The sequence below is a fragment of the Mesocricetus auratus genome, unplaced genomic scaffold (assembly GCF_017639785.1).
Source record: "Mesocricetus auratus isolate SY011 unplaced genomic scaffold, BCM_Maur_2.0 Super-Scaffold_6730, whole genome shotgun sequence".
Taxonomy (NCBI): domain Eukaryota; kingdom Metazoa; phylum Chordata; class Mammalia; order Rodentia; family Cricetidae; genus Mesocricetus; species Mesocricetus auratus.
Window position 1 is genome coordinate 39,949,357 of NW_024429184.1, and position 72,089 is coordinate 40,021,445.

Consider the following 72,089-nt stretch of genomic DNA (forward strand, 5'->3'; position numbering starts at 1 on the left):
TACTGATACTCCTTTTCAGGTAAATATTAGGAACTGATATGTCATTGTAGTGGATAATACCTATAGCTTTTACTTTGTTACTCATCTCCAAATCTATGAAAACATCAATTACTCGGAAGTCACATGGCTTGCTATTCTAGAATTAGTCTGGTGGGTCAGGATTTCTGAGTCTGGGTTAAGAGGAGCTCTTTCCGGCATCTACAGGTTGTCAGAAAAGCAAACGGTCTCCATGGTGACTGCTGTGTTACTCCATGTACTGTGTCTGGGTGGCTTCTGGCCATGGTTAGAGGCTGGTGGCCTCTTGAGCTGCCTGCCAGAAACCTCGGGTGTTGGCCAACTCGGGAGAGGAGAGCAGGGTAGAAACATGTTTAGAAGCATCATGTTCAGAAGGGTTCGAGGTCAGCACTGAAGGCCTCTGGGCTCTAGTTAGATTAGACTTCACCATCCAGGGCCTTGATGCTGTTATGTATAAAGCAATGGAACTGGATGACCTTCAAGGTCCCTTCCCTGAGAGTTCCAGCAAAGTTCTGAGGGCTAAATGAAATAGAAATTGAGAGATCGTCATTGATGTGGGCAGAGAGGTTTCAGCTGGGGTGGGGGTGGGGGAGTAAGGGTTCTACTCTGTGACATCACAATACCCAACGTAGACTGGATCTTAGAATCCAAGAAGGAAAAGCACCAGCAGTTCAGTTATTGACAAGGCAGAGGCAGAACACTACTGGAAGGACCCAGAAGGATCAGCCAGCCATGCCTCCAGCGCAGGTACATGACTTGCTAAGCTAAGGGTAGAACTTGCTAGTGTCTAGAGGAAAAGGAGATACCCACAGGGGAGCACGCCTCCAGGAAGAACAGTGTGTCACAGAGCAATAGTACTCCTTAGGAACGGTCGAATCCCGTGGGGCTCCCAGAAGAAGATCTGGGCTATGTCCTCTCTACAGTCATCCAGGAGGTTGTGAAGCCACAACACAAAGGCATTTTCTATTCTCAGACAGCCCCCACCCCTGCCCAACCCTGCCACTGGCCTCTCCCCAATCTCTGGGAAATGCAGAAGGTACGGGGTCTCCTGTCAGTTCACAGCAACTTTCTAAAGGAATTATCTCGATTGGTGATACTCTTCTGCACGGGTGCCTTTCTTTTTAATGGCTTCTCCCAGAATGACAGGGAAGAGTAAAGATTTTAAATATTTAAATGAAAGAATCATTTTAATAATAAAGTTTTTAAAATACAACACAAATTAATACAAGATGGAAAAGGTATATTATGGGTTAACAATAGAGATTAACTCCAAAGTCTGGTTTTGAAATTCCAAGGCTTCGAGGGCAAAAGGCCTCCCACAGTTGACAGAGAAAAAGAAAGGCCGCAGGGTTGAGAGGCCAAGTCCAGTTCAGGTGGAGCCATCTCAGTTGCCCCCACCCTCCCCGCCCCCATCTAAGGATCTTACAGTGAGAGAGTTGCTGCAGGACATGTGAAGAGTCTTGTTTTCTTTATCTTGCCTTGGGGTAAAATAATTTCTTCTAAAATATTTGTTTCTTCCTGGAGACCCAGAAAGATTCCAAGTGACAACAAATAGAAATTCTGTTGCGTAGCAGGGCGGAGCTCGGGGGTGGTGCCAGGTCCTGACTCATCTCCGCTTGGACTCCCTTGGGTCTTCAGAAACATAAGTCCACAGGCAGAATCCCCGTTTGTTATGACATGCCATCAGTGTAAACAGCAGCCCAGGGCTCTGCTGCAGACCAGTTACACAGGGCACACCAGGCACAACACACAGTAAAGAGACCAAATACACGCAGGGCACAGTTTTAACCCCCTTCAGCCTCCACCGGCTCATGAATAAAAGTATCACAGCAGTGAGGCCAGTGTCCTGATGCTCTAGGAAGGCAGCAGTAGCCACAGCATGTAAAACCCAGAGGGACCCAGGTCAAAGCAGAATGTGCTTGCGTGCTAACTGTCTAGCTCACATTCAGCTTCCAGTTGGAAAGTTGCTACGATTTTTCACGATTAAAATATGGTCCAATTTCTTAAGACTCTGAAAATTAAATTGGCCGGCTTTTTAGACTTCTTTCATTTTATAGACATTTAAAAATTAGGCTTAGACCTCACCTAAACTAATAAACAGAAAACCCAATTTTCTAGCTCATCTGCATTTATGTTTTATCGACAGTAGTATCCTGTGAAGTTGATGCTCATGCTGTGGCATGGGATTTAGAGTTGTAGGGACCAGGGAAACATCCCTGGCTGCGTCTCCCAGGGAAATCAGCACAGATAGATTGTGTGCTGGCTGGGAACCAAGTCCTTTCAGCTAGGTGGCTGGCCCAGTGCACCCTGTCCTTCATTCATGCTGAATTAGTTTATATTTGAACTAACTCTTGGCATTTCTAGGTTAGAATATTCTAAAACTGAGAGTATCTCATTTTCCCCAGCAGTTATTGGTGAACGCAGATGCTCTCAAGAGGTCACAGTGTTCACCGCCCAGCCTCTACAGACTAATAGATCTTGAGTCAAGGTCACAGAAAGACCCCAAACCATTCAAAAGGTTGGGATAATAAAGAAAACAAACACAGGGAAGTTAGCAAGTTACCTTGTCTTGAAGCTGACAGGACACATAGCCTATTAAAAAGATAACAAGTAGACAAATAAATGGGTTGGAGAAATGGCTCAGACTTAATGTGCTTGCTATGCAAACATGATGGCAGAGTTCAGATCCCCAGTACTCATGTGGCAAATTGGGCATGTTGGTACATGCCTGTAAGCATAGACCTTGGGATATAGAAACAGCAGGATCGAGGGTGCTTACTGGCTAGCTAGTCTTGGCTAATCAGTGATCTTTAGGTAATAGTAATAATAATAATAAATAATAATAAATAACAGCAATAATAATAATATGTGGAGAGGGATATACTCTGATTTGATTTCTGGCCTTCATGTGTTCATGGACACATATAAATACTACACAAACATTTACACAGGCACATGATGCATGTATACACTCTAATAGCATTTACACAATTTACAAGATTTTTACGTTGTAACCATTATAATCTTCCTGTGGTCTTGCCTCTTCCAGTGTAGGCAGACCTTGTTCGTTTATGAGTGTGTTACACATCCTTTGTATGGCAGCCAACACTATTTCACATGTAAGTGGCAAGTGACCTACCCTTATTACCCAATGTATTTCCTAAGTGGGGCTTCTGGAACTTTTCCTATGATTTCTGATTTTATTTGGAATTGTCTTGTTAAGTTGGGTGTTTGGTCAGCCTTGTCCAGGGCTTTTCTATAGAACTGCATGTCTCATGTCTCAATCAGCTTGTAGATTTATGCCTCGGCACTCTCTGGACTCGGGTACTAAACGTTTCTAACTGAATTCCTTGCGAATGCATTAATGTCCAGTCCAAGGTCTAAATTCTGGAGGAAAATGAAGTGAAACAAATATTCATTTAGGATAAATACTAATTGTTGTGGTTGTCAGCTTGGTGCATCATTGGAAGTAGGTGGTGAATACTTTTGTTGCTATTGGTAAATATAGATAGCCTTTTGTATTGTAGATTCATATTGGTTTAACCGAAACATCTAACTCCTAAAAGACTCTCACTACATCCCTGGCTTTCCAAGCCAGGTTAAAGAGAAGCATGAACGTTCCTTTAGGGAAAACCAGTCCATTGTGACTCAAGTTTTGAGCAGAGCTGTGGCCTGTCTTTCTGCTTCCATACTGATTTCTAAAGCTGTGGAGTATATTGGGAAATTTGCATACACTATGGTGGGAGGAAACTGATTGTGGAAAACAGGAAGAAAGGGAGTTTAGATTCAGCTTCTGCTATGTGGTTGTGAAGTCCCAGCTATCTCCGGTAAACTGGCAGGCAGGTACACCTAGCAAACTTTTGGAATGTTCCCCCTAAAATTACTCCAAAACTTGTAGTTTGACAATGTTACTTAAAAGCCTCAGGAGGGGATAAAAGAAAGACAGGCACCTCTCCAAAGATCCGGAGGCATTATACGGTGACTCTTGTTGCCACCACCTGGGTGCCTTGGCATCTGGCCACACACAGATTCCTGACACATGCAGGGCACACCCCTTCCGCCAAACCCAGCTCCCACCAAGCCCACTCCTCTAAGGATTGCGCAACAAGGCCTTTGTAACCTGAGACCCTTGAAGTCTGGAAAGGAATGTGATCCGGAGTCGATGGGTGTGGGTGCCGCTAGGGACACAAGGATCTCTCCTGCTGTTTATCCTGTGCCTCCTGGAGGGAAAAGGTATGCTGAAAAACAAGCCCTCAGCAGAGCTGAGAGCTATGAGGCAACCTCTGTAGTGCCTGCCCCTTGTCCTCTCCATCTCCGCAGGCTTGGCTCTCATGCACTCCTGACCCACCGGTCACCCGCCTTGGGCCCACTCTTGTTAGTCTCAGCTGCTCCTCTGTTACAAGCTATGTGTTGAAGGTCTCGTGTGTCCCACAGTGGGAGAGTTTATATGAAATAGTGGCACCACTGGTAGAGTTCCAGAAGCTGGCCGGCCAGGGCTCACAAGACAAACCCTTTGTCTGCCCCTGTACCCTCCCCACGTCAGGCAGCTTTCTCCATCCTGACAAGTGTATCCTGGCAGCCAGAGGTGAGCTGCCTCACCTCTTCTGCCTGGAGAATGATGTTACAAGATGAGTCATGAATACCCTTCCTTTAAATTTCCCGAATGTCACAATGGCCATGCTCTAGCCAAATGGAAGTCATTTACCCCAAGTCTTGTCATTTGTGTTGTTTCGCACTGCTGGGTATCATTTACTGTAAATGACAAGTGCTGTGTTTTTATGAACTAATAGTGTTCACAAACGAAGACGATCTCAGAAAATAAGCTTTTAATTGGTTGACTGACTTTTTGCAGAACTGAGAGTTGAACTCAGGCCTCAAACATATCAGGCGCAATCTCTGAGCTATACCTCACATCCAGCAAAGGATTGACCAGCCTACAATCTACACCTCCAGGGAAGCTAGGAAACAAGGAGGACTCTAAGAGAGACATACATGGTTCCCTGGAGAAGGGGAAAGGGACAGATCTCATGAGCAAATTGGGAGCGTGGGTGGGGGGCAGGAGAGGGGAGAGATATAGAGAAAGGGGAGAAGAGGACATGAGGGAGCTGGAAGATTGAGTCGGGGAAGAATAGAAGAGAACAAGAAAAGAGATACCATAATACAGGGAGCCATTATAAGTTTAAAGAGAAACCTGGCACTAGGGAAATGTTCAGAGATCTACAAGACCCCCAACTAAGAATCTAAGCAATAGTGGAGAGGCTACCTTAAATGCCCTTCCCCTATAACCCTTCCCCTATAATGAGATTGATGACTACCTTATGAACCATTCTAGAGCCTTCATCCAGTAGCTGATGGAAACAGAAGCAGACACCCACAGCTAAACACTGAGCTCCTGGAATCCAGTTGCAGAGAGGGAGGAGTGAGCAAAGGGGTCAAGACCAGACTGGGGAAGCCCACAAAAGAGCTGACCTGAATAAGGGGGAGCTCATGGACCCTAGACTGACAGTTGGGAAACCAGCATAGGACGGAACCAGGCCACCTGAATGTGGATGTCAGTTAGGAGACCTGGGCAGTCTATAGGGCATCTGGCAGTGGAACCAATATTTATTCCTAGTGCACGAATGGGCTTTGGGAGGATACTCTCTCAGCTTAGACACATGGGGGAGGGCTTAGACCCTGCCCCAGATGATATGGCAGACTTTGATGATTCCCTCATGAAGGCCTAATCCTTCCAGGGGAGCAAAAGGGGGAGAGGGAACTGGAATTGATATGTAAAATAAGATCGTTTGTAATTTAAATAAAAATACTATAGTATCGCTTAAAACAAAACAAAAAGAGGCTTCTTGTTATACAGGGTTACATTCCTTCTCGTGTTAGCAGCTAATATGGTTTCACTCTCCTAACCACTAACCAATATGCCGTCTCCCATCATATCACATCCTCTCAACGTCGTTTTTACCCTAAAGAATTCAATGTCCATTTCAATCCAATTCATATTTTTTGAAAATGTTTGTGTCTGGGATTGTACCAAGCACAGGGGTGACAGGAAAGTGAAGTACTGTTTAAGCCGGACGTTTTCATAGTTCAAAGATTTAGTCGGTGTGATATGTGCACCTGCAAAGAGTTCAAAAGCAAAGAAGGAACTCTAACTATGTAAAAAATGTGTTCCTGAGGCTCAGTGTAGAAGAGGCAAAGTGGTCTGGAGTGTTTAGGAAGCGTTGAGCCATGGGAGGAATCTTGAGGAAGGCAAACAATATGACTGACTGACCCATGCTTGGGGAAGAAAAACATTTTCTAATGGAAGTTTTGACCCTAGTGGGACTGGTCTCCTTCCCAGTTTTCTCCCTTTGCTTTAACAAGCCCGTAAGCACAGGAAACAGTTGGCATCCCTTATTGGGACATAGAAAACAGCAGTTCTAGAAACATACAGACACAGGGAAGAATGAAAAGGGTCCAAGTAGGTATCTGAGTGTAAGGTGCTGCATGCTATAGCTGGGGCTAGGTCTGAACGAAATCCTGCATGCTGACTTGAGAACAAACACTCCAATGTCAGCGTACTCCACATCTAAATCATTGTCTTCTGTCAACCTGCTCCCCTTGGAGATCTCTATCTCAACCAGTGACCATACTGGATGCCCAGTTGCTCTAGTGGGTATCTGGAATATTCTTGGACACCTAGTCTATCTGTCTTTCTGCCTTCGTCCATCCTTCTCATAAGCTCACAGCTCCGCATCCTCAAATTGATCATTTCCAGCAGTGTCTACCTCCTGCTGCCTGGTCAAGTTCTTACCATCTTTTCCTAAGTTGGTCCATGTCCCTCCTGTACTTCTCCACAAGGCACTGGACACTCCTTTCTAAAACAGAGAGACTGTCACTCCTTGGTTTAAAAATAGATGTTTGCAAAACAAGGGCTCCATTACGACTCTTGTGGTTCTTTATCCTTCCAGCTCTGTTCAGTCCCCATTCCCTCGTTTCTTCTCTTTACCTCCCTATAAGCCAGATGGATCTGGCTACTTCCAACTTCCTGTTGGCCTAGCACGTCCTCACCTCCGTGGTCTTCACACCGTTTCTTTAGAGTTTCTGAGGCTATACTCTCTACCCTGCCTTCTTCTCTCTGCTTTTACCTCCGCTAGTCACAACAGTCTCATAGACACCCTGTGAAGTTGGAGCCAGGTAGTTGGGGGACACAGGGTCCAGAGAGCAGAAGAGTGTGTGAAGATGGAATAGTGCGTGCAAAGACCCAGCAGAAAGAACTCTGTTTAAGGAACAGAGGAGTCTGAGTGGACCGGGAGGAAGAGGATGGCATGAAGAAGAGGCAGGAGCCACGTCTGAGGGCCAGGTGAGCTAAGAGGCCACGTTATCTGCTTAAGTTCAGTGGGAAGGTTTGAAGGATTATGAACAGGATGGTGAGAATGTGATTTTCCCTTAAGAACAGTGAGGGCATAGAAGAGTTGGGAATGGAGAAAGGCTGGAGAGAGCTCCAGTTAGAGACTGGCAGGGCAAACCTAAGAGAAGTACCTGATCTAGGGTAGCCTCAGCAGGAAGGCAGTGGGACCAGGACTTAAGCATGATCAAGACAAATGATCAGGCCTGGCTGAGTGATCAGTCATGGACCAAATGAAGATGAGAACAACACATGACAAAAAAAAAATAGTAATAGTAAATAATAAGACATGGTATCACTTCCTCTAAAGCTTACAATGGAGACTGGCTTTTATATTATAGAAACAAAGCAACAAGGATGTTTTGGCCTAGGCAAACCTACATTTCCATGAAAAAATATTTTTTGAGACATGGTCTTACTATGTAGCAAAGGTTGTCATTTAAATCATAGCCATAATCTTCCTATCTCAGCTTCCTCCAATTAGAGGCCTGCACCATCACACTGTGCTAAAAACTGCAATTTTTAAAGAACACACTGGAAGTGTCATGGAGTTAGACTGTTGAGATGGGATGCTCACTACTGACAAGACAGTGCTTAAAGTATTAGGCCTACACAGCTACGGAGTCTGGGCACAACCGTATTTTCATGAAGAAAAAGAAAACTATATGATATTGTTAAAAAGTTTATATGTACATGTTTGATTTTTAAAAAGCAGTATTATTCTAATGAAAAGCAATTCTCCTTCCCACCCCAAGTCCCAATCCACCTCTATGGAACTTCCATGTCATACATATACATATATGTGTACATAGACACATATACATAGACACATACATACATACATATACATATATATATATATGCTCCAGAAATGTTCTACACATACACAAATGTGACTACATGCATTCATGTCATCCACATGGTTACATACATATATTGCACACATGCAAAATATAGATGAGATCAGTTTTGATGTGAGACTACTACACAAACTCTTCTATGACTTGTCTTTTAAAAATTAATTTCACTATATATTCATTTTATTGAAGCACAACTTACATAAAATAAAAAGCACTTACTTTAGATGTTCACTGATGTATGCTTCGATTAATTTATGTACTCTGGTAGCTACTACCCTAATTAAGACATGAAACATATCTATCAGCCCAGTAAATTTGATCTGCGACTCCTTCTATTTCATTATCTAGGCTTTTGTGGATAGTTACTAATCATTTTACCTCTCTAGGTTAGCTTTTCCTCACCCAAGTGTAGAGAGAAGCCTTTTCCTTCCAGCCGCTTTGGTTTTTCCCCACCAGTTGCCTGGGCTCTGCCGTGTTGTAGTCCCCAAATAACACACAAGACGCTGTATTAATTATGAAGCTGTATGTCTGTGTGTATGAGTGTGTGTATATGTGTGTGTCAAAGAAATAGAAGCCATGAACTTGAGAGAGCAAGAAAAAGTACACGGAAGGGCTCAGAAGAAGGAAAAAAGGGGAAAATTATAAAGTCATAATTTCAAAAAATAGAAAAGTATTAAAAAAACAAGAAAAATGCATTTTAAAAAGATATTGACAGCAGTCAAAAGGGATTATTTTGTGGGCAACAAAGTTGCATATTCTGGAATGAAGGCACCAGGTCATTTGGACTAAGTAGGGCTGTGAGCTCTGCACACCAGGACTCTGAGTGACTTTCATACTTCTCTTAGGACTGGGTGATGCTTCCCACAGTAACTGCTGTACTGTGCTCCTTATTGTTCTGCGTATGTTGTGCTCTGTTTGTTTGTTTTTTTGTGTGTGTGTTTTGGTTTTTTCAAAACAGCGTTTCTCTGTGTAACCTTAGCTGTCCTGGAACTCACTCTGTAGACCAGGCTCGCCCCCAACTCACAGAGATCCACTGTCCTCTGCCTCCCTAGTGCTAGGATTAAAGGTGTGAGCCACCGCTACCTGGTGTGTGCTGTGGTTCTTGAAGCAAGCACAGTTTTATGGGGCGTATGTCCATCTTTGAAGCTATCTCTTTCCTAGGGCTGGGTTTTGGTTCTCACTGAGCAAGGTCTTCAAACCTTCCAGTTGTTCTGTTCCCTGCTTTTGTCCTTGAGAATGCGGTCAGAGCTTGCCCTTAGCCAGGCTCTCGGAGCCTGGCACCTTCTCATCTAGACATATTTCTATGTTCCCATGTTTAGGTTTATAACAACCATGAATATGTGTCTATTGCTCCATTTTTATATTAGCTTGTATAGGTATGCTTTACTCTTAATGTCTATAGATAATGAACATGTGGACATTTATTTCACAGGCCCCTTTGCGTGAATGTGTAAGCAAAATATTGTTTTAAAAGTCCTCTTGTCCTTATCCTGCATATAGCTCTTAGCTCCTGGAGGGTCCATGACTTCAGATCACTCACTGGTCTTCCTGTCAGTCATACTCTCTTTTCATCCTTTGTCACAATCATTTCCAGATCACATTATTTTCAAATCACGGACCCTTCTGCAGTCACATGAACGTAGAGAAGTCTTCCCTTCCTTAAATCATTTGTCACTGTAACACAATTTGTCTTATTAGATACATACAAGAAATCAAGGGATTTTTCCCAAAATACGCGATAAAGTCCAAAAATTCCTGTGTGTATCCAGTTATATCAAGGGCTTAATTATGAACTAAACACTGTCACAGCCTACCCACCCTGTCCTGGAAATCAATGACTTTGTGAGTCAGGATTAAATGCCAGAGAAATGAGGATTTGTCTTCCCTTTCAGAGATAAAAATTTCAGCAACACTGATGAAGATCCCTTGAGATCCCTTGATTTTTAGAACTTCCACGTGACACAGAGCCTGGACATCATCCATTTTGCTATGGCCTCCAGGGCACCTGGGAATCTGCTAAACCTTGCTGGATAAATGACTGCATATATGAAATTGTCTTACTAGTTTTGCTGCTCTCCTAGGAAATGATGGCACTTGGTCCCCGTTGTCTTCCACAGTATAAACTGTAATGGCCACTCTCTTCCCTTCCAACTCAGCTGAAAATCTTCACTGGGAAGCGAATCATTGACCTCCCTAGTCATCTGCCAGTCTCCAGAGACTTCTTAATGCTCCTGGCAGGGGATCTGGTTTTTGGGAGGCAAAGTCATCACCAGGAAATCTGTCATGTTCTTCAACACCAGTGACACTCAACTGCCATTTCCTAGTCTTCCTTTGTCAAAGTCATGCTTGGACAGACAGGAAGAGATAATTCCAGCTAGAACCCAATATTCTACATTTCCTCCTATTCCTTCCTTACAAACCATTTAAAGCTGCCTGTGTATCCTCAAAGTGCAGTCGTCTCCACACTGACATTGAGGGTGCTCTTGCTCTCCCTCACTCTGCCACCACTGTCCCTGCTGGATGAGCTCTGCCAGTGAGGACTGTCTGCATCACCCCCCATAATGTGGCAAATTCTTCCTTTGCCTGTTTCTTGAAACCTCTCAAGGTGTGTTCTCTGTGCTGGAATCTTGTGACATTGTCTTCCTGGGCCTATGCTTGTGACAGCCCTTCTCTGCATACTACAGGAAGAGTCAGATGGAGTAGATTTTCACTCTCAAACAACCAGGTTTGCATTTCAGTGATTTCATCAGAACAAATGAACAATAAAACACAGCACCAGTTAGCATTACCCTTAAAATTCAGAGAACTACACAAAGGAGATTTGCTCTAATCTTAGGGAGGGTAAGTTTTCATTCTGTTCAGGCTTACAACAGAAGATGACGGGCATTTTCTTTTTGGGAGTCTATTGATTGAAATATTACTCTTATCCCAAACACATTCCATGAAAAGAGCAATGTTGTACCCAGGTATCTGGATACTCTGTAGCCCAAGTTGGTTCCCTGTAGCCCAGGCAAGTTGGCTCCTAGAATTAGCAATCCCACCCAGAGAACAATGAATTGCAACAATGATCCTGAGTGGAAAGTCATCCAGTCTCCATCTGATCAACACTGTTTACTGTACCTCTTGTTTGTGTATTTTAGAAACCAGGAAACAGAGAGTTGAACAAGTATATTTAAGCAGCTCAGCTAGTAATTGGCAGAGCTGAGAGCCTGGCTCTCTTAAATGCCTCAGCTGGGTGTAGGCAGTTTTCCACGTGTCCTGGAGTTCCTCCCTCCCTAAGAAGAAAGAGAACTGTAGGCTATTGCTCAGAGCTCAGGGGGAAAGCGGTGTCCTGTCTTCATGTGTGAACGTGCTGGCCTCTATGCGGCTACTGGAAGGGTCCCACTCTCCTCTGCTTGGAAAGGGCTCTATGGGACACTAACAGCTGCTGGTCACTGAAAGCCACACCCTTGCTCTTTTTGCTTGGACACCCACTGTTCAGTTTACCACAACTCCGGGCTCTTCCACTACCCACACTGCCATGGATGGGCAGCACACAAGCTGTAATGGGCATGAAGTCTGAGGCATCCCTTTAATACTTCCAGCTTCAGATCCACAGACTCTCCTCCATTGTCTCATCTGTCCCCATGGGCCAGTTCAATCCTGTCCCATTCCTCCCCCAAATCTTTATAAACAGCTTAAAATGTGCATGAATCAGTCGTTCTGTAGGTGTGTGCCGTGGCTGACTCAGCCGGTATGGGCTGGGCCTCCCTTCAGATGGTTCTTATTTCCCGAGCTGGTGCTGCTCCTCAATGTCCAGCCCCCCTTCCCCCAACTCCAAGCTTTTAGGAAACATTGTCCAGTAGCAAGCTTTACTGTAAGTCCCTAAATCCATCTTATATAGGGATGCCCTCTGTCCTGTGTCCTTGGGTGCTCCTGGAGTCTTTTTTATCATGATGATATAATTAGTCCTCACAGTGCTGCTGAGTTGATTTTGACAACATCAAACATCTCCATTTTACAGAGGGAAACACTGAGGCTGAAGAGAGTGAGTTTCTTACCCAAGTCCAGCTAGGAGCCATATCTCCCAGGCCAGGGCTTCTCTAAATATCAGCTTTGATGAAGTGAGGGGACCCTCCTAGACCCACATCTAGGACAGCATGTGTGGGAAGGCCCGTGTTGGAGGTCAGCATCATGTATAATAATATAGGTGCACAGCAAAGAAAGATCCATTAGAAGTAAAATGGGGACAGAGGAGTACACATTTTACTGACAGGAGCAGAACTCCCTGGTTTTCACACTTCAGTGAAAGGTCCAGAAAGGAGCTGAGAGTCCTGTCTGCCTGGAATTTTGATGGGTGACTCATTTGGGTCCCCTATTCCCAGTAGAAGTGGCTTTAGCTCCTATCAAATGTTTACAGAAAATGAGCTAATCTTTAAGTGCACTTGGGTCACTGAGTTCTCTGCAGCACTGTCACAGCTATGCCCATGAGCCTTGATTCTGTGGCATGATGCTTCCACCGGAGCTTAGTCTGACTTTCTACATGGGATTGGTTCCAAAGCTGTGACCCAGACTGTTGAGAGTGGACAGTCAGGTCTGAAGCATGGCCTCTGAAAATGGCAGATCAATAGGCATACAAGGAAATGCCATTCTTAGTAGTAACAGTTTTCAAAAGAAAGGGAGATAAGACTCTTGCTTTCTGGGCTGTTCCACTGTTTTCTTCTAGACAGGAATAAATGAACTGCATGTGCTTTGCCAGTAGGGGCGACCGAGGACTCTCTGGAGCCCCTGAACAGAGAATCCACTTCCCACACAGCTGGGATTCTCAGGGTGTGCATAGGTCAAATGTATCCACATGAAAATGCTTTGTTGACAATAGAATAGGCATTTTCCTTCACGATAAGAGGTAGTGGTGTCTTGGAATAGAACCGAGGTGGGGCGGTCAGGAGAGTGGTGTGGAATGGTGAAAGCCTCCTTTGGATGAATGGGAAAGTGTGAGCTCTTCCTAGGACTAGAGGTGCGGTTTGTGTGGGTATCATTGTGCTCCACTGGGACATACAGGCAAGTGTTGACAGGGATGAAGAGTTAGCATTGTTGACAAAGGCATAGCTACACTTGACCTGAGGGTCTAAGCTGAATAGGAAATTGATGTGGGATGTCCTTCTGTATGCTGCGGATATGTGTTGCTTTATTGGTTGATGAATAAAGCTGTTTTGACCAATGGCTCAGGCAAAATATAGCAAGGAGGGAAATCCAGAGTTATGCAGAGAAAGAAGGCGGAGCCAGCAGATACCATGGAACCGCTGAAGAGTAACAAACCGAGGAAGCATTAAGCCACAGTGTCGTGTCATACACAAATTAATAGAAATGGGTTAATTTATCAGAGAGAGCTAGTCAATAATATGTCGGAGTCATTGGCCAAACAATTGTAACTGATATATTAGCCTCTTAGGGATTTATCTCATGAGCAGCTGTGGGGAGCTGGTGGGCAGGAGAGAAACTGATCCAATGGGACCTGTCGAGACAGAGAAAAACTTCCAACTACACGAAAGTGGTTGAAAAACAAAGAGGCACACAGCTGGCAGACCTGTGATCAGAAGAGTCAGTGAGTTATACACGCATCATGTTTAGAAGGGAGTTGGCTGGCAAGACAGGCCAGTGGGCATGGAGTGAGGTTGGAGCTTAAGCGACCAGAGTTGATAAGGGAAAGTAAGGAGGATAAAGGTGATGACTGGGAGGGACATATGGGCACAGAGGCCACCAGCCTGGTGAATGGGATGGAGAGAGTGAACTGTATGACAAGGTTACCTTGGGAGATGAAGGACCAGACCGTAAGGCTGGCTGCACCAGGATGAGAGTCTGTACGCGGTAGCGTTACCAAAAGTCGGGGCAAAGTGTCCGGAAGAGCTAGAGGGGAAGGATAGGGATGCCCAGAAAGCATCGTGGCCTGGATACACACTCAGATTTAAAATTTTATATGAATTAAGTATTAGCTACTCAGTACACATACGGTTACCATTCTGGGTGCAGGAGAGACTCTCAGGTTGTGGAAAACAGGTAAGAGGGAGGAATATTTTGAAGTTGAAAACTGCTGCTTACAGTTGCTCTTTTTGAACACTAGAGGGCAACACAGTCACACTGAATGCAGGTCAACTATGTGTTAGGGCTGAACTGAGGGTTATTTGAGTGTCTTCCTTGAGTTTTTAAGAGAGCCACAAAGAAGGCCTGTTGGCAGATGTTCATGCACAGGGGCTTCAGGCACCTGTGGCAGAGATGAGGATAGATAAATACTGACAGGCAGCCATGACTGGGGGATCTAGAGCTACAGATGCCATTCCTCCCATGAGCAGGTTGGAATGCATTGCTGCAAAGATCCACTAGGGACACTAGAGATTTATGGAGGCCCCGATGTACTTAGCACAGTGGGCTAAGGACTAAGTACTAAGACAGACAGAGAACTCAGCCTCTCAGGCTAGGGACCATTGACATGGGGAGGAAGATGTGTACCGAAAGAAGGGGCATACTTTATCACTTAAAGTTCTCTTGTCCAGCTCAGCTTCTTTAATTTTTTTCCCCCGAGGTCTCTGTAGCTTTGGAGGCTGTCTTGGAACTAGCTCTTGTAGACCAGGCTGGTCTCGAACTCACAGAGATCCTCCTGCCTCTGCCTCCGAGTGCTGGGATTAAAGGTATGCACCGACTCCTGGCGATAGCTTCTTTAAATTTAACAAGAATATGGAGATGCAATTTGGTAGTTGAACGTGGCAATCCCTTTTCCAGCTTTTAGTCTTTCATGCGTGAGTGATGGCCTTTGGAGAAATTGCATGACCAGATCTCTTTCTTACATGGATGTCCTAAGACGTCTGTGGCTGCGAAAGCATTCAGGAAATTACCGAGTGTGGCATCTGTGTGGCTCACCGTCAGCATTCTCTTCTCTTTGCAGGCTACATCTGTTGCCTAGGAAAGGCTCCAAGCTTCAGGTCAGACCTTAAAACCACCACCATGAACACCATATCTCGGTTTCTGGGCGCGTCTCCCTTTGTAGGCTGCTTGACCACGTTCAGACGACAATTCACAGAACAACCTCTGTAATAGAAACCCTATTAAAAGAGACTTTTGCTCTGAGCAGGGAGGACTCCCCTTGGTTCTCTTAGTTGACTAACGTGAGTCACTTGTGCTAGTTTGAACAGGAGACAAGTACTAGCTCTGGTGTCTCCACTGGTCAAGGTCCTGTTTACAGACACTCTGTCAAAGAAGGATACCTGTTGGGCTCAAACATTCTTGGTTTATTGCAGCAATTTCTTATCATAAGTAAGCAACGAGGTGTTTAAACTTCACACATGCGAAATACATAGTGCGGTTCCTAGAAGGAGACAAGACTCTAGTTCTCAGGTTAGAGACTTATTTACCCAAATGGATATCATCCCTGACACTAGACTGTAAAGCGGTTGTCATTAGTACTTCCATGCTTAAAGCCATCACTTCGAGCCTTCTGCTTAATAATCATCCACCTTGGTCACAGGTTCGTGAGAAAGGAAACAGCAAGACCCACGCCCTCCAATTACAAGCTCCTGAATAAAAGCACTGCAGCCAGTTAGACCTTTGTCTCAGAACCAGCCATCTTCTGAGTCAAAGTTCACTATCTCCTACCTGGGGACCTTGGGTAATTTTCTTAACTGCTCCCCTCTTCTAGCTTTCTCTTATAAAAATTATAATATAAAGTGGTGCAACGAAATGCTTTCTTTTTAAAAGTAGTACAAGCATGCTTTATTCAGTAATGACAGGAAAAGGGGATATGGAGCTGGGCTCCTTCTGAGTTCAATATGAGCCAGTCAAGATTCATAGGCCAAAGGCAAAGTCTGGACCACCGGATGGACAATTACTGGAAAGGAAACATCAGGGATTGGAAGGAGCTTGGCGCAGTAGACCTTAGTGTTCTTATTGAATGTAGCTCAGGGTACCAAGTATGAGGACTAGGGAATTGATAAGATTTTGAGGGCTTGGACATTGAGGTGGGAGAGTCTCTTTTAAGCTTAGGGGCTGGCAAGATGGCTCAGTGGGTAAAGGTACCTGCTGCCAAGCCTCACAACTGGAGTCCAATCTCTGGAACCCCACATGGTGGAGAGAGAGAACCTATTCCCAAAACTGTCCTTGGACCCCCACAGTCACACCATGGCACATGACTGCCCACCCACACAAAGTAAACAAATAAATGTAATAAAAAATAGGAAAAAACTTCTCATGACGCATCCTAAACATCCTAAAACACAGAGACACACTAGGCTGGAGTTTTAGAGGGAAAACTAAAGTTCAGTCAAAGAAAGTCTTTGTCAATATGATCATGTTTAATTTTCTATGGCACCCTCCTCCTCAGAAGAGTGGATTTTCATAGTATATTTTGTTATTTGATTTCACCTTTTCATTTTGTTTCTCTCCCCAAGAGTATGTAGCCTTTGACATGTTCAGTTTGAGAATTTCATAAATACTGTATCTACATCATTTCTACTCTATCTTCTTTCTTGAAATTACTTTCAGTCTTCCCCTCTCCAATTCATCATAATCTCATTACCTCTTCTCTCTCTCTCTCCTCTCTCTCTCTCTCTCTCTGTCTCTGTCTCTCTGTCTCTCTCTCTCTCTCTTACACACACACACACACACACACACACACATACACACACACGGCTGAGTCCATTTAGTGTTGTTCCAATGTGTATATATTTAGTGTTGAATGCTGCATAGCATTTTAGAACCTATTATGGGACTCATCCTTATAGAAGGCTGATTCTCTTTTCACAGTTCTTCATCTGACAGGAATGTCTCATCCATGTTGACATGTCATCTGGTGTTGTCATTGTGAAAGTTGTAGTTAAGTGATCATAATTTTTGAGATTTCATGGGTTCAGTTTCCCATTGCCTGACATCAGATTCCTGGCACTCTGGCTTTTACATCCCTCTGCCCTGTTCTCTAAGCCTAGGGTGGAGGGATTTTTGTCTTAGATGTAGATCGACTTAGGCACCCTATTGTGTTGCTCTTTGAATTTAGACCAGCTGTTGCTTTCTGTAATGGTTTCTATTGCAAAAGACTTTGTTATTGACAGGTGAGAGCTACACCCATTTTGGGTATAAGAATAAGTATTCAGAGTAGTTAGGAAACTGACAGTCATAACTCCTCTAGGTTCCACGTGTCACCAGACATGGGTTTGGAGAACCAGGCATGAACTCTCTCCTATTGAGTGGGCATTTAGCCCAATTAGGTAGCTATTGGTTACTCCCAATATGTAAGTGCCATTATTACACACTTAGGGATATCTTGTTTTTCTTAGACTGCGTAGATGGATAGGAATGTTACTTTTTCCTTTAGTAGCTTGTAGAGAACATTCAGAACCTTTAAGAGCTAGTCCTCCCAAGAGGCTTTCAGGTCAGCTCTGTCCTGTAGCCACTGGTATGGTATCTTGAGCAAGAGGGTCTTATATTAAATTTCTGGGAGACAGTGAAGGGCAAAGACATTAGCCCATATTATTTTGGGTGTCTCTTCATCTCCCTTGACCAAGAGCTCAAAGAGAGGTTTCTCTTGATCAACACTTGGATTTTGTTAGACAGTCTAGGGTTGTGGTGGGTATATTATCTCAAATGGCATAACTTCATCACATATATCTTTAAGTAAGATAAGCATAATATATGTGTTTCCCTGTGGAATTTTTATAAATCCTTAGTGGCTTTGTGTTATTTCTTCCTCCTCAAGGTGCTCTCCCTTCCTAGTTTAAACGTTCCTTCCATTTTCTCCATCTCCCCTTCATATCACTGCTAACAAACACTCTAAGTCTTGGGGTACAAACACTGTCTCCTAGGCTTGTTTTCTGTTCACCTGTGAAGATTACTTAAGATAACACCTCCCGCATTCCTCCTGGTATTTTTAAAATATGTTTTACTTTACTAATCTCCAAAAGGGCACTCTGCTATATGAACCCACAAATTGGTTTTTTTGCTTTTCTGACTCACAAAACTTTGCTAACCCCTTACAGTAAACGTTGCTCAGAGGTATGGAGGCTGTTTCTCTCTACCATACAATGGCCTTTTCTCGTTTCCTTGATGGAATCATTGCTAGTCCTGAAATGTCTTTCAGACAATTCCTGTTACATATTTTGTCACTGATCTGTAACTTCAAGGATCCAAACAATGCAATTGGTAGGCTATTAACTTATTTAATTTCCTGTATTTGGTTATGCTTTTGACATATGCTTAGAGAAATTTAAGGAATTTTTAAAGAATTTCTTTTGACATTGTGTGTATATGTGTTTTCTACATTGCAGGTTTATGTAGCATTTGCAAAGGGCATTAGATCCACTAGAACTCGAGTTAGAGATGGTTGTGAGCCATCATGTGGATGCTGCTCTGGAAGAGCAGTAAGTGCTGTTAACTGAGCCATTCATCCAGCCCCCAAGGATTTTCTTAATTTAATATTTCATTGACAATTACAGCTTTTCAGCAGTCTACCAATTATTTCTCCTGTCCACATCTAGATGTTGTTGAACAATCTGTGCTAAGATGTTGGTTGAAATTTATCAGTGAATTTTATTAAATTCTACACTTTAATTACATGTTCGCAGACTTCTGAATTGTTTCCAAGCATTGGAGATTTAGGTTCTGGTATCTTCTAAATAAACATTGTCTATTTTGTATAAAACAAACTCCCAGAATATATGTTTTGGTTAAATCCATATATTGTGGAAGCTTCCTTCCTGCTATACCAAAAGATGTACAGGTTTTGTCACATAGGCCACAGAAGGCCATGGAGGGCCTGCCCTGCGCTGCTTCTGATGTTGTAGATCTCAATGCAAGGCAACCAAGGAAGGCCAGCCTGCCTGGTGCCCCTCAAGCGAATGTTTTCCTAGGTGTGCGGCATCAGTATATTTCACAGGGCTCAACAAGTGAGACTGAGGTCAAGCTTCAGGCAGTAAAAATGCCCCAAATACCGATCTGATTGTCAGTATATAATTTAGCCTGTGTTCAGAATCAAAACTTTCCTATCATGGAACAAAAGTGAATATGCTTGTGCAGGTTTATGGCAGAGACATAAAGCACCACATGATTTCTTGATATCTTGATAATTACATCTGAACATTTACATTTTGAAAATCCAGTATTACACACATCACAAAATATTTTGAAATATGTCATTTAGGTAAATTTTCAATTTAAGCAATATGTTTTTATTACAAAAATATAGCTAGAATATCATTTAGAAACACAATCCATGAAATTATAAATGAAAATGTATATAATATACATGAAACTTATGTCATATCTAGATAAAATCATGCTGATGTACTATAAGAATAACTTATGAATTATATATAAATGAGAGCCCAAACCCCTATAAATATATGTATATGTCACCCATTTCTCACTTCTAAGCTTCCCACAGTGAGTTTTGAATGTCCAAAGGTTTAAAAGGAAAGAAGAAAAATGCATTTCCGGTTCTCATAGCGAACCTTTCAGAGAAACCATGAAGAGGCCGTGCGTATTTCCCTCAGCAACACTCCACTACAGTGCTTTCTCTCTCTTCTGGCTTCTCCGTGTACTGTAGTCGCTCGGGAGATCATCCCTTAATAAATGTCCTACATCTTATCGCTATGCTCATCCCTTAATAAATGTCTTACATCTTATCGCTATGCTCATCCCTTAATAAATGTCTTACATCTTATCGCTATGCTCCCCTCACTTGCTTTGGACTCTGATTCTCCGCACTCTTTAGCGTTTGTAGCTGTCCCTCTTAGGGCACAATAAACGACCTTGGAACAGTGCAGGCGGGGACTGGAGGGCAGGGCGCACGAGAAAGGAGCACGGGACTGCAGTGCTGAACAACACCCAGAGTCTGCAAAGGACCCGTGAAGAGGACGCCCCTCAAAGCGGGTCTCCTCGTGTTTTCTAGAAGACTTGCTTATTTAGGTCATATTTCTTGTTCTATTTCCCTCCTGAGTACAGCAGTCTCTCATTCAATATCTCACTTTAAATTTGTTTAAAAATGTACTATAATAATACCTATGAAAAGAAATATAAGAACAGAGGCTTAGGCAAACACATTGCAATTCAAATAAAAACACCCTGAATTCAAATAACACACACACACACACGCACACACGCATGCACGCACACATATAGACTTATATTAAGAACATATGACACTTTAACATTAATGTTACTCTATGTATCATGAAAATAAGGAGTATATGAAAACAAGGCTACATTTTCATTATGTAGAATAAGGAGTATATGAAAACAAGACTACATTTTCACTATGTAGAATTGACCATTTTACACAGTGGATTTAGTAGTTTCACCTGTGAAACAGAGGTGACGGGCAAGGTGTTGGGCTACATGACCTCTTGAGCTATGTGGGAAACTTATTTAAAGACATGCATGGATTTGTAATTTTTAATAACAGTATGTATTTTCAAAATGAAACATAATGCTCCAGTTAATTTATGACCTACAAAATATCAAAAGCTAAAAGACAGTTTTATTTTTATAACTCCTCTTTTTGATTCTGTTTTTAAAATTTACAATTTTAAATATTTCAAATGTATATAGAAATATTTGCTAATGGGAAGTTATTTCCCCTACTGCAATAGCATTGTGTATGAAAAAAGTCAAAAAAACAAAACAAAACAAAGACTTGGAAAATATTTTGTCTTTCTCTGAAACAGGGGTCTATGAAATTCCTAAAAGTTGATTCTTCCGGGAGTTATTATAGTATTCCTATTCTTTTTATGCCTTTATTCATGCTGTTCGGAAGCGTGTTTGTTAGAGCTGTGTCCCTACATATCCCTTGTTTAACAAGAGTGCTTTTTGAGGGTTCTTAGGAAATTTAAATGAAAGACCATATACCCTCATACTCATTGATTTGGCTGAGCATTCAAGGACTCTGTCTGATGGGTGCCACAGAAGATTCTGTACTAAGGTATTATTTCTACACAATCCTAACCATGTGTTTTCATTGAGAATGACATAAGTCTGTGGAAGGAAGAGAGAGTAACAGAGAGCCTATTCACAGTGTGGCCGACCAGGAAGTAGATCAGAGTAGAGCAGGGATTGGGCATAACCTTCACAGGCATGTCCATAGTGGCCCACTTCTGCCATTTATCCATACCGCCTTGATTTCCAGAATCTTCCAAATGGCACTACCAGGTGGGGAACAAATATTCAAAACATGAGCCTGTGGGCATGAAGGCAGGGTTTAAATGAGTCCACAAGACCCGATATAAATGATAAATAGGTATTTATCAGGGAAGCACTTACGCAAATAAGAGTAAATATCCGCCTTAGTCTTTCTGCCCTTTCGAGGCTCTCTGCAACCAAAGAGGGCCCGAGCCAGCGCCTCCTCTACCTTATAAGGGGTCACATCTGCACCTGAAACCACACTCAAAGGGTGTGGCCTCCACCACAAGTTCACTGTTAAGGCAATATGCCAAAATAAGAACCTATGGGATTCAAGCCATGACAATTATAATTTCACACCCTTCTCATCACCAGCACGGTTCTTTTCAATCTTCCACAAGAAAGACCCTTTAGCTCCACCCTGGCTTTTCCAAGTCCTCCCTTTTAAACTGTCAACCATTGACTTCACAATGCCTTCAGTTTGGGGCTTCTTAGATCAGTTACTTACGCGCCATCCCTCAGCTCTCCCTTTGACTAATATCATTTGAAAAGCCTTCCAGGAAATCTCACCAGGTTCTGGCTATATCTTTTGGTGATGTGTGTTCAGAAACCCTCTATATCTAGGCGTGTAATAGCATCCTGGGTGCGGGGGTATACATCAGGGAGCCCCTTCACTTCATCCATCAATTTGGTATATGCCAGCAGTCTCGTCATGAAGTTCTTTCCTGATCTACTTGGTTGTTTTTGTCCAGAGAAACATGGGTGGGCCCGCTTATTGCTTTACATGATGTTGCAGCATCAATTATAAAAAAAAAAATCCACATCTATATTTCAGTAAGTGACTTGATTACTGTCCCTTCTGGAAGTCTGAACTCTTGAGGGCTACAGTTCCAACGTCTGTGTCCCTTTTTAAAATCAGCATTTTTCCAGCACTCAGTCCTGTGCTTGGACCCAGCGGATGATTGGTATGAAAGAACAGGTCAATAAAAGCCTGTGATTTCTGTTTTATTATTTTTTTGTTTTCAAAAATGCTTTCTTAAAAACAGCTACAGTTCCACTTTACTCAAGAGTTTTACAATACACTGTTAAAGCTAATGAATTATGCAATACTAAAATATTAGGGACTTAAGAAAAGTAAGTGTGAAAAATAATGATTTTTATTGCAAAGTTTGGTATTAAGTTGAATTTGGAACAGATGCTATCATTGTTCTTAAAGCTGTGCCTCCCTTGTTAACACAGCGACTACTTTCATTTCTTTAAAGGACACTGTCCTTAGCCTGAAGTGATGCTGGGATTTGCATATTTAGCTCTTAAAGCATGGGACTGATCAAGACCCCCTGGATCTGGGTGTCAGTGAAGAGGCCTAGGGACTCTATTGAGCCTTGGGCAGCAGATCAGTACCCATCCCAAGTATACACACGGACTTTGGACTCCCATAGAACAATGTGAGGTGCACTCTCACCCTGAACTCTTGGGGAAGGGTATAGGCCCTGCCCTATATGAAATGACAGATTATGCACACCCCCATGGAGGGCCTCACCCTCCCTGGGGAAATGAGGGGATAACGGGGGGGGGGGGGGAGGGCACGGGAGGAAGGGAGGGAATGGGAGAGGGACCTGGAACTGACTTGTGAAGCAACCTTGTTTCTTATCTAAATTTAAACTGGAAATAAAATAAAAAAATCTCTTTTTTTCTTCTTTTAGTTTTTTCATTTTTATTAATTTTTTTTACATTTCAATCCAAGTTTCCCCTCCCTCCTTTTCTCCCACTCTCTCCACTCCCCCCCTCCTCCTATCTGCTCCTTGGAGAGGGTAAGGCCTCCACTAAGAAGTCTACTAAGTCTGTCCCATCATCTAGCTGAGGCAGGACCAAGGCACCTCTCCACTCCACACCTCTGTGTCTAGGCTGGGAAGGTATCTCTCCATATAGAATGGGCTCCACTAAGTCAGTTTGTGCATTACTGTTAGATCTTGGACCCACTGCCAGTGGCCTCATATAATGTCCCAGTCACACCATTGCCACCTATAGTAATGGAGTCTAGTTCGGTCTTCTGCTGGTTCTTCATTTGTCAGACCTGAGTCAGTGATCTCTCACTAGCTTGGGTCAGCTGTTTCTGTGGGCTTTCCCATCATGGTCTTGACTCCTTTGCTCATATTATCGTTCCTCCCTCACTTCGATTGTACTCCAGGAGCTTGGCCCATTGGTTAGTTGTGGATTTCTGCATCTGCTTCCATCTGTTTCTGGAAGAGGGTGCAAGCTTCTCTGGGGTTATGGATTGTAGGCTGGGTATCTTTTGCTTTATGTCTGGTATCCACTTATGAGTGAGTACATACTGTATTTGTCTTTTTGGTTTTGAGGTACCTCTCTCAGGATTTTTTTTTGTTCTGTCCATTAGCCTGCAAATTTTAGGATATCATTGTTTCTTATCGTTGAGTAGTACTCCATTGTGTAAATGTACCACATTTTCTTTATCCATTCTTCAGTTAAGGGTTATCTAGGCTGTTTCCAAGATCTGGCTATTATGAATAATGTTGCTACGAACATAGTTGAGCAAATATCCTTGTGGTATGAATGTGCCTCCTTCGGGTGTATGCCCAACAACGGTATTACAGGTTCTTCAGGTAGGCTAATCCCTGATTTTCTGAGAAATCGCCATGCTGCCCCATCAGAAATTTTAAAATGTATACTTAGCAGATCATGACTCAAGTCAACACATAAAATGACCCAGCATGCATCACTGTGACAGGAGGTCTGACAGAAGCAGAGAAAAATTATTTATTTTTGTGGTTTCAGAGGGCTTAGTCCATCATGGTGGTAAAGACATGTCACATCTAATCATAAAGGCAGGGTACATCATATCATCATGGCATGAATGTGCTGCAGGCTGTCCCTATCCTGACAGACCACAGAGAGCTGGGGGGTCGGGGAAGGCTCATCTCTTAATTATTGCATAATGCAGTATAGATTGTAGGGAGCAGACAGACTCAGCCTTTTGAAGACCAGCAGCGACATTTCACAGGAAGGTGTGTTCCATTGGAGATCGAGGTCATAACAACTTAAAAGGTGGAGCTTCTCATCTTGACATAGCTTACATCTTTTGAGGGTTTGCATTATGTCATACAGATAGAACTTCTTTGTTTTCTTGATATAAGATGGGCCGTTTATTCACCGTTTATTCAGCAAGCACATATTAGCCATTTTTATATTATTTGTGTTATGCTGGCTAAGAGTAGTTCACGGCGGCTGAACCCCCTTACCTTCTTCAAGGAAATCTTTGTTCAGAGGAGTAATATGTGGGTTGAGCATGATGGGAAGGGGATGGAGGAAGACAGTAACATGGGAAATGGTCTGGGAGGGAAAACAAAGTTATAGTCTCTAAATTTTTTTTATTCTTCTTTTGGTTTTTCAAGACAGGGTTTCTCTGTAGCTTTGGAGACTGTCCTGGAACAACTCACAGAGATTTGCCTGCCTCTGCCTCCCAAGTGCTGGGATTAAAGGTGTGTACAACCAACGCCTGGCAATATTCTCTAAATTTTTCTAAATATTGCCTGTAATACATAATTTCTTAGATTTCCACATACAGTATTTTTTCAGGAATAATTTAACTTCAAAGAAGAGAAAATTAATATTACAAGCTCTATGTTGTAGGCAAAGTAGTTTTTGAAAGATATTTGATTGACAAGTAGAAGGGATACATTCAGTTGTAAAGCATTTGAAAATACACTGATGGCTATTTGTATGGCTTCTCTTGAGAGCTAGTTATTCAAATCTTTGGCCAATGTTTAATCAAACATTGCTGATTCCAAGGACCCCTCTGTATATTCTGGACAGAGAGGCCTTATCAGACCAGTGACTGGCTAGTATTTCGCCAGTTCATTTTTTTTCTTGTTGGCATAAAATGATTATTTGTAAGCTATTTGTCTTTGTGGTGTGAATTTTCAGGATCATAGTCATATCCAGGACATTACACATGGTAGGCAAATACTCTACCACCAAGCTTTATCTCCATGTTTGTTATTTCCTTAAATTTTCCTATTTTCATATCACAATTAATGAGGAGAGACCTATTAAGAGCTCCCTTTTTCTCTCTTGAGAAGGGTTGATGCACTCCCACAGGATCCACAGCTTATATTGAGTTCTGTAGTAATGGTTTCTTCCAAATCTCTGGGTACACAGATCCGCTTAGGATGAAGCTGATAGAGGCTAGGGCTGAGTCACAGGACTGCCTTGGGATCTTCTGAAATGATATTTAGCTTTCCTTTTCTCCCTGGAAGGACAGGGAATTGAACCTGTGATCTCATGCAAGCCAGGCAAGGACTCTAACACTGAGCCACAGACTCAGCTCTGAGAAATACTTTGGATGTTCATGACTACATTTTAAAGTAAGAACATGTCTAGTGATGGTACAAAATTATGCTTAGACAATTGTAGATTCTAAATACTCAGTTAAGACTAGACCAGCTGATCTCAACATTGTGCCTTGTGTCTGTACCTTGGAGCAATCCTTGTATGTGTGTAGAACTGTATCCTATGCCCTGCGTATGATAATAAGCAGGAAATCTGCACTGACAAATCTGATTGGTGCAAACATGCCATCTGTCAATTGTCTGCCCTACATTATCCTTCCAAATATGTGAGTCCAGAGCAAAATACAGAAGACAAAACCCGCCCTTTTCTCTCCTTTGTTAATAGAAATAGTAATCAGGGTGCTACTTGCTTAACTATGAGCAACCAGTGCTTGATACATGAAGGATCTCATCATTTCTCAGTTCTCATGTGTTATGTAGTACAGATAATCATGGAAACATAATTTCAGGTGACATAATGGAAACTAAACCAAGCTTATTACTTTTTAAATAAGATGAAAACACTGATGGATCATCTGGGTAACTTTCTGCTTTTGTGACAGTAAACTTAAGAAACCTCAAAGTTTTCTGGCATTAGTCTCTCTCTGTCTGTGTATCTGTATGTATGCGCACACATATGTGCATATTTACCAGGGTGCACATTGTGCTTGTAAATCTGCAAGCAAATGTGAGCACATGGAAGTGGAGGCCAGAGGACAACGTCTAGTGTTTTTCTTCCAAAGCTATGAACCTTGTTTTTTGAGACAGGGTCTCTCACTACAAGGTGCTTGACAAGTAGGCTAGAGTGGTTGGTCAGTGAATGTCAGGGAGACCTTGTGTCCCTTCCCTATCTCTCCAGGACTGGGATTTTAAGTGTGTGTCACCATGCACAGCTGGACATGTAATATATATCTATTGCTTAATGTTGCTCTTGCTGACAGTAGGTTTTAATTAATGTGTGTTTAACTTTCCTTTTCCTGGAGTATACTTGACATTTGTTATCCTGTATATAATTTTTGCATTAGGCTTAAAAGCTTCTTCTTTAGACTTACAGGGGAATTGTAGACATCTTGTCAGTGAACATGTAATGGTGGCCACATCTCCTTGGGCGTGGCCTTAGGCAGATGTGTCTTGGTGTCTTTTCACAGCAATAGAACACTAAGAGAGAGAGAGAGAGAGAGAGAGAGAGAGAGAGAGAGAGAGAGAGAGAGAGAGAGAGAGAGAGAGAGAGAGAGAGAGAGAGAAGTGGTGTGAGGTCTTTTTATTCTCAAAGCCTATCCTGAGTAGCATACTTCCTCTGACAAGGCCACACCCTCTATGCCTCCCCAAACAGTGCCACTAACTAAGTATTCAAATACTGATGCCTATGAGGAACATTTTTCATTCAGATCACCACAGATTCCCTTAGGGCTGGAGTTGTAGGCAGTGGTATGCTAGTGATGTGGGTGCTGGAAACTGAACTCAGGTCCTCTGCAAGAGCAGTGCGCACTCCTAACCACTGAATCATCTCCCTAGACCCTAGTCAAGGATTTTAATAGTCCTTTCTTAGGTTCTTTTTACCAGGTGACTTGGGACTCTTTCTTGCCTCTACATGACAGCAAATTATTCTTTGGCATACATTATTCCCTATGGTGTATGCTAAAATTATTAAAATTTTCCATATATTAAATTTTCTGCCAAGGTCCTGTTTTTTTCATTGTTAGGACATTTTCTTTGAAAGTGTCGTTTATTTATTGTTTACAATGGGGTCTTACTATGTAACCTTGGCTCACCTGGAACTTTTTGTAAAGACCAGGTTGTTCTTTAACTTGTGTTTGACCTCTTGCTTCTGCCACGAGCATTCAGGGCTTATAGGTATCTATGACAATGCCCAGCTTGTGCTTTGAAAGTGTTTATTTCTTTTCAGAAGTGACTCAAACAAATGCATTACATAGAGATATGGATCATCCAAGAAAATGGGATTACAAGTATTTATACAACTGGCATTCTTTTGTGTATAGTTTCTTTTGCAAGCCTTTCAAGATGCATTTATGTTGAAGCATGGATCTTTATTTCATTCCTTTTTATGACCACATATAAATATATCAAGGTTTGTTTATCCCATTAATCAGTAGATAGAAATTTAGTTGTTTTCATCTTTTAGCTATTATGAGTACTGCTGTACTTGGACAATTTTATTTGAATATCTATTTTCAATGCTTTTGTGCATATACAAAAACTAGGTTTTCCTGGGCTACATAGTAAAGCTATATAAAAATGGTGTTTTTACACTTTTTATACTCATGGTTTTAGTTACATGACTTTTGATGGTTTTGATTCACACATCCATAAGGAGAAGTGCTGTGCATCATTGAGGATACACATTGTGCATCTTTTTCATTCCTTTGGAGAAATGTGTGTTAAAATGTCTTGGTCATTTTCAAAATGGCATTTATGGAGTTATAAACATTTTTGTGTCTTATGGATATAATTTTCAGACATTTTCTCCCATTGTACAGGTTTTATTTTTGTTTTGTTCATCTGTTCACAAATGCTATGTCTTCTTGATGGATACTACCACAAAATTCTTCTTTTATATCAGGAAACAAAATTTTATGTGTTTTTGTTCAATATGGTTACAGATATGTGGGGACAACAGACCTTGGGCAGAGACCCACTTCCCCATCAGCCTGGGAGTAGGCAGCTGTAGGACAATGTTTACTAAAAACATGTTTACATGTTTTTACCTGGGGCAATAAGTTCCTGGAAAGGGCTGGCCCACGGGAACCGCCCTGACCTCGACCTTTTCCAAAGACTAACCGCCTCTTCTGACACACCCAAGTCAGTTTCTGGTGTCAGAGAAGAACCAGCCAGGGGTAAGGAGAGAGCAGAAGCCTTTCTGGAGGGAAGCCTTTCTTGGGAAGTTTTCTTGAGCATTTTTGGGGCCTGCTTAAAGTTTTCTTTACATCGTTGACTGGTCTGAGTGTCATCAATCCCGACACCCTCCTCACATTCTTGAATATAGGCTGCACAGCAGGCGTGGAACAGATACTCTAGTTTTCATTTGACTGCTATTTTGACATATCAATTTAAGTACTATTTTGATGGTATGTCCTATCCCATCTTTTTGCTTTCAGGCTAGTTACATTTAGAGATCTGTATGTATACCTCTTATACAGAATATGTAGTTAGAACATTACAGTAAATCCATCCTTTAATTTAATTCATTTACATTAATGTGAATAATGATAAGGCAATAATAGTATCTTTAATTTTTTAATTAAAAATATATCTTGTATCTTTTTGCCTTTTTTCTTCAAAGCTGTTTTATGAGAGCATTTCATATTTCTCAGTGTACATAGTTGGATGCTTATTAACCATATAAGTATTAGTTTTGTCTGTGCCTACTCACTGGCATTTGAAGGCATAAAACATGTCTTGTGTGTGTTTTTTTCTGAAATAAGCTGGCATCATTGACATACCATACTGACCGATATATACACAGAGATAAATTTAGGGGTGGGGGAAATTATTTAAAGAAATATTGCAATTGATTTTTCTCCTAAGGAATGCTGTCTTAGTGTTCTATTGTTGTGAAGAGACACCAAGACCATGGTAGCTCTTATAAGGAAAACATTTAATTGGGGATGGTTTATAGGATGAAAGGTTTAGTCCATTATTATGGCAGGAAGCTTGGTGCCATTCAGGCAGACATTGTGCTGGAGAAGGAGCCAAGAGTTCTACATTTGAATTGGCAGGAAGCAGGAAGAGAGAAAGACACTGTATGTGGTGATATCTTTTTTGCACAAATAAAATCTGTCTGAGGGTCAGAGAATGGAGCTTGCCACTAGCTAACTATAGAGGTCTGGAAACCTGTACAGACAGGCAGGAAGTGATGTAGCTGGGCAGAAACAGGATATAAGCAAGGACAAACAGGAAATCGCTCTCTTCTCTGTGGAGATGCTTAGGAGATAAGCGAATGTGGCTTGCTCCATCTCTCTGATCTCTCAGCATTTCCCTCTGACTCTGACCTTTTATTATCTAGACCAATTAAGAACTCTTTTTACAACTGGGTATAGCTTGAGCATTTGAAACTTCAAAGCCTACCCCTAATAGTACCCATCTCCTAATAGTACCTCTCCCTAGTGACCAAACTTTCAAATCTATGAGCCTATGAAGGCCATTCCTATGCAAACTACCACAAATGGTTAAACATCTTAATGCTTTTACGCCGGTGGTAACTGCGGAAGGTAATTATATGATTTTGTTATTTCTGTAAGAAATCATGTGGGTACAGGAGGCAGTAGCAGTGCATGCAATGCTGTGAACTTCTGACCCTCCACATCAGCTCTCATGAAACATCATTGTTCCTAAGAGGTATTCTTTTTTTTGTGGAAGAAACTGCCCACTGGCAAACACTGAGAAGCTCAGTTGGCAACTGAAATGTTTAGTTGCCACCAAAAGCTATTTATACGAATAGCTTGTCACTAACCTGTTGGATAGATACCCTTGGTGCTTTGCCAAGAACAGGCATCATGACTTTTGGGGTGTGCCTTGACATTTGCATCTGATGTTTTGCACTCATCTAAATGGAAAAGTGTGTGGAGAGGTGCTGTGCCTTTAGCATTCCTTTGTTGCCTGATGCCAGATGGTTTTCAATGAAAATCAATGGACCTTTCAGATTTACCTTTGTAACCTCTGAGTTTATTTTCTTTATAATTCAAAACCCAAATGTTGCATGAAAATTACAAGACCCAGAGACTGATTTTGGAGTTTATGCTTCAAGCTAAAGATCAGAGAAGCAAAGTAACCAAGCCAGGAGCTCTTACCTCTACCCAGATGAAATGGCAGTTCTGTCTCCAGGAATCCTCAGAGGCAAAAGACTCTCAGATGGTGTCTCATCCTCCTTATGTTCCTTTCTCCACCCAGTCATATCCTCCTGTCATGAGCCTTGAACTAACAGAGATCCGTCTACCTCTTAACCCTGAGTCCTGGGATTAAAGGTGTGTACCACCACTGCTTGATGTCTATGACTTGAGGCTGACTTTGCTTTCTGAATCCTCAGGCAAGCTTTAATAAATCATAAATAATATATCACCACAATTTCCATGTGGAATTACTTTGATGCCCATCATCTTCTCCAATGAGATTGGTGCTGCCAGGAGCAGACATGTCTCATGGTCATAAAGAAGAAAAACCTATGTTACTAAAACCTTGTAAATGCCATATTCTATAGATCTCTGAAGTGTTTGAAGATGATCTTTCTAAAATATATCTGTTTGTGTCTTGATAACATGCCTACTGTGACTACAAGTTCGATTGTAATAGTTGACTAATTATTAAACTTCATTTCCTAATTATTTTATATAGTTGGTAATAATAACTTTCAAGATCTAGAAAGTTGCATTAAATTGATAAATGAACTGTATAGGTACAATAACTTGAACAAGATTAGAAACATATGTACAATGTTTCTTAATAAATTAATCTCAAATTTGTATCCATATATGATATTTGTATACAATATACAGATGTCCAATCTAATGTAAAATATTTAAAATATTATCTACCACTGTGTCTATCATATCTGTATCTTCCCTTTTTCCTTTTCAGAGTAGATTCATTAATGTACCTTTTTAGCCTATATCTGTATTCTTTATTTTTAAACGAAAACCATGAATCTAATCCCCTTTCTTCAACTTCTCTTCCAGAACATAACCAACATCATTTTGAAACCAATTCCCCTAAACAATGACAAATATCTATAACCCAATGAGTGACCAAAAATCACCCATCCCACCGCTTGGGAGTGTGGGTATCCTGTTCTTAAAGCTGCTTCCTGCTGTCTGGGTACAACAGCATCTTTAGGGGTTTCTTGAAAGAAAAATTAACTGTCAAGCTGTATCAATTTTGTCTAGTTTCTGCATAATGAGAAAGTGCAGGCTTGTTTTAAGTTAAGACTAAAGTAGTATGCGAGACTGGATCATTTCAACTGGTCACCTCGCATTTGTTCTGAGCAGTGTCTGTGAGGTTGGGTCATCTCCACTGGTCACCTTCGAATTGTTCCAAGAAGTTTGTAGTACAAAGTCAATATTTAGTTGGTATTGTTCAGCTTAATGTGTAGTTACTTTTTCCAAACTCAAAGCAGTTGCTCATTGAAAACATGAATAGGTATCAATGGTGTGGTGTACATATTTTAATTTTCCAAATTCTACAAAATGGAGCACATCCATCTGCCAGATTTCATTCCTTTGAGTATCCTTTGGGTTACTTCCTTCAAGTAGTGGAATTTGGTTTATACAAGAACAAGTAGGACATTTCCTTGGTTTGTTGCCATGTGATAGAAAAGTCTTTTTTTTCAAATCTTTGCTATTGACATGGTGTTTTTATGAAATTCTGAGACTTTTAGCAAATTTTCTATAAATTTCATCATTGTCCTTGTGCTAGAGGGCCCAGCAGACCTCTATGGGAAGGGATGTTTGTTATATATATGGGATGGTTCCTATTCTGATTATGTCCTATAACTGAATAAATAAGTCAATTCTATATCACCTGGTATAAATTCAGTGGTTTCAATATGTAAAACTAATCTTTCTGCACGTTGCAAATCAGTAACTATGTTGAGAGTTTCTTTATGATCTATTAACACCATGAGAATAGCCTATAATTCTGACTTTTGGACAGAATTGTAAGGACCTAGATCCACTTTACTTAAAATTTCTGATTTTTTAAAACAACTCTGAGATACCATCTTACTCCTGTCAAAATGGCTAAAATCAAAAAACACCAATGCCAGTTTATGCTGGAGAGGTTGTGGAGAAAGGCGAATACTCCTCCACTGCTGGTGGGAGTGCCAACTCATACACCCACTTTGGAAATCAGTATGGAGGTTCCTCAGAAAAATGGGAATCAGTCTACCACATGACCCAGCAATTCCACTCTTAGGCATATATCCAAAAGATGCATATTCATACAACAAGGACATCCACTCCACTGTGTTCATAGAAGCATTATTTGTAATAGCCAGAAACTGGAAGCAACCTAGATGCCCCTAAACTAAAGAGTGGATAAAGAAAATGTGGTACATTTACACAATGGAGTATTACTCAGCAGGAAAAGAAAACAATGTAACCTTGACATTTGCAGGCAAACGGATGATACTAGAAGAAACCATCCTAAGTGAGGTAACCCAGTCACAAAAAGAGAAACATGATATGTACTCTCTCACATATGGATTTTAGACATAGATCTGGGGAGTGCCAGCCTACAATCCTACTGCCAGAGAGTCTGGGAAACAAAACCTTCATTCAATGGCTGATGGAAGCAGAGGCAGACTCCTACAGTTAAACATTGAGCTGAACTCAAGGAACCCAGTGACAAAGAGGGAGGACTGATTAGCAAAGGGGTTAAGACTGGGCTGGTTTAACCCCTAGAAACAGCTGACCTGACAAGGGTTAGCTTTCGAATCCCAGACTGATGGCTGGGAATCCAGCATGGGACTGATCAAGGCCCCCTGAACGTGGGTGTCAGTGAGGAGGCCTAGGCAATCTATTGGGCCTTGGGTAGTAGATCAGAATTTATCCCTGGCATACTAATGGACTCTGGGTGCCCATCCCACAATGAGAGATGCTCTCTCACCCTGAACTCTTGGGGGAGGGTCTAGGTCTTGCCCTGGATGAAATGACAGACTATGGACACCCCATGGAGGGTCTCACTCTTCCTGGGAAATGAAGGGGTACTGGGGGGGTTGGTGGGAGGACATGGGAGGAGGGGAGGGAAAGGGAGAGGGACCTGGGATTGACATGTGAAGCAACCTTGTTTCTAATTTAAATTTAAATTTAAAAATAAAAAAATTTAAAAATTTCTGATTTTTAACTTGCCTTTCATGATTTATTTGCATCAGTATAGAATGTAGGGGCTCCAGTTAGTTTTTGGTGTTTCTAATACAATGCAAGGAGGGATGCAGTTAGTTCTCTTTATAAGTTGAATTAATTTGCTTTTGGGATAATTATTGTTAACCACTCCCCAAAAATTACTACAAGCTTCTTGCCAGGTTCACTTTCTACCCATAAGTTGTCAGTTCATCACTAGCAAAAGGAACTATAATTTCTGCTGGATATATTTCTGATAATTGACGAAGTGGCAACTTTCTTTTTAGAATCAACTCAAGAGGTCTTTTCCACATAACCTACATCTGATTTCTCAGGCTTTTATCATAGCAATAGAGAAGCAGAGGAGGACAGGATGTAAAAGAACTAATACATCAGCATGTGGATTAACCTAAGAGAGATATGACATGAAGTTCCCATGTGAGTTAAGTGACAATTTACTTTGGCTAGTTAAGAGTCTGCCAGGGAGGCATTTTGCATCACAGGAAGCATTAAGATGAACTTTCTTGGGTGCTAGTACATTGTAGTGGTATTTTAAAGTCCAGTTTATGACTTAATAAGAAATGAATTGATGCAGATGTACAACAACTAAACATATCATTTGGTCCTGTATTATTTAGTGTAGGAGGAAGTCTGATGCCGCCATTAAACATGTGACTTACTAGAGGCGCATACAGATGAGGTAATAAAAGGGCGGTTTACCACACCGCTAACCACACCCACTTTAGGCAGGACTAAAGACGTATACGGCTGGACGTAAAGACGTATACGTACGTAGGCGGAACTACGTCACTAGCCAAGCCCACTTTTGGGCATGGCTAGGGGCGTTACGGGGGAAGGCATAAAAGACAGCGCACAGGAAGTCTCGCTCTCTTTTCCTGGAGTTCGGCTTCCGGTCCAGTCGCTAGCTGAGATCTGCTGGGCTTCTCGGGGTTTGGTATCTTGTGAGTAATTTTCTATATAAAATACTTAGCCTTATTTTCAGTAATTGTGTGTCGCGTATCGTTACAGCGTCCGTAAAGCCAACATTTAGGTTTTCATTACTCTTGAAAGATATTTACCAGAAATGACTCATGATAGGAAATATTTATTTTGGCTCATGTTCTCAGTCTATCATAGCCTGGGAGCTTGTGGATGACACTTTCACATCTCAGAAGATGAGGACTCAGCGAGTTCACATCTGAACTAGATGTAGACATTGATCCAAATATACCCACTTCTACAAGCTTGATTATATGTCATAAAGCTTCCATAACTTCTCTACAATAGTGCCACTGAGGTCCAAGCATTTCAACATATGAGCCTATGAAAGACATTCCATACTCAAACCATAACATTCCTATGTCAGTGGAAATATTATCACCTCTGATTTTTCTAAATCTCTTAAGAATTTGTCTGAGTTGATTTTTTTGTTTGTTTTCCAAGACAGGGTTTCTCTGTGGCTTTAGAGGCTGTCCTGGAACTAGCTCTTATAGATCAGGCTGGTCTCGAACTCACAGAGATCCGCCTGCCTCTGCCTCCCAAGTGCTGGGATTAAAGGTATGTGCTACCACTGCCTGGCTAATTTTTTACATTTTTTATTCATAATTTTGAAATCTATTTTAAATATCAATCACAGTTTCCTCTCCCATCCCTTCCCCCACATCCTTTCTACCTAGCTCCCATCCACTCCTCCTCTGTCTCCATTCAGATGGGGTAATCAACAAACATGACATATCAAGTTGAGGCAAGACCAAACTCCTCCCCCCTGCATCAAGGCTGAACAAGGCATCCCACCATAGGGAATAGGTTCCAAAGAGCCAGCTCATGCATTAGGGACATGTCCTGGTCCTACTGCTAGGGGGACCCACAAAAGCTAAAGTTATACAACTGTCACCCAGATACAGCGTGCCTAGGTCAGTCCCATATCAACTCTCTAGCTGTCCATCCAGAGTCAGTGAGCTCCTACAAGCTCAGGTCAACTGTCTGTGTAGGTCTCCCCATCATGATCTTAATATCCCCCACCTGTTTCTCATATAATCAATCCTTCCATCCTCTCTTCAATTGGACTCTTGGAACTTGGCCCAGGGGTTGGTTGTGGATCTTGGCATCTACTTCCATCAGTTACTGGATGAAGGCTCTATGATGACAATTAGGCTAGTCACCAGTCTGATTACAATCAAACCGGTGAAGGAAACAGTTAAAGAGTTAAAATTGAAATAGAGGCAATAAAAAAAACACAGAGGAAATTCTGGAAATGGAAAATCTGGGTAAATGAACAGGAACTACGGGTGCAGCATAACTGAAGGCGAGGATGTTATATCACTAGACCCGAAATAAATGATAAATGGGTATTCACTGGGGGACAATTACACAGAAAAATACAAAGAACCACTGGAGCGTTTCCCTGCTCTTCCTAACAAATCTGTTGAAAGAGCATGCAAAGGAAAGCCAAGCCTCAGGTTCCTCTCTTTCAGCTTCCATCTGCCTGAAGCCACACCCAAGGGGTGTGGCCCCTGTTTCAGGTCCATGGACCAGATGCCTACAATTCCCCTCTTAGTCTAAAGAAGAAGGTTTTAAGCCTGATGCAAAAACTATATATAATGATAACAAATGTCAAGTATACTCCAGGAAAAGGAAAGGTAAACATACATTAATTAAAACCTACTGTCAGCAAGAGCAACATTAAGCAATAGATATATACTGCATATCCAGCATACATGTCCAGTATCAGGGTCAAGGCTTGACAGAGATTACTCTGATAGCAGTCCTAATCTGGAAACGTTAAATCTTGTCTAAGAGAGGATATTTCTGTGACTCTCCAGTCTTCAACCTCCTCAAAGGACCTGAGAAGGAAAATAACAATACTAGGTTAGGCAGGAAGTGCAAGCGTGCCTCTTCCAAAGGTGCAAGCAAAGACAGAAACAGCAGGCTTCAGCAATGTCGGGGCAACTAAATTGGCTAAGGCCTAAAGTATCAGATGGACAGTCTCAGAAGCAGGGAAATTGAAAAACTATCTTACCCCGACTTCTTTATCTCCTGCAAGCTCAGTTAGGAGAGTATGTTCAAGGTCAGTGATCAAGGTATGAGCAGTTCTTTGTCCAAGAGGCCAGTAGCCAAGGAGAGAATGAACTCCATATGGAGTGTCATCAGTGCCTAACATACTCTCGGGAATAGTTCTGTGCTGTCAGGAGCAATTGTGTCTCATGTGGATGGAGTATTAATATTAAAACGGTCAAATGTCATATTCTGCAGGTCTTTGAAATGTTTGAAGATCAAATATCTATGTATGACTAACCTCCTAGAAGCAAGGATAACTATAATCTGTAATTCTCAGAAACATAGTTGCTCAATGATGCTTCTGAAAATAATTTATCAAGGATAATGACTTCAAAAATGTAAATATATATCAATATATATGTATATATATAACAGAAATGGAAATGAAATGCCTTAACTAGAGGTAAAACTATAAAGTGCAATATGATAAAATATCCTAGGTTGTATCAATATACAAAATATATGCATAAAGATAGTTTTATGTAAAGAGAAGCTTTTTCCTTGAGAGAAGCCTTCCCACCAGCCTGGTTCTAGAGCCGCATCAGTCCCAAATAAACACACAGGAGGCTATATTAATTATGAAGCTGTTGGCCTTGCTTATTTCTTACTGGCTAGCTCTGACTTAAGTAATTACCCCATAATTGTTAATCTAAGTATTTCTCTTACCGGAGAATAGTTCCGGGCTTCCTACCCAATGGCGTTACATCTTGACTCTCTGTGTTTCTCCTTCGCAGAGTCCTCCTGGACTCCTAGTCCCACCTATCTAGATTCCTATTGGCCAGCAGTGCTTTATTGACAAAGGACTTCCCCAACAGTTTTATATTTGTGTGCAAAACATTGTAAACAGAAAGAAGACCCTATTGAATCAACATAAAAGAATCTAACAATTTAAGTTATCTATAGCTAATAGTTGCTAAAATTAGTTCACAAGAAGACTTGTTAATCTACCTATATCCCATCCATACCTGAGATACCAGAGTCTATCACCTTCCACACTCAACTCTACAACTTAAAACCAACCCTAAGAAGGTGATCATTATACCATTTTTAGCAATGAAAGGAAAAAAAAAACACCAAAATGTCCTATGCCAACTGCAGGGAAAGGTGGTGTTGTTTTTCTTAGAGTTACTTCCTGCCGAAATGGGGCAATGGTGGCTCTATGGGATCCTGTAGGAAAAAAAATAAGGCAAGAGAGGACTAGCTGTAACATTTGTAGCTAGTATCTGAGTGGCAGGAGATGCTTGACTGAAGTTCTTATCTGAAGCTCTGGCCAGAGTATTACAAGAAGGTACACCATTTAAGTTAGTTAGTCTGGAATTGATCATAGCAGTATTCGTCCTAAACTGGTCTTAGAGTGCTGTTTACTAATTCAGAGACAACAAGTTGAATCAAGTTGAATTGATGAAGTGGGGCCACATCTTCCTTCCAGAGACTTCAATGATTGCTATTAGGAAATGTTATTGCTCATTGTAGAAGACTTAAACATTAATATCAACACAGAAAGTTCAACTATTATAGATATGTATACTGGGAAAGGCAACAATAAGGATGAGAATAAGTATGAGGGAAATTAGTATTTTAGAGATATAACAGAGTTTAGACAAATGATAGTCCCTAGATTTGTTTTCTTCTGTCTTACACCAATTGGTTTCTTGATATAAGACAAAAACTCTGAATTTTCCTTTAACAACATGCTTGAATTTACAGAAGGAAAGCCAAATCCAACTTCAGAGCCAGCATTGGTTTTACATGAATAGGGACTAGTAGAGTACTAGGAAGAAAGAAGATAAAGACTGTATAGTAAGCTTTGAACAAGAATAGATATTGGTACCATAAGTCAGATTCTTCTTCTTTCTGGATAGTTATCCTTTCTTCAGGCTATTCTTCAGGTATCTACATGTTCAATGCCTTTTGACTTCTTGAAGGTGAGTTTTTTCTGTTTTCCTGTAATGACAAGAACAGAACACCCCCCCACCTTTGGGAGGTCTGCATAAAACTCTTGGAATATAGTTTGGTGGATGACTTATCATTTCTCCTCAAGAGGTTTCTCTTGTTCAAATCAGAACTTGATCAACTCTGATGGTATCTAAAGCTTTTTTCTCCTGTAGAAACAAAGGTGAAACCCCTACCCCAACGTAGCACATATCCTGGTTTCCATTCTGAATCAATACATCCTTGAAATATGCTGGCTAATTTAACTCAGAAGTTTTTTTTCTATTGTCCAATGTCTTTCCATAGCTGTTTTTCCTTTTTATTGGAATTAAGAAAGTTTAACGTTAGTAAAGCTTTATGTAATCTGTTTTGGGGGGGTCTTGGTTACCCCTGCCTGTTTATGGAGCATTTCCTTTAAAGTGCGATTAGATTTCTCAACAACTGCTTGTCCTGTGGGATTGTGTGATATACCAGTAACATGCTTTATGTTATAATATTCAAAAAACTGTTTCAATTTACTGGAGACATATGCTGGAGCACTGTCAGTTTTTATTTGTGCAGGTATACCCATAATAGCCATTACCTCTAATAGGTGTGTAATAACAGAATCAGCCCTTTCAGAACTCAGAGCAGTTGCCCATTGAAATCCTGAAAATGTGTCTATTGCATGGCTCACATACTTTAATTTTCCAAATTCTGCAAAGTGAGACACATCCATTTGCCAAATTTAATTTCTATGTATACCTTTAGGGTTGCTACCTGTTGGCAAAGGAGTTTGGTTATAGAAGGAACAAGTAGGACTTTTTTTTTTTTTTTTTTTTTTTACTATTTCCTTAGCTTGTGGCCAAGGGATGGAAAAATCCTTTGTTAAACCTTTGTTATTCACATGGTGTTTTTCATGAAATTCCAAGGTCTCCAGCATACTTCCTATTAATAAACAATCAATTTCATCATTGCCTTGTGCTAGAGGACCTGGCAGACCCGTATGGGATTTGATGTGTGTTATATATACAGGATGAGTTCTATTCCTGATTATTTCTTGTAATTATATAAACAAATGAAGTTAATTCTGCACATCTGGAATAAATTCAGAAGTTCCAATGTGTAAGATGGCTCTCTCTGCATATTGAGAGTCGGTAACTATATTGAGGGGTTCTATAAAATCCATAAGTACTATGATAATGGCATGCAATTCTGTCTTTGGTACAGATTTATAATTGCTTTGAACTACTTTACTTATTTCTACTTTTTTTTTATATCCTGCCTTTCCTGATTTGTTTGCATCAGTGTAGAATATAGGAACCCCAGAGATTGCTGTTTTCCTTACAATGTGTGGAAAAATCCACATGATTTTCTTTATGAGTTTCATTCTCTTATTTTTGGACTAATTGTTGCTAATTGCTCCCAAAAAGTTACTGCAAGCTCTTTGCCAATATTCATTATCTTTCAATAAGGAGGAAATTTCCTAATTAGTTAAAGGTATTATGATTTCTGCTGGGTCTATTCCTATCAGTTGATGAAGTCTTAATTTTCCTTTTAAAATTAAATCAGAAATCTTTTCTGGATATGTTTTTATTTTTAAGCTGTTTATGTGGTAGAAATATCCATTCTAATATGATACCTTCCCTCTGCATCAAAATCCCTGAAGGGTATTCCCTAGATGGTAATATAACCAGAATACACTGTAGATTTGGGTTCACACAATCCACATGTGACTCTAGTATGCTTTGTTCTACCCATTCTAATTCCTTTTCTGCTTCAGGTAATAATATTCTTGGACTATTTAAGTCCTTGTCCCCTTTTAGGGTCTTTTCTTCAATTTTTTAGATCATGTCCTTCTATTCCAATAATAGTCTGTAGTTGGGAAATCTCTCCTAGCAATTTTTGAAGATTGTTGACTCTGTTATCGAACCCTCCTGATCTGTACTTTTTGTGCTCTAATTTTCTGTAGACTTATTTTATGTCCTAAATAATTGATAGAAACTCCTTTTTTGCATTTTTTGGGGGGCAATTTATAATCCCCAGCTAGGAAAAAGTTCCTTTACTTCCTCAAACATTTTTTTCTAATGTGTCTGTCTTAGATTCAGCTAACAATGTATCATTCATATAGTGATAAAATATAGATTGTGGAAACTGTTTATGAATTATTTCCTGTACAGTAACATTATCTGCCATTGCTATGGGTAGTCAATTTACCTTAGTGGATTCCTGAAACGTGGAGATCTGGGTGATTGATGGCTGGGAGGGAACCTTGCAGCTGGGCAGACAAATCAAGTGGAAGAAAAACTGCTGCAACACAAAGCTTTGGGCTGCTTTCCACAGGCGTGCACCTGCAACAAACTCAAGGTACTCAAAAGTCACAGTGAAGTACTGGCTTCTCCCAGAAAGGCTGCAGAAAATGTGCAACCAACTCAGCAGCTGGAGCAAAATGCAAAAGCCGTGGGCTGTACAGCTGGCCATGAGGCAGTCACGGGGACATACCCTACAAACGTTGGGCACCAATTGAAGACAAGGATGTAATTATATCACTAGATCCAAGATAAATGATAGATGGGTGTTTATTGGGGGAAGATTGCACAGAAAAACACAAAAACCCACTGGAGCATTTCCCTGCTGTTCTTACAGGATTCTCTGACCCACCAGAAAGAGCTCCAAAGGAAAGCCAAGCTTCAAGCTTCTCTCTTTCCCCTTCTGTCTGCCTGAAGCCACACCCAAAGGGGTGTGGCCGCCATTTCAGGTCTATACATAACAGAATGCAAGAAATGGAAGAGAGAATCTCAGGTGTTGAGTATTTGATAGAGGAAGTGTTAAATCCAACAAAGTCTTAACATAAAACATCCAGAAAATCTGGCCTTCCCCCTCCACCCTCCGGTAGAGCAAGCAAGTATAAAGCAATTGAACAACGCACAATTGCACCATTCCTGAGTCAAGGAAGAAATAAAAAAAGAAAGACTTCCTAGAATTCAATGAGAATGAAGACACAACATACCCAAACCTATGGGGCACTTTGAAAGCAGTGCTCAGAGGAAAGTTCATAGCACTAGGTGCCTACATGAAGAAACTGGAGAATAGTCACACTAGAGAATTTATAGCACAATTGAAAGCTCTAGAACAAAAGGAAACAAACTCACCCTCAGAGGAGTAGACACCAGGAAATAATCAAATTGAGGGCTGAAGTCAATAAAGTTGAAACAAAGAAAACAATACAACGAATCAATGAAACAAAGAGTTGCTTCTCCGAGAAAATCAACAAGAACAAACCTTTATCCAAACTAACAGAAAGGCAGAGAGTATATGCTAATAAACAAAATCAGAAATGAAAAGGGGGACATTAAAATGGACACTGAGGAATCATCAGGTCATACTTTGAAAACCTATACTCCACAAAATTTGAAAATTTAAAGGAAATGGACAATTTCCTGGATAGATATCACAGAGAACTGGAAGACTAACTGTCTGCCCTTGGCACACCTTGAAACAACAGAATTAATTTTGCCAGTTTTTCCCTTTGGGGGAAAAAGGACCCATTTAAAACATTTGGACATTGGTATAGACTGTGATGAGTGGCAAAAGCCTCTTTTCAGTATTGGAACAGGACATGGTCACTTGAAATATCAGACTTGGTGGTTCCTGTTTCTGGAATCGTGCCTATGCCAGTGTATTTTTCTGGAGAAATGCAACTTGTCCTAATGCGACAAAAAGGAGACTTTGGCTCAAGTCGCATATTCAGCTGAGGCTACTGACGTTAAATCATCAAACTGCATCACCACAAGAACAAATTGGTACTCTGTGAATAGTGCAACAAGCCTCTTGTTCATATTTTTTATCTGTGCAAATGCACTTTCTAAATGCTTTCCTGAGTAGATGTTGGAACGATTGTAAACTTTATCACTGTTTTGACCATCAAACTGTAACTATAAATCACATGCGGGTTACCTTTGTAACAAGAGGAAGGCTGGTAGAATGTTATGGCCCAGATCTGGTGATGGGTACGGTGATGGAGAGGCACTATGTCAATGGGGTTCCTGGAAATGGTAGCAGTGGCGGTAGGCATTCTGGCTTTATGCCGAGCTCAAACGTGCCTTGTTCCAGAGGCAAAAGATCCGTAACCAAGTATTGTTTAGCTTAGTCCATGGCAATCCCGATAGCCATGAAGTTTGGTTACAGATGATTTAAGGATGAGGCTCTTCCAATGACGGACAACCTGTGGGGAAGACACCTTCCACCTAAGACAGGGGTCACCAGGTCCCCCAAGGACAGACAAGGGAGGGTGACCCTACTTGACCTAAGCCAGGAGTGACTCATTAGAAAATAAAAAAGGGGGAATTGTGGGGGCAACAGACCTTGGGCAGAGACCCACTTCCCCATCAGCCTGGGAGTAGGCAGCTGTAAGACAATGTTTACTAAAAACATGTTTACTAAAAACAATACAGTGCCTGGGGCAGTAAGTTCCTGAAAAGGGCTGGCCCACGGGAACCACCCTGACCTCGACCTTTTCCAAAGACTAACTGCCTCTTCTGACCACCACCCAAGTCAGCCTCTGGTGTCAGGGTATATAATAACCAGCCAGAGTAGGAATAAAGGAGAGCCTTCTTGAGCAGCCTTTGGGTCTGTGTCATTAGTCCCGACACCCTCTGCACATTGTCGGATACAGGCTGTGGCAGCGGGCACGGCAGATGTCTGTTCCACTATGTTCATAGCAGCATTATTTGTAGTAGCCATAACTTGAAGCAACATAGACACTCTCAACTGAGGAGTGGCTAGAGAAAATGTGGTACATTTACACAATGGAGTACTACTCAGCAGAAAAAAAAAATGGAATCTTGAAATTCACAGGCAAATGAATGGCACTAGAAGAAACCATCCTGAGTGAGGTAACCCAGTCACAAAAAGACAAACATAGTATGTAGTCACTCATATATGGATTTTATACATGGAGCAGGGGATTGACAGCCTACAATCCATACCGCCAGAGAGGCTGGGAAACAGTGAGGACCCCAAGAGAAACTTACATGGTTCCCTGGAGAAGGGGGGGGGGAGACAGGATCCTCTGAGGGATTGGGAGCATGGGGGAGGAGAGAGGGAGGTGGGAGGAAGAGAGGAAGAGAATTGGAGGGGAGAGGAAGAATAGGGGAGCAGGATGTTTGAGTTCAGGGAGGAATAGAGGTAAGCAGGATGAGAGATACCATAATAGAGGGAGCCTTTATAGGTTTGAAGAGAGATCTGGCATTAGGGAGATTTCCAGAGATCCACAAGGATGACACGAACTGGCAATTTAAGCAATAGTGGAGAGGCTACCTTAAATGTCCTTCCCCTATAATGAGATTGATTAGTACCTTATATGCCATCCTAGAGCCTTCATCCAGTGGCTGATGGAAGCTAAACACTGAACTGACCCGCAGGAACCCAGTGACAGATGGAGGAGTGATGAGCAAAGGAGTCAAGACTGTGCTGGTGAAACCCACAAAGACAGCTGACTCTTCTTAACCATTTAAAATCACAAAGATCTGTTTCTCATGTATGTCTATGCACATGCATGAGAACCAAGTGCCTTAACTGGCAGTCTACTACAGGGAAAAGAAATGTGAAACAATACTCTTTAAAAATTGTTTGGGGTTTTGTCAAAGCATCACATGTTTGTGTCTAAAATTTAAAGGGGCAACATTTATAATCTCTATTCCAGGAGGAAAGAAATAAAACAAGTTTTATAATGCTAAGGTTTATTTTAGTAATTATTTACATGTATACATGTGTGAATGTATGTTCACACATGCATGTGGGGTACTCACAGAGGCCAGAAGAGGGCATCAGAGTCCCTGAATCTGGAGTTATAGGTGGTGATGAGTGGCCCAACATTGGTGTTGGAACAGAACCCAAGTCTTCTGTAAGAGCAGCTAGAGTCTATAACCATTGGACCATCTCCCCAATCTCCTATAACATTTTGAACCATTATTAACAAGCAGGAGCAAACAGCAAGCCCTCAGCTCACTGCCTATAAGGCTGGATATCTGATGCTTTGACACACCTTGGCATATGTTTTTCCTCTCTAGACTTTCACCCCGATGCTGAAAATGGTAAGGATGATGAGTTTAGTGAATACCCTTGGCAAAACAATGTCCCAGCATACAGATGGGTTTGTGTCTTCCTGTCTTTCAGACTTCACATTGACCCCTGCTTATACTCTTAGAGCTGCACACAGTGATACAAGGAATAGTACAGCAGAAACAGAAGAAAAGGGAGATGTCAATAGAACTTCAGAACTTGTGACTAAAGCCGTTAAATAACATTTTCAATTCATAATGAGACAGTTCTTTGCTGCCTGGGGTCTCAACTCAAGATGGAAAGACGTCAGGGTATAAACACAGTTGAGTCAGAGTCTGTTTCTCCATTTTCTGTCCTTAGTTTTATGTCTTAGACTTTACCTATCGGATCTGAAACAATGACAGTTCATGATCTATGTACTTACTCCATTTTTAGTAGTATATACAGATTCTATATCCTAGTTTTAACTTTTTAATTATTTTTTAGGTGAGGTCTTGGTAGGTAACCCAAAATGGTATCAAATTCTAGCAGTGATTCCCCTGCCTCAGCCTACTGAGTTTAAGGATCATAGGCATGTAGGCGCTATATTGAATGCTTTTAGAGGGAACCTGATCTAACTCTCCACTAAGATGGTTTTGATGTGTATCTTTAGGTAGACAACGTGAAGCCTGAGAGGTTTCAAGTCTTGTGGGATTAGTCATGCAGTATATGATCCTAGAAATAAGAGGGTCTGAAATTGAACCTGGATTTCTCAATTCTAGAAAAAAATATGGACTCTCCTCAACTTAATGCACTTAGATAAGTCATTTAACTTTTCTGAGGTTCAGTTTGCTTCCCTCTTCAATACTGGTAACTGCAGTAGTTACCATAGATTTAGGATTAAATAAGAACACAGCCACCCTTTTGTACTTGAAGATCCCATATTTACGGATCCTATCAAAAATTGGGGAGGAGGGTACGCTTTTATATACATACATATATATATATATCCGGTATTAAAAGTAATCTAGAGGTAATTTAAAGAACATAGGAAATGTGCGTAGATTGTATTAAAATGTTGCGTCATTTGACATAGGAATTCGAGCATTAAGGGCATCCTCGAACCCCTCTTCCACTCTTCTCCTCAGTGTGTGCCTGTCTTTTACCATATTACCTGTCTCCTAGCAATGGCTGCATTAATACCGTAAAAGGGGCTTCCTGAAACAGACTCTCGAATAACATCCTGCTCTGTCTCCTAATTCCTTGCTCTCTTCCCCGTCGTGTCACGAAGAATGTTCCTTACAACAGGGTGCCCAAACTATTGGCCCCACCGCACAGACTTAGGAAGTAGCTTCCCGGGCCAGCAGAGCTGCGCCTGCGCGGTCGCGCTTCCTTGGCTCGCACAGGCGGCCTGCGCAGGAGCGAGCGGGGCACGTCCACCCGGGTTCACCCCGAAGGCCACGTGCGCTCCCCGGTCCAAATGGCCTGGGAAGCGAGGGGTGAGCGGTGTCTGCCTCGGTGGGGTCAGGCGCCGTCCTCTGCCTCGCTACGTAAATCCTGCCGCTCGTGTTTCTCTTTCACCCTGGTGACACTGATCGGAGCAGAGAGCGCCCGAGTCTGCCCCTCGAGCCCCTGCGGGAATTCGAGGGAGATACGATAGGTTTGTGGTGAGGTGTATCTGGAACGTGAGCTGGGGGATTTTTATTTACCGCGTGCACGTTGGCTGGAGCTGCAGAACTGGGGGGATTTTTGTTCACCACGTGCACTAGAACAAATTTGTCATGGAATAGAATGGCAGAGTATTTGAAAACAACGTTTGCTTCAAGTAGTATCCACCCCTCTCCCCGTCCTCTATTTTTAAAGCTATTTTATGCCCTCTGGTGGTATCAGTTGGAATCACCTCTTAAAAACAATACTGGTTCCCTTCTCTTAGTCCCCAGAACCTTACTAAATTTAAGGGGTTCTGCTTCGGTGTTTTTGTTTGGTATTAGAGACATGATTTCAGTAGAGCTAAGATTGGCTCCCTTCTGTAAGCCAGCTTCCTTTTCTGGAATAGGCTTTTAAGATAGCAAATGTAGAAAGGGGAGCAGAGTGGTGTCTGGAACATTCTAAGTGTTATGGTGGAAGCTTCAGCCCAGCCCCTGGAATGCATACATCCAAAGAGTCTGGAATGTTGTGGTGGAGGTTCCACCCAAGGCCCCCTACCCTATCTGCCTCCAAACCCTGCTGCATCTCAGAAAGCCTGCCAAATGATGACCCCTCCCCCAGAGATGCTCAAGACCACTCCCACAGGGTATTTAAACTGTCCCCAGAAAACAGACCCGTGGGTTTCCTGTCTCCTCTCTGGGGGGCTGGAAAGCCATCCGGGAGCATTGTATCCATTAAACATGAACCTTTCTAATTCTGTTTGATTTTCTTACTTGGATTGCTGCATAGGTGGAGAGGTTTATGGGGGTGCAGAAACTTTTCACTAAGTGTTAAGTGAATATTAACCATTGTCATAATCATTGCTGATTATGTTTAGTTTATCTCCTACACATTTGTTTTTCTTTTTCTTCTTCTTTTTAACTCTTTCTTATTTTTATTATTTATTTGAGTCAGGGTGTCATGTAGCCCAAGCTAAGTTTTGTACTGACATTGTGTTGAAGGATGACCTTGAACTTGTGATGCTTTTGCCCGCCCTCCCCCCTCCAAGAATGCTGGAATTGCAGGTGGGCACCACGCCCATTTTCCGTGGTGCTAGAGATGGAATTCGGGGCTTTGGGTGTGCCCGTGGGCACCATACCGGCTGTGCTGCGTCAGGAGCCCTTTACTGTTTTCTTATAGAAACAGTTTCATACATGACAATTTCTAAGGTTGGGGGAGCCATGTAGTAATCTGTACTAGGGAGTGGGAAGTTAGAGGGTGCTAATTGAGAAGGGAGCTTGCCTCAAAACTAACAGGAAAAAAGCCTGTAGTCCTAGTCGATGCTTTTAATCCCAGTGCCAGAGAGGTGGAGACAGGTGGATCCCTGAGGCCCAGTGGCTTAGCGGACCTATCAGACTTCCAAAGTTCCAGGCCAGTGAGAAAAGCCATCTCAAAAAAAAAAAAAAAAAAAAAGAAAGAAAGAAAATGGAACGGGACCTAACATCCTCTGGCAATCACATCTGCTCTGTCCTCCCCCCCTTCCATTTTAAAAAGCATGGTTAGGTTTGGCACCACCCCCTTGCCTGCAACACATCTGTTCTGTCAACATCAGACCCTGCCTTACTTCCCTGGCCTCTTCTAGCTCCCGAGCCCTCCTTGGCTCAGCCTTGTTCCCCAAAGTCTTGTGAGATGTTTTTGTTTTGTTTTTGCATTCCAGGCATGAGTTTTAAGGCTGAGCTGCATCCCCATCCCCTGTTTTAGTTTTGTTATTATTATTAGTTTGTTTAGACAAGGTCTAGAATCCACACTCCTCCTGCCCCAGCTTCTTGAGTGCTGAGATTACAGGCATGCTCTGTTACATAGGAGTTTTAACACACAGTAGTTTTTCTCATCTGTGTTCAAAAGCCTATTCCTTTGATGGATAGTTAGCTGCTAGGTAGGAGGAAAATCGGCTTCTTTTATTAATCTATTCATATTTAAATGATTAACTGATGCTATAAATATTTTTCCAGAAATAAGTATATTTAAAGATGATAGTCAAGTGAGATTATGTAGGCTAAAAATTTTGGAAAATGGGACAAGTCTGCTTCCTAACCTGCTCTCCCATAGCTCTCCATACTTTGCAAAGAAAAATTTATTTCTGCAATTACAAATGACAGAAATGTTCTAAGTTTCTTTCCTGTTCCCTGTCTTTTCAGTTCTGATGATGGCAGCTGATGTAAGGTCTGAGGGCATTAGGCTTTGAGAACCCAAAGTAGTAGGGAGTATACCTGTGAATATTAGGCACTTTTAGTTTTGAGCTCACCATTTTCTCCCATGACATCATAGGTGAAATGATAATTTACGTTGTATACAAAGGGAAATTCATTCTTAGGTTTATAAGAGTACCAGCTATTTGCCTATGGATACAGTCATGTGATATAAGTGGATTGTAGTAACTGGTATCTGTGGTGATTACAGACTCAGTGTCAAGCAAGTGGCTGGATCGTTTTGGAAAATGGTATTACAATACCATAGGATTTAATGAACAGCAGACTGGGTATCTGTTTCCGTCATCTACTTCCTCATCGGTCTTCCTGAATGCAGTACTTTAAGGAATTCTCATAGATCGAAAAAGATGTTTTATTTCATGTTTTTGATTATCATATTTAAAGTTAAACTGTTTTATTGTTAAGTGTGTGTTCTTTTGAGAAGCAAAAGAAATCCTTAGTGTTTGCTGTCATGTCTGTGTGTGATTGGTAAGCTTTCTAACTGGCCATGAACTTCAGTTTGTTGTCTGGGAGCTGAATGAAAGCATCAGTAAATCCTCGGTCCTTACAATAAGGTTGTCCCATCTTTTAAAAACTATTTTACCATTTCCATGTGTACCAGGGTGTGCTTGGGGAGGTCAGAGGAGGGCTTCTGGGAGTCCTTGCATGGGGTCCAGGCATCAAACTTGAGTTGTTAGACTCATACAGCAAGTGCCTTCACCTGCCCAGCCATCGCACTGGTCCTAGTCACTTAATACCTTGATCTCAGATTTGAAGAGATGTGGCCCACTCATGTTTTCTTTTTCTTTTCTTTTGGTTTTTGAGACAGAGTTCTCTGTAGCCTTGGCCGTCCTGGTATTCATTCTGTAAACCTGGCTAGCCTCAAACTCACAGAGATCCGCTTGCCTCTGCTCTCCAAGTGCTGGAATTCAAGGTCCACTCATGTTTTCAAGGACAAGATAGATATTTGAAGTGTTTTCTGAACTGGTTCATATGAAATAGGAATTTTCTCATAGTGGGTTTAATGACCCACATATTGCTTCAAGAAATAAATGGGGTGTGAGATGCTTTTGGTTTCCATCTTACCTAGGGATTTGAATGTGTGGTGCCATTTCTATCAAGTCTTGAGTTATAGTCATAAAGATATTTTGCTCATTAGAGAAGCAAAATCCAGAACAACCGGAGACCTGAGGACTGTGCACAGCAGAACCGGATCCCAGCCCGATGGGATTCAGCCTGCCCAGAGACTGCCAGCTTCCAAGTCCCAGGCTCCACCCATGGGACAGGCAAGGCGAGGGTCCAACCTACCCAGAGTTTGCTAAGGTCCTGATACTAGGACGGCCTCCATCCATGAAAAAGGAAAGCCACCAGAGTACTGGACCTGCTCCCACCCACTGGAAAGTGGTCACTTACCTACCAGGGGAGGAAGAGACTCCTTCTGCACTCACAGGAAGAAATGATGGGAAGGAGACAATACAAAAACACACCCACCAACAGAAAAACCAATATGACACCACCAGAAACTAGAGAATCTATACCCGCATTGCAGAAGAAGCAGATGCTAAAGACCTTAAAAGCAACTTCATGAAAATGATAGAGGTCCTCAAAGAAGATATGAGAAAATCCCTTAAAGACATGGAAGAAAAAACAAACCAAAAAATACAAGAACTGCAAGAAATGGAGGAAAAAACAATCCAAAAAAATGCAAGAAAAGACAAAGCAAAAACTTCAACAAATGCAAGAAAGAGAGGAAAAGACAAAGCAAAAATTACAAGAAACAAAAAAGTACAAGGGTTGAAAGCTGAAATAGAAACAGTAAAAAAAAACACAGTCTGAAGGAAGGCTGGAAATAGAAAAGTTGGGCAAATGGTCAGGTACTACAGATACGAGCATAACCAACAGAATACAACAGATGGAAGACAGAACCTCAGGTGTTGAAGATACACTAGGGGAAATAAGATTCATTGATGAAAGAAATTTTTTTTTTGTTTTACAAGACAGGGTTTCTCTGTATTGTTTTGGTGGCTGTCGGTCGACTAAAGAAAGTTTTAAGTCCAACAAATCTCTAACACAAAATATCCAAGAAATATGGGACACCATGAAAAGACCAAGCCTAAGAATAATAGATATAGAAGAAGGTGAAGAAATCTACCTCAAAGGCACAGAAAACATATTTAACAAAATAATAGAAGAAAACTCTCCCAACTTAAAGAAAGACATGCCAAGGAAAGTACAAGAAGCCTACAGAACACCAAATAGAGTGGACCACAAAAGGAAATCCCCTTGCCACATAATAGTAATGACCCCGAACATACAGAATAAAGAAAGACTATTAAGAGCAGCAAAGGAAAAAGGCCAAGTAACATACAAAGGAAGACCTATTAGAATCACACCAGAATTCTCCATGGAAACTCTGAAAGCCAGAAGGTTCTGGATAGATATTCTACCAACACTAAGAGACCATGGATGCCAGCCCAGACTGCTATACCCAGCAAAGCTTTCAATCACTATAGACGGAGAAAACAAGATATGTCATAACAAAACCAGATTTAAACAATACATATCCACTAACCCAGACCTACAGAAAGTTCTGGAAGGAAAACTCCAACCCAAGGGAGTTAACTACAACCAGAAAAACATAGGCAATAGACAATCCCACCTTACCAACAGCCAAAAGAAAAGAGGTGGAAATCCACATATAATTCTACCACCATCAGCTATTCCAAAACAAACAAGAATGAGCAATCCATGGTCATTTATATCCCCCAATATTAATGGTCTTAACTTGCCCATGAAGAGACACAGGCTAACAGACTGGATTCGAAGACAGAACCCATCCTTCTGCTGCATACAAGAAACACACCTCAGCCTCAAAAACAGACATTACCTCAGAGTTAAGAGTTGGGAAAAGATTTTCCAATCAAATGGACCCAAGAAACAAGCTGTGGTAGCAATCCTAATATCTAACAAATTAGATTTCAAAATAAAATCAACCAAAAGAAATGAAGGAGGGCACTTCATACTCATTACAGGAGAAATACACCAAGATGAAGTCTCAATTCTGAATATCTATGCCCCTAATACAAAGGCACCCACATTCATAAAAGAAACAATACTAAAACTCAAATCACATATAAAGCCCCACACACTTATAGTGGGAGACTTCAACACCCCACTCTCACCTCTAGACAGGACTACCAGACAGAAACTTAACAAAGAAGTAAAGGAACTAATAGAAGTTTGTGTCCCAATTGGGATTAACAGACATCTATAGAACATTCCACCCAAATAAAAAAGAACATACCTTCTTCTCAGCGCCACATGGAACTTTCTCAAAAATTGACCACATACTTGGCAACATATCACATCTCCACAGGTACAAAAAAAATGGAATAACTCCATGCACCTTATCAGACCACAATGCGTTAAAATTAGAATTCAACAACAACACAAATTGCAGAAACCCTACAAAGTCATGGAAGTTGAATAATGCACAACTGCACCATTCCTGGATCAGTGAAGAAATAAAAAAAGAAATTAAAGACTTCCTAGAATTCAATGAGAATGAGGACACAACATACCCAAGGTGGCAGGATACAAGATCAACTCAAGACAATCAGTAGCCCTACTATATACAAATGATAAAAGGGCTGAGAAAGAAATCAGAAACATTCCCCTTTACAATAGTCACAAACAACATAAAATACGTTGGGGTAATGCTAACCAAACAAGTGAAAAACCTGTATAGTAAAAACTTTGAGTCATTAAAGAAAGAAATTAAAGAAGACACCAGAAGGTGGAAAGATCTCGCATGCTCTTGGATAGGTAGGATCAACATAGTAAAAAATGGCAATCTTACTGAAAGCAATATACAGATTTAATGCAATCCCCATTAAAATCCCAGCACAATTTTTCACAGACCTTGAAAGAACAATAATCAACTTTGTATGGAAAAACAAAAGACCCAGGATAGCCAAAACATTCAACAAAGCAACATCTGGAGGCATCACCCTCCCTGACTTCAAGCTCTATTATAGAGAGGTAGTCCTGAAAACAGCTTGTTATTAGCACAAAAATAGACAGGTAGACCAACGGAATGGAATTGAACACCCTGATATTAACCCATACATGTATGAACATCTGATTTTTGACAAAGAAGCTAAAAATATACAATGGAAAAAAGAAAGCATCTTCAACAAATGGTGCTGGCATAACTGGATGCTGGCATGTGGAAGAATGCCCATACATCCATGTCTATCATCATGCACAAAACTTAAGTCCAAATGGATCAAAGACCTCAACATAAATCCAGCCACACTGAACCTGTTAGAAGAGAAAGTGGGAGGCACCCTTGAACGAATTGGTACAGGAGACAGCTTCCTGAACATAACTCCAGTAGCACAAGACACTGAGATCGACAATTAATAAACGGGACCTCCTGAAACTGAGAAGCTTCTGTAAGGCAAAGGGCACAATCAGCAAGACAAAATGGAAGCCAACAGATTGGGAAAAGATATTCACTAACCCCACATCTGACAGAGGGCTGATCTCCAAAATTTACAAAGAACTCAATAAGCAAGTCTCCAAAACACCAAAGGATCTAGTCAAAAAACGGGGTACAGAACTAAATAGAGAATTCTCAGTAGAGGAGACTAAAATGGCTGAGAGACACTTGAGAAAGTGCTCAACATCCCTAGCCATCAGGGAAATACAAATCAAAACAACTCTGAGATACCATCTCACTCCTGTCAGAATGGCTAAAATAAAAAATACCAATGACAGTTTATGCTGGACAGGATGTGGAGAAAGGGGAACACTCCTCCACTGCTGGTGGGAGTGCCGACTTGTACAGCCACTTTGGAAATCAGTATGGATATTCCTCAGGAAAATGGGAATCAGTCTACCACAAGACCCAGCAATTACACTCTTAGGCATATACTCAAAAGATGCAGATTCATATAACAAGGATGTCTGTTCCACTATGTTTATTTGTGCATTATTTATGCATTATTTGTAATAGCCAGAACCTGGAAGCAACCTAGATGCCCCTCAACTTAATAATGGATAGAGAAAATGTGCTACATTTACACAATGGAGTACTATTCAGTGGGAAAAAAAACAATGGAATCTTGAAATTTGCAGGCAAATGGATGGCACTAGAAGGAACCATTCTGAGTGAGGTAACCCAGTCACAAAAAGAGAAACATGGTATGTACTCACTCATTTATGGATTTCAGATTACAATCTCACTGCCAGAGAGTCTAGGAAACAGAACTTTCATCCAGCAACTGATGCAAGCAGAGGCAGATACCCACAGACGAACACTGAACTGAACTGAACTAGAATCCAGTGTCAGAAAGAGAGAACTGATGGGCAAAGGAGTTAAGACTGGACTTGGCTGGTTTAACCCACAGAAACAGTTGATCTGAACAAGGGGGAGTTCTTGGACTCCAGATTTATGGCTGTGTGGATGCTTAGATTGGCCTGAAACTATAGACTAGGCTGAAGTGCTGGGATAATAAAAAAAAAGCAAAATCCTGTGTAGAGGCAGTAGCTCAGTGAGTCACACATCAGAACTGATGGCCTCAGCTCAGAGCCCACGATGACACAGGAGCACAAGCATGTGTGGGAATGTATGGGTGCACGCGTGTGCATGTACAGATGAAAAACTCCCACCTGTAATTTTAGTAGTGAGGGGCTGAGGCAAGAAGTTGGTAATTTCAAGGCAGTTGTGAGGGGCTGTGGCTGGGGGTGGGGTGGGTAAACAAATGAATTTCCGTGAGTTCAAGGCTAGCCAAGGATACATAGTGAGACCCTGTCTCAAAAAACAAAAACAAACAACAAATAGAAAATGAAAAACCAAAAGAACAGAAAAAGCAAACACTGTTTGGAGATAGCTCCTTAATCTGGTTCATCTGTTGCTTTCACAGGGTCAATGTGAGATGACAACATCCCAACAGAAGATGTGAAAGCAGCCGCAAGAAGGCTTCCTGACCCAACAGCAGACTGTTTAGCATTAGGAGAGCCCGGGACATGACCGAAGCATCAGATCTCGCCTAAGGAGCAGTGGACAAAGTGTGAGGAGTTAGAGCAGGTTTGATATGTCCAGCAGTCTGATAATCAGGATGCAGTATCAGAAGCAGGAGAAGCACACTCATTCGGGCAGTACATTTGTGTTCTCCAAGTCACACCACATACATAGCATTTCAGCAGCAAAATGAGGTTAGCAGAAAACTGTAGGTTCTATATTAAAGAATAACATGTTGAAACTTGGAGTTGAAGTGACTTCTAAAGTCACTGAGCTAGTCTCTAGTATGGAAGGCCTGAGCTAGAATCCAGGAGTCTGCCTCGTGGCGCGACGTTGTTTCCCTGTACCCTGGTTCCTGCTCTAATAAAAAGGTTCACTTCTGTGAGGGTCACTGAGAGATCTTCCTGCTCCTGGGATGGGTTGAACCCTTACTCTGGCCTCATTGGCCGCAGGTGAGCCTGTGGGCTTTGCTTCTTCACTGGCAGTCTTCCTGCCCTATGCTGTGTGAGCCTCAGGAAGCTTTGCATTTACAAAGCACATCTAGGAGTTTGGAGTATGTTTCTTAAGTTACAAGCTAAAGGTAATTCCTTGCGGTGGGTTTCATTTGTGGTTTATGACCTGTTATTTTCTTCTCTGTTCTTTAGGACAAAGTGAATCCTCTCAGAGAAGTTATGGGGAGAAGAGAAGGATGGGCGAAGAAGAGGTCTTGTGCTGAGGTCTCTGCATGTGCCTGGTCCAGCATATTTTTAGGAAGTTGGTTCAACCTCAATCACAATTTAAGAATTTTTTTTCTCTGCAAGTAATTTTAAATAAATGCCCATTGTAATCATAGTTGGAATGTCTGAATTCAAACTGTTACTCAGATAATTACTGAATTCCCTTTTCTGACAGATTTTTCCAGCCTTCTAAGACATTTTTAGCTGCTGCTTAATTGCTTGGAGACGAGAGGGGCTGCTTTATCATCTCTTCACTGGTTAGATAACCAGCAGGTTACTAAAGGATACAGCATGTTATACAAGCCAGATAGTGAGACATTGGGAAGTCAGAGCAAGGCCTAAACTACAGCTGTGAGGTGAGGGGAGAGGCAACTAGACTGAACAGATGGGCCTTCAGCTTCCAAAGTGACCGATGGAAAGAAGGGAGGGCTTACTCCTGGTGTCCCAAGCTTGGGGCAGAGCCTCTCCCAACACCGCTCTATACCCAACCCCAGCTTATATAACTTCTTGTGTGTGTACAGGTGCACTTGACCCTGTGCTGACGAATGTGTAGTTTAGAAAAGTAAAAATTAAGGCATTAGAAAAACAATAGGAAACGCAAAGACAAATTACTCTTTCTTTTGCATGCTGCTTTGAGAACTGGGTACTGAGCTGGGCATAATGTGAATGCCTAGTATTCAGGACAGAGGCAGGCCTGGGCTACATAGTGATTTTTCAGGACTACCAGGGCCATGTAGACCTGTCTCAAAAACACCAAGGCTCCACAAACTTAACGTACTAATCAGCAAGAGTTTTCAGATCAAAGATAATATGAAGATACAAATTAGTCATTCCTGCTGAATTTTGAGGTTCTTTGGTAGATGTAAGTGTTGGAACTACAGTGGACAGGACAGGAAGAGAATGCCTACGTGCAGCAAGAGCTTCAGATGGTGGTGACAAAGTTCTACATTTAAAATTCATAAACCGATAAAAATGCGCAGGTGCATATATATGTTTCTTCATGCACACAAATGTTCAAACAGAGGCCTATATTGGTTTTTACAACATGTATTTCAAAGCCAGCTGTGCTAGGCATGGCAGCATAGTCCTGCTGGCTTTTTAGTTTGAGATTAACCTGGGTTATCCAGTGAGACTCTTTCCTAAACAACTAAGAATATACTAAAATATTTAAAAAATATCTTAAGAGATTAGAAAGCTAATTTATTTTGCAGGAAAACTTTCCTCTGATCCTGATTATATTTTGAAATCTATCCTGAAATTCTTGTCCATTCTCCAATGAGTTGAAGCCTTCCTAAAAATGATTTTGCTTATAGAAAGGTAATTCTTTAACAACATTAACATTTAAGCTATAAAACAAAACTAAAGGTAATGACCAAGAGATGGACTTCTACAGATGAGGTTTGTATTTAACAGGAAGGGGAGGTTCCAGCCTAACCATCTGTTCACGGTTAAAAATGTGGCAAAACAATGGGGCTACCTCTGACCTGACTTCCAAAACCAAACTACCAGCCTGGCATCACTTGGCTACTGAATCCTAAATGGGAGTAAATCCACAGGAAACTACCAGCCTGCATCACTTGGCTACTGAATTCTAAAAAATGGGAGTAGATCCACAGGAGTTTCTTAAAAATCAGACGATGTGATGCACTTAGTGCCGCTGTTTGCCCTTTGTTTGAGATGGTCTCCCAGCATTGCTCTGGATGGCCTGCCACTCGCTATGTGGATCAGGCTAGTTCACAGAGATTCTTCTCCCTCTGCCTCCCAGGTGCTGAGAATAAAGCTGTGACCACCACAACTGGCTTGATGATTTCAGTGTTGGGAATTCTGTTGTGAACATAAGCAGGACCAGGATTTAGGTCACCGGGGAGAGCAAGCAGACAGAACGAGCTTGTGAACAGACCGCTGCAATGCTACTGTTGGAAGAGGAGAGTCCTTGTGTTGTCCAGGGCAGTCCTGTGTGCGAGTCACTGTGGGAAATCTGAGCAGCTGAAACCAACTCCCTCTAAGCTGACTCTGGGTTGGACCACATAAGCCTGAATTCTTTCACTTCCTCCTTATGTTTAGGAAAACCAACCTCTGCATCAGTTGGCTTAACGCTGAGATAAGGTTAATGATAGAACCTATTTTACAGCGCTGTGAAGATGTCCTTGCTGTATTATATGTCAAGGCCTTACAGCACAGAATTACTTGGGGAAACACCAAGTCCTGTCAAAACTAATTGAGGCCTGATAACTAAGGCCCCAGGGATCTCTTCTAGGCTCTCTCTCTCTCTCTCTCTCTCTCTCTCTCTCTCTCTCTCTCTCTCTCTCTCTCTCTCTCTCTCTCTCCCTCTCTCCCTCCCTCCCTCCCTCCCTCCCTCTCTCTCTCTCTCTCTCTCTCTCTCTCCTCTCTCTCTTCCATCATTCCCCTTGAATACCTGATCCTGAGTGAAGTCTCCATTGCATAAGAACAGAAGAGGAGGAAGTGTATCTGTGCAATGTTTTTTATGAGGATAGAACCCATCTGCTTCCAGGTTTTGCCTTTTAGCCGGAGCGTGTTCTCGGACTTTAAACACGTGACATCCTGCCAGTTTGCACCATTTGGTCTTGGCTTGGATATGTGGCCTTCGTAAATCTTGAAGGAAGATGTGTTTGTTATTGAGATGTGGTCTATGTTCTGTTTTTATTTCATGTTACTGAACTCTGAAAGTGCCTACAACAGAGCTGGTTTAGGTTTCCTGCTGTGTCACTCACCCTGTCACCAAACTGTGAGGAGTAGAGTAAGGCATGCTGGGACCTCAGACTTCAAATGCTGGTGCTGGCCTCATTCCACACTGCATACAGATATTTAACGATGGTCTCTATGTGTGGTACCATATGTTCAGCAAGGAATCTTTACCAACAATCCCAGTGCCTGTGTTGGAGTTCTAGAATCTTAAAAGCTAAGGTGTAGGTTGTAATGGTTTCATGTATCTACGCAAGGACTCCTGTAGCTCTGCATTAATTCTAGCCTGGTTAAAAAAAACAAATCAAAAGTAGAACAAAAACTCATCCAAAGTCCAAAAGTTAGAGCTTTAATAATCCTTCCAAAGTCACAACCACGTTTTTTTTGTTTGTTTTTTTTTTTCTAATAGAAGTGTGTTGAGTGGTTTTGAAAATAACCATAGTGCTTGGAATTAAAAGGTTAAGTGAACATAAAAACTCACACACAGAACCTTGACAACCTGGAGGAGAACGAGCAGAGCGGTTTGCACTGCGTGCGTGTGTGTGTGTGTGTGTGTGTGTGTGTGTGTGTGTGTGTGTGTGTGTGTGTGTGTGTGGTCTTTTAGAGTCCAGCCTTAGGTGAGTATGTGAGATGGATCAGATTCGTTAGAAAGCCTGAATGCCTTTCTTACAAAGACTCAAATTCGGCCACTAGGGGGCAATGCACTACAACTTTGGAACTTCAAGGCACCCTATGCTGGGGAAGATTTATCCATTTTGTACCCTCACCAATTCCCTCTCCTTCATTTTTCAGGATGACAACACCTTGCAGGTTTATGGCTGTCAGGAGAATTTACTGCTAAGCTATATACTGATGTAATGAAATCTAATATATGCTTTGCCATGAATTATGAGATGTTATTTAGTTTGGGGATTTTATTACTTCAATCACTTATGACCATATTTCCTTTTATATGATTGCTCACTCTTTAAACATACCAGATGACTATACATGGAACACCTAATAAAGCCCATGTAGGTTAAAACATTGTTAAATATAAATGTTTTCATTTATTTGCCATAATTTGTTTAAGTTTTGATTATATGGATGTTGGTATAAAAAGCATAGTATGGTGCCAATGAGATAGATCAGTGGGCAAAGAGGTACTTGCCGCCAAGACACCAAGACTGACAGCCTGAATTTACTCTCCAGAATGCACATGGTGGAAGAAAAGAACTGAACCCACAAGTTGATCGCTGACCTCCAGGTACACACACACACACACACACACACACACACACACACACACACACACACACACACACACACACACACGTAACAATATAGAGATACTGGTCTTTAAAACTCCATAGCATGCTAGAATCTAAAATCCCAGATCTGATGATTTGTCTAAGTTTGGCTAAGGAATTTGCTTGTCTCTGTTAGGAATCACCAGGAAGAGCTGACTCACTACTAGGTAGTTAACATTTTAGCCTATTTGCCAGAAAGCCTGTTGATATTTGAGTGTTTTATGACAAACTATTAAATAGTTCTGGATTCTGACTAGATCTCCTACAGTAGAAAGAATGCATTATTTGTTTAACTTTGCATTTAATACATTTGCCTGTTTTGCATAAATGCCAGAAATGTATTTTTAAAATAAACCCTGTGAAACTTCTGGTAACATTATTCAATTAAATTAATGTTCTGTTAGGATTCTAACTATTTCTTTTAATTTTACATACCTACAAATTGTATTCATAATCCAAACCAAAAAGGGCAATCATTTCTTTTCAAGAGTCTGCTTGCAGTTTCTTTCCCGTGCGTACATTTAAATTTTGCTCCACTAAGGCTAGAAACTCAGACATGAAGTCAAGGGCTTTGGCAAGGCTAACCTATATAGTCACAGTTCTTCCTTCAGCTTGAAGTGAAGGGGCTTGCTTACTGTTGCTGTGACTCCTTTCGGCACCTTTGGGGGTCTATGACAGTCTTTGTACATCATTGTAAAAATGAAGTATGCTGACGAAACACCATCCTTGCTCGGACATGGCTTCTACACCATCTCACTTTATCTTCCTGGTATCCTCCTCCCGCAGATGTTATTTGGCCCATGACATGGAGTAGACTTTAAAGGTTCATTTTGACACATATGCATCTGCACGCACATGAACATGCACACACACCAACATGGTGACACAAAAAGTTCATTCTAAATGCACACATTGTGTCACACAAGTGTAACCCTGGCATTCCAGAGGCTGAGACAGGAAGATCTCCAGTTCAAGGCCAGCTTGGGATACACAGTGAAACTTGTAGGGAAAAGGGGTTAGCCAAAGAAACACACCTTGAGCAGAGCCAAAGAAACACACCTTGTCCCTGGAATCAGAGCCAGTGAAAGAAATACACCCTGAAACCAGAGTCAAATCTGACCCTAATCCTGTGCAGAAAACTAACCAGTCCCTGAGCAGGAGTTCTAACCATCCTAAGCTCAGGGATTGAAATCTGACCAATCTCCACCCTGGAAAAACTCTGCCCCCTGAGAATCCCTCTATAAACCCTGTGGCTGTTCAGCTTGTGGCTGTTCAGGCTGCCCAGCTGTCCTCTGCCACTCTCCTGGATTCTTCTCTCCTAATGAATCTCTTGAATGATGTTTGGGTGAGACCTTCTTTCACCCGAGCTGAGACGGCCCTGGGTGGAGCAGAGAAGAGAAGGACTACAACACTTTTTCCTGGGGTAAACCTTCCCCTGGCCAACTGAAATTGTTATACCCTCTGGGGGAATGAACTAAAGTGCAACAACTTTGCCAGGAAACCCTCTTCTGCAATAGCAGAGCTGATACACTAGGGAAGCCTTTCCCTGGAGCAAGGCTGCGAGCTGCTATGTTTACTGTGACCTGTGGTATTCCTTGACTCTCAAGTGCCAGAATACCTTTCTATCCAAACTGTAGCACCTAGTATTCTGTGACTCCCGAGTGTCAAAATACCTTTCCATCTGAGCTGTAGTACTCAGTATTCTTTGGCTCCCAAGTGCCATAATCCATCCTTGTCCATCACATCCCATCCGTCTAAGTGCTTACAAAACTAATTTACCACAAACAAACAAAACCGAAGTTCATCTTCTCTGCTTCAGTACAAAATTTTGTGGAAATTGGAGGGAGAATAGCTATGCATTTATGTTCCAGACAAAGGAAAACTAAATGTTGAATACTATTTCTCAATTATCAACATTTAGGCTGAATAATTTGTGGAGAACCAGCTAGAACTATTGACTATTTAGCAACATCGTTACCTTGTCTACACTAAATACTGTGGCCATCTTCTGACTCCTAGTTGTTACTGTTGTCTTGTTTCTAGGAGCTGGAGAGATGGTTCTGTGGTTAAGGGCACTTGGTGCTCTTCTAGAGGAATGCGATTCAGTCCCAGTATCCACATGTCAGCTCACATCCACTTATAACTCCAGTCCAGGGGATCTAATACCCTCTGCTGACCAACATGGACACCAGGCACACACATGGCACACATACATACATTCAGGCAAAACACTCATGCTAATAAAATAGAAAGAAATAAATCTTAAAAATAAATGTTTCTGTATATTATCAAATGTTCTTGGGGAAGCAGAATTGCCCGAATTTTGAAAACCACCAATGTTGGGAATATAAAAATAGGAACCAACATGGTAGAGACAAACACACAATTATGAATGTAAATGAATATGAATGTATTGTGTAAATTATGTGCAATAACTATATATTTGGTGTAGTGAAAACATGAAGAAGGGAACCTGACTCAGTGGATATGGATCAGGAAAAAACTGACAACTTAGCTGTTTCCAGAAGAGTGAATCAAGCCAAGGAGGTAAGAGGTTTTCAAGAAGAGTAAAAGGCCCAAAGATAGTTTCCCATTGATGGAGTTACAAATGTCAGCCGGAGAGATGTGGGAGACAGAACTTGGAAGTTACATACTGCAGTGAGACGCTTGGACTTCATTCTGTATGGGGAAAGATTCGTTGCTACGTTTGGGGAAGCAGAGATGTTGGGTGGAGAGGGGTGAATATTTAATGTTTCACAATATTTAATATTCCACACTTGCCTTATTTAAAAATTTATAATAACTCATTATCCTCCAAACAACTCAGGAAAGCCCTTGTTATCCTTCTCTGCCTGGCTGGGCTGCTTTCACTGAAAGCAGCTGCTGAGATTTTGGTTGGAGAAAAGTTTCCTGTTCAGACGCGCATTCCTTTGAGAAAACATTTTTTTTCCACCTGGTCTGCCCTCAGCCTATGTGTCTATTTTTATTTTCATGCCTTTTCCTTGTTTGTTTGATATTTTTCTTCTTGCCCTTTTCCAAATTTTGGTCAGTTCTTATCTATGTGTATGAGCCCTTTATATATTTAGACAAGACTCCTTTTTCTTAAATTTGCTACAACGATACTATTTTGTTTTCTGAATTTTGTTTTGGTTATTTTTGTGACTTTTCAACTGTTCATGGTAGGGTTTGTCAAATGGGAGTTTCTTGTTTGTATGTAACACACACTGTCAATCCTTTCTTTGGGTTTGCCTATTGTGCTTAGAGGTTCCCTCCATCTCCTTCAAGATTACATAAACATCCAGTTTTCACTGAGCACTTTCAGCTATGAGAAACAAATCTATAGATCCTGTAAGTCCCTGCATTTAAATGTATGCTGTGAACAGGGGTTTTTTTTTTTTTGAGGCAAAGTCTCACCGTGTAGCCTTAGCTGGACTAGAACTCAACAGGTACACCAGTCTAATTTTGAATTCAGAGAGAACCACCTGGATTTAAAAGCATGTACCACTATACCTGAACCAAGTGAGCAGAGTATATTTTTTTGAGAGATCATAGTTAAACTCTTTGAGAGACTGTCTAGTGAATGGGTTAGATGTGCAGGGACAGGATTAGAAATGCAGGTGTGGAGGGGATGCATGTGACCTCATTGGGAGGATGCGGATCGCCCTTCAGCTTTCTGGGCTTCTTGCTGGATGCTCCCCAGCCACTCTGCCCTTTCCCGTCTGGCTCAGCAGGCTGCATCTATGTAGACCATCTTCATGCATCTGGTTCCATGCATCTGGAACCAAACATAGGTTGTTTTGATAGCCTTTCTGCTTTGAGAACTATGCCACACTGAGTACAGGTACATAGATTCCACTTCCTTTGGGCCAAATCGCTAGATCATATGGTAGTTCTACTCATAATGTTTTCTTGAGAAACATCCACATGGTTTTCCATAATGGCTGCATCAATGTGCACATCCATCCTGGTGTACAAAGGCTCTCCACATCTCACACCCTCACCAACACTGGTCATCTCTCGTGTGCTTCATAACAGCCACCCTAGCAGTTATATGATGATGTCTCTGTGGTACCGTTTGCATTGCTGTAAACACTAGGGGTGTTAAGCACCTTTTCATGTACCTTTTGGCCATTTTTTTCTGTTTTCTTTTGGAAAGCTCCCTATTGTTAGTCTGTTTTTAGTTGCATTTTGAGGGCTTTCACAATGTGCTGCTCAAATCGCCTTTACATTTACACATTTAACTCCGCTCCTACTCGTCTTCTGCTTCTGACTTAGTTTTTAAACTCTACCCGGTAAATAAAATCTTTAGTTTTAAAAATAGTGTAAAATGAGATGGCTTGACCTGTGCCTTCCATGCTGGAGGGTGGCACCAACAGCAGTCAGCCTGGTTCTCAAGCTAGGCCATACAGAAAGTCACCAAGAAGCTTACATACAACCAACCAGCCAAATAAACAAACCCAAATGACCGATCCTGGAGACCACTTCAGAGATTGGATTGACTATTTTGGGATGCAGTCTTGGGTACAGGTGGTTTTAATGTATGATTAAGGCAGAGAAATGCTGATCTAAGGAAAATATTCTAACTGAGAGAACAGTGAGAGAAAAGGACCTGTGACAGGAATGAACTGGGGATAGCTGTTGCAAAGTTGGTAAAATAGAAACCCAGGATGCTGAATCCAAATAGAGCAGGGGAGAGCGGTCCTGGGGTCAGAAAAGGAGGCACAGGGCATCTTAGATTAGGAGAAGGAGTCTCTATAAAAGCTGCTTGAATCCCTGGAGAGTTGTGAGCAGTGAAATATTGTTATAAAGCAAGAAGTATGTATAAAACAACCTCATTCTTTTGAAGGAATGCATAGCCCTCTGGATTATAGATGGACCATAATTTATTCAACCACTTTACTGTTGATTGACAGTTGGGTTTCTTCCAACCCAGTCCGGTTACGAATAGAACTGTAGAGAACGTCCCTGTGCACGTGTATTTTAGAACTATTGTGGGATCAAGTCCAAAAGCTTAAAACAATTTAGACCTGGAATGTGGTTGGTGGGAAGGGGGTGAAATCATTTAAGTTTCCTTGTTGTGCAGAGGAGTGAGAGCCTGTAAGCTTGAGTGTTTCAGATGCATGTTCCACATCAGCCCAAATCAAGCTAGTTCTAGCAGACCATCAAAATTTTGCAAGCAGCCACTGGAGTGTCTACAGACACACTGATGTGTGAGAAACACAGGCACACCCACTGTCCCAGAGATAGACACTTTATTTCCCTTTAGATTTTCACACAGACCGATTCCGCTCTCAGTTCCATACCAGGGATTTAACTAACACAGTGCATGTCTAGTCAGCTTTTAAAAAATCCTACCATAAATCAGAACAGAACTTTGCTTTTAGATAAGCGTACTTTTTTTAAAGCGTGATTTTCATTGTCTAAAGAAAAGGAGCCTAATATGAGTATTTGTCTATCTATTCAAATTGTCTTTCCCATAAGCCATTTCCAACTTCAGGCACATTTGTGTAGAAATAAGTTTGAACTTGCTCATATAGCTGTGGTTTAATCATACATGGTACCTGGTGCTGGGGTTCACAAATGAGTCACACGCAGCACTTTTCCATATTGAAGTCATAGTGTATAGGGAGAGGAAGGATCCCATCTCAGGCCAAGGACTTCCTCATGTTAAGCAGGCATGGTTATGGGGGTTGGAGGTGGGTGGCATCCAGCGGACACTATGCAAGGTAAGTAGAAATGTGGACTGAGAGACAGCCACGGAGTTGCAGGAAGGTATATGTTGTAACAAATTAATGCAGCTTAAAACTGCATGGTTTATCTTTTTACAGTTTTGGAGCCTTGCAGAGCTAAACCCAAAGTGTCATCAGCCCTTGTGTCTTTAGAACAACCTGTTCCTTGACCCTTTCAGCATCCAGAGGCCACTAGCATCCCTGAATTTATGGCCACATGACTCCACTATGTGTACATTGGCCCATGCTTTACCTATCTTTTCCTGTCCTGTCTTTCTAGTCTGAGAACTATGATGTTCCACTGAGCCTGTGTAAAAAGCCCAGGGTCATCTCTTCATGTCAAGACCCTTCAATGAATCGGCCCTGCTAGGCTGAAGCCTGAAGTAGGGTTGGATGGTAACTCACACAAAAGATTTGATTTTCCTCTTTGGGTAACTTATTAAGGGACACTTGGGACTTTTATCAGACTGTCATTAAAAGAACTTTACTAAATGGGGAATCTATAAAGTGACACAGTACATTTTGAAAGCATGCAGTGACTACAGCTGCTCACACATTAACATACTTTGGTAGCTACACAGATAGGTAAGATCTTTCTCAAAAGTAATTTGTGAATGAGACGCAAAAATCATTAAAAGGACATATGGGGAGCTGTAGAAATGTCTTAGTGGTTAAGAGCACTGGCTGCTCGTCTAGAGGGCCCAAGGTTTGATTCCCAGCACCCACATTACAGCTCACAACTGTTTGTAACTCTAGTTCTAGGGGATTCAATTCCCTCTGTTGCCTTCTAAGGGCACCAGCATGTATATGGTGTACAGACATACATTCAAGCAAAACATGCACCTCCATAAAACAAAAACTAAATAACTGAAAGGGCATACCACTGGACCCAGTTATTCCAGATTTCAAACTGGAAACAAGTGTGTGTGTATATCTGTGGTGGTTTAAATGGGATGTCTCCATATTCTTGGGCATTTGACTACTTGTTTCCCAATTGGTGGCACTGTTTGGGCAGGTTTATGGGATGTGGCTTTATTGGACTAAATGCATTATTGGGGGTGGGCTTTGAGGCCATCCCAAGTTTGCTCTCTCTGCTTCCTGCTTGTGGTTCAAGATGAGAGCTTAGCTCTCAGCTTCCAGCTGCAGTTGTGGAGTCTGCCTGCCTCTACCCATGTTCTCCTTTGTAGTGATGGACTCTTATTCCTCTGGAACCATAAGCTTCAAACAAACCCTTCATTGCATAAGCTGCCTTGAGTTACTAATGCAATGTGCTTGTAATTAGATAGGGAGATAGATACAGAATTTCAGGGATTGTATACAAGGGTATTCACTGCAAATGATGCCACTATCTAACAATGGGAGAACAGCAGGCAGAATATTATTTACTTTTTAAAGAATATATATTCTCAAGTAACACTTAGGGACATAGTGCAATGTGTATTCACTTTTGTTGGAAAACATGTTTCAAAGCAAATGTAATGGAGACCTGTAGGTAAGATGGCAGATAAGAGGCTGGGTAGTATAACCCGACGAAGGACAAGAGTCAGCATAAGAAAGAAGAGACTATTCAATAGAGAGAATGAGTAAGAAGCTTGGGAAATTCACAGAAGCAGTGTTGAACCAGCAGAAAGGTGCTGAGACAGGCAAAAAAAGTACAACTCAGGGGAGAGTTGAGCGTGGGTCCCTTTCTCAGGCCCAACTTCCCCTTGCCCAATTTGGGATTTCCTGACCTGGAAACTGCAGGCAGGTCAACTTTCCCCCAGCAAACAAAGCAATCCAGAGTCTGCCTACGTCCCTGTGCTAGTCCCACCCCCATCCACCAGGAGAGGGAGTGTCTGAGACCCACCTGCTCCCACCTTGAGACCCATCAGAGTATTGGACTTGCTTGCAGCCACTGGAAGAGAACCTTGGACCCATACCACCAGGAGAGGAAGAGACCCCACCTGCACCCACTGGAAGAATGGACAGTAAGATAACAATATAAGAAAACATTCAACAACAGAAAAACCATTATGATGCCACCAGTGTCTAGGGACTCTACACCAGCAAGACCTGAACATCCCAATGCAGATGAAGCAGAAGAGAATGATCTAAAAAACTACTTCATGAAATGATAGAGCCCCTCAAAGAGGATATGAGAAAATCTCTTAAAGAAATGGAAGAAAAAAACCCAAAAAATTCAGGAAATGGAGGAAAAGACAAAACAAAAATTGCAAGAAACAATTCAAACAGTGCAAGGCTTGAAAGTTGAAATAGAGACAATGAAAAAAACAAAGTCTGAGGGAATGCTAGAATTAGAAAAGCTAGGTAAACAATCAGGAACTACAGATGCAAGCATAACTAACAGAATACAACAGATGGAAGAGAGAATCTCAGGCACTGAAGATAAAGTAGGAGAAATAGATTCATCAACCAAAGAAAATCTTAAGTCCAACAAATCCCTAACACAAAATATCCAGGAAATATGGGGCACCATGAAAAGACCAAACCTAAGAATAATAGGTATAGAAGAAGGTGAAGAAACCCGACTCAAAGGTGTAGAAAACATATTCAACAAAATCATAGAAGTAAACTTTCCCAACCTAAAGAATGACATGCCAATGAAAGTACAAGAAGCTTACAGAACACCAAATAGAATGAACCACAAAAAGTCCCCTCACCAAATAATAATCATAACCCCAAGCATACAGAATAAAGAAGGAATATTAAGAGCAGCCAAGAAACATATAATGGCAAACCTATCAGAATTACACCTGATTTCTCCATGGAAACTCTGAAAGACAGACAGTCCTGGATTGCTATTCTACCAACATTAAGAGACCACTGATACCCTGGCAAAACTTTCAATCACTGTAGATGGAGAAAACAAGATATCCTTGACAAAACCAGATTTAAACAATACATAGCCACTAACCCAACCCTACACAAAGTACTAGAAGGAAAACTCCAACCCAAGGAAGTAAACTACACTCATAAAAACATAGGCAATATGTAATCCCACTTTACCAAAAGCCAAAAGAAAAAGTGGGGTAAATCCACACACAAAACCATCGCCACCAACAAAACAAAACAAAACAAAACAAAAACACAGGAATTAACACTCAATGGTATTGAATTTACCTCCGTATTAATGGTCTTAACTCGCCTATGAAAAGACACAGGCTAACAGAATGGATTTGAAGAAAGAATCCATCCTTGTGCCACACACAAGAAACACATCTCAATGTCAAAGACAGATGTTACCTCAGAGTAAAGGCTTGGGATAAGATTTTCCAATCAAATGGATCCAAGAAACAAGCTGGTGTAGCGATCCTAATATCTAAAAAAATTAGACTTCAAACTAAAATCAATCAAAAGAGATGATGAAGGTCATTTCATATGCATCACAGGAAAAAATCTATCAGGATGAAGTCTCAATTCTGAACATCTATGCCCCAAATACAAGGCATCCACATTCATAAAAGAAACATTACTAAAACGCAAGTCACACACAAAACCTCACACAGTTGTAATGGGAGACTTCAACACCCCATTTTCACCATTAGACAGGACTACCAGACAGAAACTTAAAAAAGAAACAAAGGAACTAACAGAAGTTATGACCCAACTGGTATTAACAGACATCTATAGAACGTTCCATCCAAACACAAAAGAATATACCTTCTTCTCAGAGCCACATGGAATCTTCTCTAAAATCAACCACATATTCGCAATATAGCAAACCTCCACAGATACAAAAAATTAGAATAACCCCTTGTATCATATCAGACCACAATGCTTTAAAGCTAGAATTCAACAACAGCACAAATTGCAGAAACCCTACAAATTCATGGAAATTGCACAACACACAATAGCACCATTCCTGGGTCAAGGAAGAAAGAAAGAAAGAAATTAAAGACTTCCTAGAATTCAATGAAAATGAAGACACAACATACCCAAATTTATGGGACATTTTGAAAGCAGTACTAAGAGGAAAGTTCATAGCACTAAGTGCCCACATGAAGAAACTGGAGAAGAGTCACACTAGAGAATTAACAGCACAACTGAAAGCTCCCAACCAAAAAAGCCCAGGACCAGATGGTTTCAGTGCAGAATTCAACCAGAAATTGAAAGATGAGCTAATACTCCTCATATTGTTCTACAAAATAGAAGCAGAAGGTTCATTTCCAACCTCTTTTTATGAGGCTACAATTACCTTGGTACCCAAGCCACACAAAGGCACAACTAAGAAAGAGAATTACAGAACAATATCCCTCATGAACATTGATGCAAAAATACTCAATAAAATACTGGCAATTTAAATTCAAGAACACATCAGTGAAATCATCCACCATGATCAAGTAGGTTTCATTGCAGGGATGCAGGGATGGTTCAACATACAAAAATATATCAATGTAATCCACCATATAAGCACACTGCAAAAGAAAAAACACATGATCATCTCACTAGATGCTGAAAAAGGCTTTTACAAAAATCCAACACCCCTTCATGACAAAGGTCTTGGAGAGATCAGGGATAACAGGAACATAACCAAACATAATAAATGTGATATACAGTAAACCAACAGGCAACATCAAACTAAATGGAGTGAATTCAACGAGATTCCTCTAAAATCAGGAATAAGACAAGGCTGTCCACTCTCTCCATATCTCTTCAATATTGTGCTTGAAGTTCTATCTAGAACAATAAGACAATAAAGGGAGATCAAAGGGATACAAGCTGAAAAGGAAGAAGTCAAACTTTCACTATTTGTATATGATATAATAGTTTACATAAGTGACCCAAAAACTTTACCAGGAACTTCTACAGCTGATAAATACCTTTAGCAAAGTGGCACGATACAAGAATAACTTTAAAAAAGTCAGTATCCCTACTATATACAAATGATAAATGGACTAAGAAAGAAATCAGAGAAATAGTGCATCTTTTGGGTATATGACTACCTTATATGCCATCCTAGAGCCTTCCTCCAGTTGCTGATAGAAGCAGAAGCAGACAACCACAGCTAAACACTGAGCTGAACTCCTGGAATCCAGTTGCAAAGAGGGAGGAGTGATGAGCCATGGGGTCAAAACTAGGCTGGAGAAACCCACAGAAACAGCTGTACTAAACAAGGGGGAGTTCATGGATCCCAGACTGATAACTGGGAAATCAGCATAGGACCAACCCAGACCCCCTGAATATGGGTGTCAGTTAGGTGGCCTGGGCAATCTATGGGACCTCTGGCAGTGGATCAGTATTTATCCCTAGTATATGAATGGACTTTGGGAGCACATTCCACATAGAGAGATATTCTCTCAGCCTAGACACACAGGGGAGGGCCTAGGCCCTGCTGCAAATGATATGATAGACTTTGAAAATCCCCCATGGAAGGCTTCACCCTCCATGGGGAGCAGAAAGGGAATGGGAATAGGGGCTTGGTGGGGAACAGGAGAGGAGAGGAGGGAGGGAGAGAGAACCGGGATTGACATATAAAACAAGCTTGTTTCTAATTTAAAAATTTAAAATATCTGAAAAAAATACAAATGGGCCAATGCTGGTCAAGAGCAGAAGTGACTTCTAATCCAAAGTTCGATCCCTGCAGCTACTGCACAGAGACCAAACCTCAAATCCATTGGTGTGTTTTGGTGGTCCAGTAGTTCTTCCCATGATGCATCAGCAGTAGAGAAGGGTCTCAGTTTGTCACTGTAAGTGACTTGGAGGGCAATGGCTGGGTGCCATCATGAGAGGAGACTGTAGAAGGCTCAGTTTGGTCATTGAACTACATAAACCTTCAGCGGTTTCCCTGGAGCCAGCCTCACCAAGGGAGAGTACCACAGTGGCATCACTCTGGGTATGAGGTCAGCAGTTGGAGCATCCCACCGAGCCAGCTACCTGCGCTGAGTGCTGTCGAGCATAGGAACTCTGACATCCATCTCTCCAGCATAATGATCAACACCTCAACACCAAAAGGACCCTGGAAGTGTAGCAGCAGCCCGTTTGGCCTGTACAGATCTCAGTGCTGTGGCTGCTTCCCACACTGCCAACACATTTGAGAACCATCCGCAGGCTAGAACACCAGCCACCTCAGACAGTACGATCTGGAGAGCATCAGGAGGGTGAGGAAACCTGCCCAGCTTTCAGAACACAGAGCTAAGTCTAGTCAGCAGAGTCTCCTGGGACGCAAGAGACGCTGCTGAAGTGAAGACAGCCCTGGCAGACATCACACACTTACACAACACTGGCTGATCACCAGCATAAGCCATACAAGATGAGAGTCCACAAGGTGACTGACTGACCCCGTCCTCATGTGATATGTTGTCCTATTTCTTATCTTTCCACCATTATGACCTCTAATTTTCTACATTTTTTAGCTGCATTTTTACTTTGTTGTATTTTTTATTTTATTTTCCTTCATAGATTTACCTAGCTTTTTTGTAGCTTCTTTATTATGGGTAATATTTTTTTGTTTTCTCCCCTTTTTAGCTACTTTTTTTCTTTTTTTTTAATATTAGAAACAAGCTTGTTTTACATGTCAATCCCAGTTCCCTCTCCCTCCCCTGTCCTCCACCAGCTCCCTATCCTATTCCCTTTCTGTTGCCCAGGGAGGGTAAGGCCTTCCATGGAGGATCTTCAAAGTCTACCATATCATTTGGATCAGGGCCTAGGCCCTCCCCAGGGTGTCTAGGCTGAAAGAGCATCTCTCTATGTGGAATGGGCTCTCAAAGTCCATTCATATACTAGGGCTAAATACTGATCCATTACCAGAGGCCTCATAGATTGCCCAGGTCTCCTAGCTGACACCCATGATCAGGGAGTCTGGGTTGGTCCTACACTGGTTTCCCAGTTATCAGTCTGGGGTCCATGAGCTCCCTCGTGTTCAGGTCAGTTGGTTCTGTGGGTTTCTCTCATCACTCCTCCCTCTTTTCAACTGGTTTCCAGGAGTTCAGTTTAGTGTTTAGCTATGGGTTTCTGCTTCTGCTTCCATCAGCTACTGAATGAAGGCTCTAGGATGGCATATAAGGTAGTTATCAATCTCATTATCGGGGAAGGGCATTTAAGGTAGACTCTCCACTATTGCTTAGATTCTTAGATGGGGTCATCCTTCATGTTCCCCCCTTTCTACCATATTTTTAGTAGTATTGCTTTTTAACTACTGTTTTTAGTTTTT

At 41.5% G+C, this 72,089-nt stretch overlaps 1 long non-coding RNA gene across 1 annotated transcript; it reads left to right on the forward strand.

Moving 5' to 3' along the window:
• Positions 1-659: 659 nt before the first annotated feature.
• Positions 660-55,333, forward strand: LOC110340150. The gene is made up of 3 exons (XR_005875253.1): positions 660-762; positions 54,405-54,568; positions 55,147-55,333. It is a non-coding gene; the product is annotated as an uncharacterized LOC110340150 (long non-coding RNA).
• The last annotated feature ends 16,756 nt before the right edge of the window (positions 55,334-72,089 follow it).